Source organism: Labeo rohita, chromosome 2, assembly GCF_022985175.1.
Source record: "Labeo rohita strain BAU-BD-2019 chromosome 2, IGBB_LRoh.1.0, whole genome shotgun sequence".
In the NCBI taxonomy this organism is placed as follows: Eukaryota; Metazoa; Chordata; class Actinopteri; order Cypriniformes; family Cyprinidae; genus Labeo; species Labeo rohita.
In genome coordinates, this window is record NC_066870.1 from 624851 (window position 1) to 680093 (window position 55243).

Here is a 55243-nt window from a genome sequence, read left to right on the forward strand (position 1 = left end):
ACGCGCTCTTTCTTCAGTGAACCTGTTTCAACTACAACAAACTCGGACAATACTACAGCAGACATCATGACAACCACTGAGGTGAGTCTTTCAAACGATATTTTTATAGTGTAGCTGCGCATTTGTGTTATTTAGTTTTGAAGGTAACATTAGCATTTCTAAAGTTTTTCGTAGTTATTCGTATCAAAATCCATTCGAGTGTATATAAGGTTAAAGTCTTTGTTTATCCGGAAGTTCCCGGCAGTTTTTCACTCAACTTTTTCTTAAAATGCGGGACATTTTGAAACGCTGAACGGGGCTAACGTTACCTAAGTGATATCAAAAAGTTTTTTTAGGGTGAATTCAGTAGCTGTACACTTTATTGATTATGAATATGAACGCAGTATGATAACGTTAATCGCACGGTAGGCGCTTTCCCCATTTCATATTCTCCTGTACGTTACGTATTTTTTTTTTTTTTAAAGTACACAGAATTTGGTTCTCCATTGTCACTAATGTGTTGAACGTTTTGTAATGGTTTTCTATGGGAAAACGCTCAATCTAACTTGCAATTAAAAAGCGTTGCACTCACATTTTGGCAGCATTTTCTCGCCTACATCTATATTATACATGTGTTAGTACATATTTTAGTCTTACAAGTAAAAATAGTTGTTATAATCTTTGTGTTCTGATTAGGAATAAAAGGCACATCTTGAGGCCTGAGACTGAGTAAACTGTCATTACATATGGGATTGTTGATTATGAAAACTGCATCCATCCTGGACAGTTACACTGCTACTGTAGGCAGTAATATGATGCAGAAGTCAAAGTAAGTAATATAAATTTACTTTCTATAAATTGTGCTAAAGTCACATGGTGGACCAAAACATCACTGTTAACCTTTCCTGCTCAGCTTCCAGATCATTGTCTCAGTGGAGTATAGACTATAATGTCTGAATGAAATACAAAGTATTAAATTATTATTATTATTTTTTGTTTCAGGTCGTGTGGAAAGACTGGAGATCTACAGCAGATAAGCATGGCAATTCAGGTGTGGAACTTTTTTTCAGTTTCTATGTAGTAAGGAGTGAATAAATTAAGCATCAGTGTAATTAAAATCAGTGTAAAACGGCTATATGAAAAGATATCTGTGAATTTTATTGTTTGACAATCATTGTCATTTTATGCAGAAGCAAAAGTTTATAGCACCCTAGTGCTTTGTTTCATTATCTGGATCTGTATGGGTTACCTTTATGCTTTATACATTACATTTTTGAATAATCAGAATGTTTTATACCCACTTACATGCATTTTGTGCCTCAACAGATCTTGGACTCCAAAAGTGATTTGCAGAAGACATCTTGTAATGCATGGGGGTGAGTAAAACAAGATAATTTTCAACTTTGGGTAGGGCTGGCTATTGTTTTTTGATACTTTTTAGGCACTCACCAAATTGCCTCAAAACTATTGAGTATCAAAAAATGTCTCGTTGTTTGAAGTATTAAATGTCAGAATGCTTTATGTGCCCAAATCAAGTGCTGGTCACTGGCTGTGGTGAGGCATCAAGGGCTTTAAAATTCAGGAACCAGTATTGAAATCAAAGTATCGTTATTGATATTGAACATTTTTGCACATCATGTTTACATTAATTTTTGGATTAACTAGGACCATTAAAACATGTTATTTGGGCCTAGAGTTTAAAATATTTAGGTCTGTCATTAAGAAACATGGCTTTTCATATTACTGCTATTGTAGTGACACACATCTCTCCCTTTCATTCCAGCTGGATTTTCTGACGGTTACTGCTCGCATCTTTGCTTCAGAAATGCCTTTCTGAATGTTGAAGGACCATCAACTCTACCTTGCCAAGACAGAACTGCTCATGTTTTCAGCTGTCCCAACCTTGGTGTTACAGTGGACACATATGAACTTCACTGACCACATTGCAGTGGCCCGATCCTGCGGATTTGCCCTTATGGGGCATGCAACAGAACTCCTGGTCCAAGCTCTTATTTTCTCTTCATTCACATCACATCACAAAGAGGTACAAATTCACTTTCACAGACCTTTACTTTGACTGTTTGTCGCTGTTGTAATAAACTGCCTAACTCTGCCCATTTTCAAGAACGTCAAGCGTCATGAACGCTTGACCAATTAAAGGGGTAGTTCACCCAAAAATCGAAACGAGCCTATGATTTACTCACCCTCAATCCATTGTATGTGTACATGACTTTCTTCTTTCAGACAAACACAATCGGAGTTATATCAATAAAAATCCTGGCTCTTTTAGGCTTTAAATTGGCAGTGAATGGCTGCTATGAGTTTGAAGCTCAAAGTGCATCCATCCATCATAAACACACTCAACATGGCTACGGTGGATTAATAAAGGGCTTCTGAAGCAAAGCATATTTTACACCTTATAAAGTAAAATAACTAATGTTCAGGTCAAACAGCCATACAGAGTCAACTTAAACATAACTTGCATTTTGCTGGAAGCAAGTTTTTTTTTTTTTTTTTTACTTTAAAAAGTGTAAAATACGGTTTGCTTCATAAGGCCTTTATTAACCCCCTGGAACTATGTAGAGTACGTTTATGAAGGATGGATGCACTTTTGAGCTTCAAACTCATGGCAGCCATTTACTGCCATTATAAAGCCTGGAAGAGCCAGGGTGTTCATTGATATAACTCTGATTGTGTTTGTCTGAAAGAAGAAAGTCATATACACAGAAACCATCCCTTTAATACTAACACTTTCTGTTTATTAAAAAACTACTATGTCTACTGTTAGAGTAACTGGGATATTGTATGTTGCTTTGGATAAAATGTCATTGTAAATGTATACAGGTATACAGCAGTTGTCTCTTGTATGTAGGTATTTTTGCATGTTCTAAATTATGTACTAAACATGTTTCCTATAATTTTATTATTCATTTAACTTGACATACAATGCTTTTGTACAATGACTAATACTGTGACTGTAGAATATGTTGTTAACTTTACAGAATTTGGCTGAAAATGTTGCTGTTGTTTTTATGTATTTCTGAGTACTGTGCTGTTTTCTCTACTGTCCAAACATTTTAAACTCTAATATTTCTGGAAAATGAATGATTAAAATGTATATCTACAGACATTGTCTTTGTATTATGAATTTACAACATTTTTATGCAACATTTTTTGATTATTGTAGTTAATAATATCTGTATTTTAACAAAATAATTCCAGGTAGACATAAAATAACTTCTAAATACCTTTTAATTTTTCTGTAAAAAGAAGGATTAATCCTTTAAAAAATATGTGTTTACTCCATTATAATAAATGATTTCTTAGTTATTGTACATGGAAAAACGGTAGTTTAAAAGTAAATTACTGTAGATGGACAGATCGGTTCTATAAAATAACTAATTAAAACCTTACATTTATGGCAATTAACCTGAAAGTTGGTTGTTTTCTATGTAATTTAACATAATTTGTGTGTATTATCAACGATAATATACTGTAATTTAATGAGTTTTAACCATAAAGTTTATTCTGTATTTTTACAGTTTTTGCTTGTAATTTTGAGAAATGGTGATTTTCTGTAATTTAACGGAATATCTCTGGAATCCCTGCTGCCAGACTTTTTACCGTTTTTTTACAGGATTTTTTTTTACAGTGTGGATTACGTTTGTTTGTGAAGGGAATGCACCTCCCGATCTACAGAGCAGGGCAGACAGAGGGTTCAGGATTCATTGACAGTTCTGATGATGGTGGGATAAGAGGAGACATGTCTGCATATAAATCCTCCTCAAAACTGATTAGGTCCATTAGCACCTGGTCGGACGTGTTGGGCTCAAGCTCCGGGGCGATGCTCAGCTCTGTCGCTCCTCTCGGCGCGATGGCTCGTCGGTCGCACTGGATTTTGGCTCTCTGTCCACGGTGGGCTCGGGCAGACGCTCCGCCGCGGGGTGATGTTGGGCTGGGCTCTGGGCCAGGAGTGGGGCCGGTGTCGTCGTGCGAAGGTCATCTGCGATTTGCAGGACACCAGCACCAATTCCACAAAGGTGGCGAGGCTCTCTCGAGGACCCTCTCCAGACAGCTGCACTCGTGTGGCGATGTTAAATCCAGCTTGGTAGAATGTGCAGACGCAGCTGTCCGGATACTGTGTTTGGTTGGCATAAAACACAAAGTCCGTGGTGTGGTCCTCGAGAGAGCGGCCCCTCTGCTCCAGCAGGAGGACAAAGATGGCTGCGTCATCCATGAAGAAACAAAAACGGAAAACAAAAACGCAGGGAAGTACGCCGCTTACTTTTGTTTAAGGTCCGGTCTTCATGTGTCAGACGAACGAACTTGCACAAGGATGAAGGTGAAATCCACAAATCTTTAATAACAATCCACAATGGCGACACAGACAGGCAGCAAAACACGAGACTGGACCCAAAGCATAGAACTGAAACAACTTATAAAGTGTGGCTAATGATGCACAAACAGGTGAAATGAGTTAATTAATCCGGACACAATGAGGGCAAGAAGAACCAAATATGGACACAAGAGGAAGAAACCAACATAAACAGTCCACAGGGGTGTGACACAGACATACCCTTGTTTTAGTTAAACAGGTTAATGAGCTCTTTCAAGATCTATACTTGTAATTATGCATAAAATAAAACCAATAGGGTGTCAACTACAGCTAAATGATAAAACAAACTTAAGAAACGTGTTGCTAATTTGTGGGAACCTGTGAAAGCTGTGTGTGTATTTATGTGTATGTCTGTCTATGTGTGTTTGAGTGTTTACATGTATGTTTGTGTTTGTGTGTGTTCGCCCTTATGAAAAAAGTTATTTGTTCAAGTGTGCTATTAGTATACTTCTGTTAAACTAAAAATAGGAAAGTATACTTTCAGTCTACTTTTTATGTACTTCTCAGAAATATACTTAAAATGACATTTAAGTGTACTTGACTTATATTTAGAAAAAGTCTAAACCCTGGTTTCACAGACAAGGCTTAAGCCTAGTCCTAGACTAAAATGTAAGTCTTAGATGTTTCAACAAAAAGAAACTTGAACTGACTGATCTTAAAATATATCAGTGTCTTTGTTTTGTCACAGAATGCACACCAGTGAAGTTTTTTTCTAAGCACGTTTATAAAAATGACTTAAAAGTCCTAATTGAACCATGGGCTAATCCTGGCTTAGTCTAAGCCCCATCTTTGAAACTGGGCCTAAGTATATTTGAGCTAAATATATTTGAGCTGTACTTGTGCTCCTAGAATCCATGTTTCATTGTTATATGGTGAGGGGCGCTATTGTCTTTTTTTCAGCTTTTTTCAGTTTACTACTGTTATACTTAAAGTATACTTAAAAATATACTTTTCTATTCTAGAAAGTGGACCAATTTTGTCCCAGGGAATACTGAAATAGTACACTTAAAAACTATACTATTAGTACACGGATATTTGTATACTTACTACATAAAGTATACTTAATAATATACTTGAAATTAGCTTGAAGTGTTTTTAATAAAATAAACTTGAAGTGTACTTCTTTTTGGTAAGGGTGTGTTTGTGTTTGTGTTTGCATGTATGTTGTGTTTGTGTTTTTTTTTTTTTTTTTTTTGGACACACTGACTGAACTTTGCTGAACTGAAGTCTGGTGGCTCCAGAGGTCAAAACAGCAGGTGTCCTGATTAAATTCTCCTGGTGAGTGTCGTAAAAAGTGAGGGTAATGGATGACCTTTGATCAGTGAAGTTTGAAATGCCAGACTCTCCTGAAATCATCCTTAGATGTTTTTTCCAGCCCTCACCGATCGGATATTGTCACGTCACTGTTTCTGCGTCCCCTCTCTCTCGTTTCATTGTCCACTGCGAGACGAAATATTTGCATTCAATATGGTGTTGTGAAAGTGCAGATGTTTAACTACATACACGTGTGCATTTTAATTCATATAGCAGTCCGAAAATTTTAAGATTGACGAAAGTTACAGTGAATAAATGAATAAAATAATTAAGTTTGAATAACTAAACAAAATAAGCTAAAATAATCCATCATTTTCCTGTGACACACAGTTGATTGTTTAGAAGAAAACTGTAAATATTTGTCATGCCATTTTCAAGTGAGAAATTCAGCCCTTAAATGAAAAAAGGGAAGGATGTTTTAACAATAATGCCCTTTTATTATTACAAACAACTCTTTCTGGCCAGTGTTAGTAGCGGGACGTGGGTGTGTTTTAACTCGACGGCGCTGACTTCATTCAGGATTTGTCACCGATCAGAGAGGATGTATTTCATGGAACAGCATAAGATACACAGCTCTTTTTCTTTTTTCTTTTCTTAAGAACTTGTATCAGTAACAAACCTAACCTTTTTAAATGAGTAATTTTACAAGATTCTGACACCTGCTGATGCTATTGTTTAACGAATGTGTCTGATACATAACATTATTTATCTTAGACTATTTACCTTTTAAAAAAAAAAAAGTTTAACAATACATGAATGCCTGTCTTGACTGGTTTTAACATTTCTGGTAAATGCAGTCGCTACATTGTTTCTGCTGCTAGAGTCTTTTCTTCAAATGTGAAAACCTTCTCCTGATCAGCTCGTTTACAAACCAATGCATCGTTTCACATTTTATTGTTTTACAGCACATCGTTTTTGAACAGTTTCAATGTTCCACACAAAAACACATTCCCAAACAACAAGAGGGTCATAAATTCCGTCATCGGGGGCGGGGGATGAACAGGTGTTCGGTTGGGCTGTTGTAGATGAACAGGTGTTCGGGTGGTTGGGGATGGAAACTTCATGAGGGGTCATCAGTCACATTTTGACAGCCACTACACTCCAAACTCTCTCACATATTTGAGCAGTTCCAATACATTCCCAAATAATGGGCCGTGACTCCAGAATGTGTGTGGAGGATGAACAGCTGTCTGGACCCGAGGGGCTGGAATTCATATGGACTTATTTTATGAGGGATCATCAATCTGTCACACGTGCATTAATATGAACAATCTAGTCTTCTAATTTTTTACCATATATTGTATTTTTCTCAAATTGTTAGTCTAAATATATTTTAGGAATATTTTTACAAGGATGTATGTTGAAGGTAGAGTATGTTCAGTTGAGGTCAAAAGTTCACACCCCCTTAGCTTTAGCCTTCACTAATACAATCAGCTGTGATGTAAGCAAAACAAGATGAGCTCACATAACCAGTCAGTGCTGCCCAATACATTTGAACTAACTCATTATCGCCTGATTCACAGCCACATTTAATTACTGTCATACTTTTAACTGAATAAACTGGATTGCTTTCACAATTAACACATTTATGTTATTTCTAATACAGCATTTTGAAAATGTTAATATTTATTTTTATAACAGAACATCTGTTGAGCACTGAAGTGAAGTGAGTGTAAACAGACTGAGGGTGAATCAGATTGAGCAGGCGCTGCTGGTGTCTGTCTGAACGACGTGCTGATATCTGAGAGCCCTTTACGACACCCGTCCCCCGCTAAACCCTAACGACCCACCGTCAGACACGACGACTCCTTCATTCACCGCATCACAACACCAAACTCTCAGCACTTCAGCAAACTACGTCTGGTTTTACACGTATGTGCAGTGTTATAAACATGAGCCTATTTGTTAAACATATACACTTAAAATATTTAGGCCCAAACTTTGATTTGTGTATTTGAATTGCATAAAATATTTCTATCCATTTGGATTACAGAGTTTAAACTAACTAATACATTCAGTGTGAGGCACATTTGTCAGTCGTACGTCAATGAAACAGATCAGATTTCATAGAATATAGCAAGGTTTAATATTAACTATTTGCAACTATTTGATTTTATTTAAATAATCATAATTTGAGAAGGTTTTTTTTTTTAAATAGCATAAAATAAGCATAAATCTGTTAAAAGTCAATTTCATTTATTGAGTTAGAAAGAGGAGATATGATATATCTTAACATATGGCTATCTGTAAAATAAGAAATATTCTAATAGCTAAAATGTATGAGATTTAAACAAACAAACTGCATTTACTACAAATGATGACGTACATGCAGAGAAATAATACAGACTGATTTATTTGAATGACGTTCTGTTTTTGGTATAAAGCCTTTGCTCAATGACTTCTAACGAAATTTTGTGTTTACATTTATACATTTCACATGTTTTTCCCGCCATTATTTTGCATATTGTTTCACAGTTTTTCCTCATTTGCTTCGTCCTTTTAACTTTAATGAAATTAAACACGTGTCATTTCAGCTCTGAAACACTTGAGACGGAGCGTTTCCTTCACAGATGAGAAGAACAGCAGGAAATCTGTGTCTCACAAACTCAGAAATAAGATCAGATGAGGTGAGGCCAGTTCAGCACGGTAAATCTTCTTGTTTTGGAATCATTTTCTGGTCTCTGGTTTCTAACTGATCGTACTGTGATGGTCTCTCTCTCTCTCTCTCTCTCTCTCTGTTATTATGTAGAAATGTAATGTTTTTGTGTTGCAGTTTAAGTCTCCTGTTAAAGTCTCTTTATTGAGGGTTGTGCCACTCTGAATGTAAGTGACATTCACCACATTATCTCTTGTTTAGCTTTGCACAGCTCCTTTTCATTTGTTATTCCTTCATGTAAGAAGACGTTATATCTTACGAGTTTGGCGATGGAGACTGAGATCAGTGTTGCCAACTTAGCAATTTTGTTGTGTTTTTCTTCCAAAAGCACCTAGCAACTAATTTAGCTATTTTTAAAATGTATTTGGCAACTTTTAGTAACTTTTGATAAGTGACTCAAAGGATAAAAAAGGCACACATTGTCCATCTAAATTACACAAAAAGAGGAAACCAAAGATGCCTAGCAGTACACATCACATGAATTGATTTAGCTGCTATTTGCAGTTGTGCAATTTAATAATAATAATAATAATTAAATAATTGAATAATTGTTCATTTCTTGTATACGTTGTTAGTAGCCTTTTACCTTCAACTGTTGATCAGTTAGTACACCATAAGAAAAATATCTAGAAAAATGGAAAAGTTACTAATTTTCTAGGACACTGTCTGTTATCCATTATCTGTTGTTACTGTGTAACCCAAAAACACAAAATACAGTGAGTAATTTAAAATGCAGGTAAAAAAGTCCTGTGAAAAAAAAAAACAATACTGAAAATTCCTTCATATTCACATAGTAGATTGTGCCCTTTTTTTACAGACTCTGCTTGTGCAGCAAAATCACTGACTACTAATACACTCCTTTAAATTGCACAGAATGTGTAGTTTTACTAGTTTAAAGTGTTCAAAAATGTGTAAGTGTTCAGTAATTCAATGTTGTATTTGAAAATATGGTTCTTTATATTTTATTACTATTTTATTCATTTATATGTTACTAACAAATATAAATGAACATAGGCTGTATATTTTTTAATGAAAGTTAATGCAGTGCCACAACGTCATGAAGCAAATCCTCCTTCCTTGAGCAGCTTCCGCAGTGATTGAGATGTTCAGAAGACACTCCTCCCACAGTCATCAAACAATAATTACAGAAACCCCGCTGTCCTGGTCATTCAGATGAGAGGAAACACGAGACACAGCTGGAACTCTCTTTCCACTGCTTAAGAAACATGGAGTTTGTTAAAGAAGAAGAACGTGAAGACACGAGTGATTCACAAACACGCGACACGAAAGACGGAGAAAGCGGCGAACAGAAGGGTTTGTGTGTTTGATTCTTCATTAGAGAAGAACAGCAGATCATCTGGGACTGTGGTCAGAAAAACACAGGCAGTGTTTTATTGTTTATTCATTATTCGTTTTTTTTCATGGGTTTGCCGAAACACTTAAACGATAGAATACGCGATCTCTGTGATACCCAAAATCATGTTCGTAACTTTCTTTTGCGGTTAATGCACGGCAAAATATGATCGAAGGTCAGTAAGTGCATGAACTGTGAGGAATATTGAATGTGTTTTTGAGTGAGAGAGTAAACAGCGTCTGTTTGCTGTAGTTTATGTGTTTTCAGCTTTAGCTACTTTCACCCTCAAACTCCCCGTCACATCAGACATCACATCACATCACATCACATCACATCACATCACATCACATCACATCACATCACATCACATCATCACATCACATCACATCACATCAATCACATCACATCACATCATCAATCACATCAATCACATCACATCACATCACATCACATCAATCACATCACATCACATCAATCACATCAGATCAATCACATCACATCAATCACATCAGACATCACATCACATCAATCACATCAGACATCACATCACATCAATCACATCACATCACATCACATCACATCACATCACATCACATCACATCACATCACATCACATCACATCACATCATCACATCACATCACATCATCGTCACATCACATCACACATCACATCACATCAATCATCATCACATCATCACATCACATCATCAGATCACATCACATCACATCACATCACATCAATCACATCAGACATCACATCATCACATCACATCACATCACATCAGACATCACATCATCAATCATCATCAATCACATCACATCACATCAATCACATCAGACATCACATCACATCATCAGACATCACATCACATCACATCAGACATCACATCAATCACATCACATCACATCAGACATCACATCACATCAATCACATCAGACATCACATCAATCACATCACATCACATCACATCATATATCAGAACTTCAGTCTAGTTATATTGAGGATGTTTGATTTTAAAATGTATGCATTTCTTGTTTTATCGTAAAGAAAGGAAGACATTACATAAATAAATGATATAATATCATATAACATAAAGCAATTATACACTATGTAATGATATTAAAATATAAAAATGCAATATATAGTACAGCTAGTAATTTTACTGGTAAAATGACAAATGCTTGAGAAAAAAAAAGCAAACCATAATTTCTATAACTTGTGTTAAACCTCTCAAATTTTCAATAATTCAGTTAAATTTAAATAATATAATTGTCCTTTATGACATTTATTTGTATTTTGTATTAAAAACAATATATATATATATATATATATATATATTTAGACAGTGTTGTGACTTGGAGGATGTATATTTGTGGTTAAAGAAGATCATAAAGATGCTGTCCAACTTCAAGGATGTGTTGTTGATGTCACTAATGTCATGCAGAGATGCAGTCCTCTCTTGGCTGTTAGTTATTGTCACCTGTAGACTATTTGAAATAGGGTTGTAAATGATCAAAGACATCTTCTTTTCTGTCCCAAATCTCTCTTCAGTAACAAAAGGGTCATTTGTGATTCCTGAAGACACAGAGCTGATAGTGATCAAGGCCTGTAGGTCAACATGTGTTTAATCAGAGCTCTATTAGGTGTCACACCTCTGTAATCTGCATGTCATCTGTAATCTCAATGTCTCACATTTGGTCTTTAGTCCCATGGTCAAGGAAGGGATAAAAGAAGATTATAACTGTTGCTCTGCCCTCTTTCTCTCTCTCTCTTTTCTCTCCGTCTCTCAGGAAACATTTTACATAAACGCTGGGTACAGTGAACTCTTTATGCTTTACCGTCCTTCATCTATTCTGTAACTAATTAAAGTTAAGGTTGGACCTAAAATTAAAATTATTAAACCATCTCAATTATAAATGATGTGCTAACTAGTCAACATTAGCTACTTCAACATTAACATTGCAGTGCTGCCTATTGCAATATAATATATTCACTCAATATCAATGTTCTCCCACATATTTAGATCACTGCGCTTATTTCTGTCATTGGTGTAAGTGGCAGTGGGTGGTAATGGACAATAAATGTAGAGTTTTATACTGTCGTGCTGACAATGTGTCTTTAGTCATTTGGCAATTCTACAGCCTGAACCACTGGAGGGAAACCATGTGTATATATATATATATATATATATATATATATGTATGTGCATATGTATGTGAAAACAATATCACATTTGTGATCGTGTTGATTTTCAGATCAACCTTACTCTTGCTTGTCTGATAACAACAACAGCAAAAAACTATACATTTTTGCACTTATATCTCAAATTCTGGTGACATTTAGGTTAGTTGTGGTATCATTTCTGACTGGCACACAACCAAACAGACTGAACAAACATAAGTGTGTAAAGGCGTCCCGTCTGCACCGCTCCAGTCCAGACCAATGTGAGTCTGGCTTTGCACACAAACATCCTTGATGAAGCCGGACAGCATCTATATTATGTTCTGTAACAACAAACATGCAAACACACTTATTCTCTTGAATTTCATCAAACAGCAAATATTATCAGTTATTTTTACTGACAGATGAAGGCTGTAATAATGTTGTCCAGGAGAGGGAGCCAAAGAATAAAGACTCTTTTGAAGGGATCGTTCTGTCATCAAATATGGGATCATTACTCGTGTCCTCCCAAACCTGAAAGATTTTCTTCTGTGGAACATGAACACAAGACATTCTGAAGAATCTTCATAACCAAACAGTGCGTTCCCATTGACTTCCATTGTAAGGATAAATAATCCAGTGGAAGTCAATGGGAACCGAAACTGTTTGATGACTAACGTTCTTCAGAATATCTTCATTTACACCCGACAGAACAAAGGAAAGTCGTTCAGGATTGGAACGACACGCCAGCAAAGGATGAAAATTCTCATCTCAATTGAAGTCTAATCTCTTTCTGTCCATTTCTATCAGACTGGATAACTGAATTATTTTGTTTTTCTAACATGTTGTCTTGGTATTTCAGCATCACAGTGTTACTGTGGTATAAATATTTTTGTAACCTAAAACAACATTAAAATGAGACTGTGAACATTAAAAGCATGTAACAAATATTTTCAACCACTCTTTTGCTTTTCAGAGCTGATGGAAGAGGAAAGTGAGGAATCGAGTGAAGCTGAAAGGGAAAGTGAAGAACAGAGTGAACGGGAAGAGGAAAATGAAGAAATGAGTGAAGTTGAAGAGGAAAGTGAAGAAGAACTGAATAAAAACTCTTCTAAAAAGAAAACGTCACAAAAACGAAAGTCGTGCACCTGCGGTCAGTGCGGAAAGAGTTTCACGTGTAAAAGAAGCCTGATGGAACACATGAGAATTCACACCGGAGAGACGCCGTTCTCGTGCGGTCACTGCGGAAAGCTGTTTAAATACAAGGGGAGCCTTACGGATCACGTACGAATCCACACCGGAGAGAAACCGTTCAAGTGCACTCAGTGTGAGAAGAGATTCACACACAGAACAAGCCTTTCAGGACACATGAAAACACACACCGCAGAGAAACCTTTCACGTGCCAGCAGTGCGGGAGGGGTTTTAGACTTAAAGCATACTACAACACTCACATAAAAACTCACTCCGGCGTCAAGCCCTTCATCTGTCTTCAGTGTGGGAAGAGTTTTAGTTTGGCAGCGAACCTGAAATCACACGAGATCATTCACAGCGAACTGAAGCCGTTTCACTGCGCTCCGTGCGGGAGGAGCTTCAGCCACATATCTGATCTTAAAAGACATTTAAAGTCGTTCATACATAATAAATACAGGCCGCTAGAGAGATTCATGATCCAGAGCGGCTCCTCAGATCATGGTTTGCCCTCAGGAGTCAATGTGCCATTCACTAAAACACACTTCCTGCAGTGAACTTCCTGCTGTTTTTATTTCCTGTCTGTAGAGAGGAGATCAATGTGTTAAACATGTCGATTACTGTAAACAGATGGTTTAAAATTCAGGAGTAACAATGTTTTTATATGAATAAAATGACTTGTGTATGGTACCGTTCAAAAACAAGGTCTGTCTCTTATTTCTATGTACATTTTTAATAATTCAGTGTCATAAATCAAAAGTGTTTGAAAGAAGCAGCGCTGAGAACTGACAACACTTGCTTGAGTGTGAGTGTGAGTGTGCTATGATGAAGTTAAACCAGTCGACTTCTACAACGTTAATGAAAACATCAGTACGTTCTTTTTGGCAGCGGCACAGACCTTTTTTGATAATTGGCAGACACCATTGTCATTTAAGAATGGCATTCAAAAAAACTCAACAACCGGTGAAACTGTCCAATAATAGTCGTCAATCAGTCACAAATCTCTGCCTGCTCTTCACATGAAACGTGTGCTCAGCATCAGATCTGCTCTACACACGACTTGCATTAGTGTTTGTTTGTCATGTGATCTCCTGTCAGTCTCTGCTCTTTGCTCCGCCTCCTCATTACCTGGGCAGGTTGCATAAAATGTTAGAACTAGTCTTATAAGTTAATCAGCTAATTCTTTTCTTTAAGACTGCTCATAACTTTTAAAATTCAGTTACATAAAAATGTAGATTAGTCTAAGAATTTTTTTTTTCAGCTTTTTGTTCAAAATGTTATTTATTCTTTTTTCATTATTATTTCTGAAACTTACCCACATTCAGGTGTTTATAAAAAAAGAATGCATGAAGCTAAAATAAAATATTTTTGTTTATAAGCAGATACCCTAATCTTTCTTTTGATGTTTTGTATGTTCAGATATTCATTTAACAAAATAGACAAATTAATACCTAATAGGGACATAGTAGTATACTTAAAGTATGATGTAGTTCACTTAAAGAAAACTTACGATTATACTTGCAGTATAAAACTACACTCTAAAAACTGCTGGGTTAAATACAACCTAACGCATGGGTAAAATATGGACATACCCAGCGATTGGGTTGTTTTGACCCAGCAGTTGGTTTACTACCCAGAAGGTTGGGTAAAACATTTAACCCAACCGCTGGGTCAAAACAGCCCAATCGCTGGGTATGTCCATATTTTACCCATGCGTTAGGTTGTATTTAACCCAGCAGTTTTTAGAGTGTACTAAACAAGAAGTTTACTGAGACTATACTTCAAAGTGTACTAAAAATGCTACAAGTATTTAATTAGTAAACTGTCAGCATACCTTTAAGTTCACTTTTAGTATATTTGCAGTACAAACTAAAACATAGATATAAACTACTACTCAAAGTTTACTACTGTTATATTTAAAGTATACTTAAGTGTATAATTTTATATACTAGAAAGTGGGCCAATTTTGTCCCAATGAGTATTAAAATAGTACACTTACAAGTATACTATTAGCACACTGACATTTGTATACTTACTACATGAAGTATACTTAATAATATACTTGAACTTTACTTTATACTGAATGAAATAAACTTGAAGTATACTTCTTTTTGGTAAGGGATAGAGGCTAAGTTTATGCAACTGGACCCAGGGACTAAGACTAGTCTTAACCTTTTATGCAACCGGCCCCCGGTTATTAGTTTTTTTTACCCCACCTGCCCTCCCTCGTTACCCAACTCATTTGATTCCCTAATTATTCTTCAGGGTTTTTTTTGTGTGTGTGTGTGTGTGTGTGTGTGTGTGCCAGTTTGTGGAATTTTATTCCTGTTCAAGTACCCCCTCCCCCCCCCACTTTTTTCCCCTGTCCTTGGTTTTGATTATGTTCCTTTCGAGACGAAAGCATGTATAATGCAAATGATTAATAACATCTGTAACACCACGATTAGTATTGACATCACCAGTTCTAAATGAAGACACTGTCGTCAGCAGATCTGTGTCTGTTTCTAGCCTTTCCACCAGTGCTGTGTCCAACAGATCTGTTGTTCCTCCTACCAACCCACCAAACAATAAATACATAAAATAAATAAATCTAGCAAATGGAATTTTACATTTCCTCAGAGAGGATTCTGCTGAAGTGAAGTGGCAAGAAAAAAAGATCTTGATTTTGTTGATTTTAATGAGAGGTTTTAAACTTTACGTTTATTCATAGAAATGTATGTTAGTGTTTATGTATTTTTGTTTATTAATGTAATTTACTGTAACATGATATAAAATGGATATGTACATGGTTATATGTATTAGATACAACTTTTGCAGACAACTTTCACTTTTGGAACTAACTGATTCAGAGGTAAAGAATGAAGAAAAATTGTTCTCCACCGGCACCAAAACATGTTTCAGTGATGCAGCTCATCCTGCGATGGATTTACTAATGAGACCCCGCTGGTCTTGAACTGGTTCCCTGTAAGGTCTCATGATGCTGCTCTCTGATTGGTGGAATTTGCTGTACAGCATCATGGGTAACGTAGTTTTTCACCAGGGATTTCACTGTTAAACATGATTATTTAAAACAAGTTAAAATAACCCAAACTGATGTGCTCAGCAAGAAAGAGCATATACCATCAACAACCTCAAAACTCACAACTGATCTGTCCACAGGTTTATCAATACAAGTCAGTTTCCTTCTGGAGAAAATGAACGACATCACTTCTGGAACCAGCTGTTGCACTTTATTATGACCGTTTTTGTGTGTTGTTGATGAGTCTGATTGTCTGTCTCTGATGATAGTTGTGAGTGATTTGTGTTCATACTTTTATGTGAAAACATCTTTTTAATGAGCAAAAAATATCTTCCTGCACCCTTAAGAAAGCGGTTTGTCTGATTGGCTGACAGCAGTCTGTGCTCGCGGCTGTGATCGTGTTCTTCCGGGTGTCGCGCCAGCGGAGCAGCGGCCATTGAATTGAACGGGCGCGTTATTGGACACTAGTGCTGTGCTGATAACAGTAACCGAATGATTGATTTCCTATAGTTTAAATGATTCGATAGCAGCTGATATAAAGGGCAGTAACAGTGAGCACTAGACTGATTCTCATGTTTTCTCCAATAAAATATGTGTTTATGTCTGCAGTGTCTGTGCTGAATAGAGTGAATCAATAGACAGAAGCTGAGAAATAACACGCATATGGTTATTTTCAGCATAATAAAGTTCATAAACACAACAGGTAAGGATGTATTTGCTCATATGTTTTTAGTCGGGACAGAGAAGTACAAACAACACTGAGTTCACTAATAAAATCTCTCACAGATCTTCAGTTTCTGATCACTCAAACCTCATATACAGGTCTGATTAACTCCACAGAACGTGTTTTGGATTTTTAGAAAATAGAAGTAACATATATAAATGATTATCACCTACAAAAATATTAGAAGCAGAGTTTTACATATTAATTATCAATGAAAACTTGACAAAATTAAAATATATTACTTTTTTTTTTTTTTTTACAATGCACTAAAAATGTAAGTCCTCATAATACGGTGAGATATTACTGAAAGTCTTAATACAGTGCTAACAGAGATTTTTTCCCGTAACAGAGTAACAGCACCACAGTCAGAGAGTCGCTTCAGTCTCTGTTTGTCTGTTTCAGAAAGTTTTCAGCAGAGTGTTTCATTACTGCTGTGTTTTATTTTACCTCTTACACCAGCAGGTGTGATTCTGTGCTTCACTGGAAATCCTCTTACATCATACACATATTTCATATTCACCAGTGATGATATGATGAATTCAGCATTCACTGAATACTAATAATGACTTTCTGCTCTATATCGGTTTCAGCTGTATAAAATGACCGATTCGAGTTACGCTGCTGTGAAGATGGAGTTTGTTAAAGAGGAGACTGAAGACGTGAATGATGCAGAAACACACAGAATGAAAGATGAAGATGCTGACGAACAGGGAGGTTGGAGAAACCCTAATCGTTCTAGAATCTTCATTAATGACTGGTGTGTGGGGCAAAATCAAATGGGCTGTTAAATAATAATGTCTTTTTTCTTTTCAACTAGTGATAATCACATTAACATTAATTTTACTATTTTATTTCCTGGGTGGGGATGTAACGATACAAAAAAAAAAAAAAAAAAAAAAAAAAAAAAAAAAAAAAGATGGTTTAGTATGTTCCTCAGTTTTAAAGCCATTGTTTAGTATGTTTTCAGTACAACAGCAAAAAAGAACAAAAATAAATAAATAAAAAATCAAAATAAAATAAAAGTTTGCTTTTTTCTTTTTCATTAAACACTGAGCAAACTAAAAAATAAAACTAATGGGGAAGAGATCTGAAGTGCTTCAACTTTTGAAAAGTATTTGGCAACATATATTTTAGTCAAAATTATTGCCCTGAAATATGATGTGCTCCCTCTGTCTGATGTACATGTGCACACAACCGCTCCTTTACTGAAGAGACCTGCTTGATGGCAGAATGAGCAAAAATACTGTGCAACTTTGAGGAAAATACATCTCAAATGAATTGAACAGCACACACATCGAACAGGACACTTTCAACTGAATGTGTAGGGTTTATTTTGAAGCATAACTAAAACTAAATAAACTAAAATTGATAAATAAAAATGAAAAACTAAAAATGACAAAAACATACAACAAAATTATTAAGGCTTTAGCTAAAATTAAAGTTTAAGGGTCTCAGCTGTAGGAAGTTGTGCACGTGCAGTGGATAAATCAACACTACATAAATACTGAACATGTATAGTATGAATGTGTGAATCATTACAGCTCTACTGACAATATACCGTACACCTCTCAATATCAGTAGTGACTGTATATCATAATATCTAAGTACATCAATAATAATATGACTCCCTCTTTAGATATGCTGGAAGTGAAGGTGGAAAGTGAAGAATTGAATGCAGTGGAGGAGGATCATCAGAAGATCAACACAGGAGAACAATCACAGACTGAAGATGATTTCTCCCAGAAGAGAACGGGAGCCAAGAAGTCTGCGTTCGGCTGCGATCGGTGCGGGAAGCGTTTCACGCTCAAAGTCAACCTCAACAGCCACATCAAAATCCACAGCGGAGAGCGAAACTTCAGCTGTCTGCAGTGCGGCAGCGGTTTCTTCAAGAACGCGGACCTGAAGAGACACTTGCAGACTCACAGCGGAGAGAAGCCCTTCAGCTGCCCGCACTGCGCCAAGAGCTTCACGCGCAAGGAGAGCCTGGAGAACCACGTCAGGATCCACACGGGAGAGAAGCCCTTCACCTGCCTCCTGTGCGACAAGAGCTTCATCCGCAAGGGACACTTCAAGAATCACATGAGGATTCACTCCGGAGAGAGACCTTTCGCGTGTCACGAGTGCGGGAAGAGCTTCACGCAGGCCACCGTCCTCAGAAACCACCGGCGCTCGCACTCCGGAGAACGACCGTTCGGCTGCGATCGCTGCGGAAAGAGCTTCGTCTCGGCGAAGCACCTGAAGATCCACCAGAAGATCCACCAGAAGCTCTTCCTGTGCTCCTTCTGCGGAAAGATGTTTTCACAGCTGGGTTACCTGAAGGAGCACCAGAAGATCCACGGCGGAGAGAAAGCTCACGTGTGCTCGGTGTGCGGGAACGGCTTCTCCAGAGCCAAATACCTGAAAGAACATCAGAAAGTCCACACGGGAGAGAAACCCTACAAGTGCTCGCGCTGCGACAAGAGTTTCAGTCAGTCGGGGAACCTGAAAATACACCAGAGGGTTCATAGCGGAGAGAAGCCGCACCGCTGCCCGCCGTGTGGACGGAGCTTCATCACGTCCAGCGCTCTGCTGTCGCACGGGAGAAACTGTCACCAGAAGTTATCGTAGTGAGCAGGAGTCAGGAGAGAAACTGAGACGTCATCATGCAAAATCACTGGAACATCTACATGCTGGAGAGCAGCAGCGATCTGACATTCAGTGTTAACTCTGTGCAGTAGTGCTTGTCAGACAATAAGTCTGTGATTTCTCCATGCACATCCTCAACAAATTCATTATATCAGTCTCAGTTTGTGAGAGTGAATTGAAAAGACGAGCAGTGAGAACATGAGGAGATCAGAAGAGTGCTGGAAATCTAACAAATACAGCTCTGATGAAAATATGAAATGAGAATCTTTGCGATACACAAACTGTGTACTTTGCATTAATCGGTTTGGTCACATGTTCACCCTGAATAGGGTACATTAATATTATTTATTAGTACATTATGAAATGTCTACAAATGACAGCAGAATCTTGTATAGAGCTGCTCATTTACTGAGCACAGAAGAGTTCAGCAGATGTTCAGTGTTGTTTCAACATTGTGTCTCAGTTCTGTGGTAATAAAGCTTTTTGTTTCACAACACTCCTCCAGATCTTTACTTTATGCTTGCAGAGTGGTAGGGAACACATTATAGGCCTAAACTCACAGCTCAATAGTGACTGGCTGGATGCAACGACTAAACAGCTGGACATGAATGCAAATATGTGACCATGGACCACAAAACCAATAATAAGGATCAATTTTGTTTTTTTAAATTTAAACATCACGATACATTAATATGAATAAATAAGCTTTCCATTGATGTGTGGTTTGTTAGGATAGGACAATATTTGGCAGAGGTACAACTATTTGAAAATCTGGAATCTGAGGGTGCAAACAATCGAAATATTGAGAAAATCACCTTTGTCCAAATGATGTTCTTAGCAATGAATAATAATCAAAATTTAAGTTTTGATATATTTACAGTAGGAATTTTGCAAAACATTTTCATGAAACATGATCTTTACTTAATATTCTAATCATCTTTGGCATAAAAAAATAATATAATATGATAATTTTGACCCATACGATGAATTGTTGGCTATTACTACAAATACTGGTTTTGTGGTCCAGGGTCACATATATACATTTATTAAAAGTCATAAAAAATTACTAATAAGACATTTTATCATCAGGGTTCCCCATTCCTAGTCCAGGAGAGTCACTTTCCCACAGAGTTTAGTTTGATCTCCAATTAAACACACCCCAATCAACTAATCAAGGTCTTTGCATTTACTTTAATAACAGCCAAGAGTGTTGAAACTAAACTCAGAAGGAGCAGAAATGAGGAATCTGCCCAGCCTCCCAATGTGCAAACTATCCACCCTATCTGGCCTAAATAGTATTGAAATTTACTACTGTCACATAGAATTTATGATGGATAGTATGCACATTGGGACACAGGCCTCCTTTACAGACTCACACCTGTTTTACACGTCACTCAAACACAGAACCAGGAAACAGAAATCACATGAGTTCAGGTAAAGAGAAACTGTTGTGTGTTTGTGTCTCTGTATTCATGCAGTAAAATGGCAGAAGCCAAAATTTCAGTCGATGAATTCACGTGTCCAGTGTGTCTGGATCTCCTGAAGGATCCAGTGGTCATTCCCTGTGGACACAGTTACTGTAAGAGCTGTATTACAGGCTGCTGGGATCAGGAGGATCAGATGAGAGTCTACAGCTGCCCTCAGTGCAGACAGACCTTCAGTCCAAGACCTGCTTTAGCTAGAAACACCATCTTGGCTGAAATGGTGGAGAAACTGAAGAAGACCAAACTTCCTGCTGACTGTTACGCTGGAGCTGGAGATGTGCAATGTGACGTCTGTACTGGAAGAAAATACAAAGCCGTCAAGTCCTGTCTGATGTGTCTGAATTTAAATCTAGACACTGATGAAATATTGCTGACACTCGTTTCATATGTGTTTATATCGGCACCCATATTAACAGCTTACAGCATTCACACTGCACACCACAGCAGAAATGAACAGCAGCTGCAAGAAGAGTTTGACTGTTTGCTGAAAATACACTGTAAACCTTTCATGATGTGATTAATGAACATAAAATAATGGAGTTAAATATACACACGTTCTTAGAAGAAATATTCATCTGCCAGGCATAAGGCAAGTTTTGTAAATCAGTAAATCTGGAACCAGATGATTTCAATCATTTACAGTCATGTACAGTAATCACTGACTGGAGTTTGAACCCACAACCATTGCTTATCAGTTCAGATAAATCACCTTTAAACTGCATCATTCTACATTTACTGCATTCATCTGTTCACATGATGATTTAGTGCCAGTAGTTTTCTGTGACTTTCACTATCATCTGTTTGTCCTGCAGAAGCAGCTGAAGGAGACGCAGAAGACGTTCCAGCAGAGAATCCAGCAGAGAGAGAAAGATCTTCAGCAGCTGAGAGAGGCTGTGGAGTCTCATAAGGTGAGTCTGGAGAAGAAGAGAAGTTTGTCTCAGTCTCAGTTCAGACTCTCTTGTCTCTTTCAGTCCCACTGAAGCCTGAATCACTGTGTGTCCTAACAGCGCTCTGCACAGACAGCAGTGGAGGACAGTGAGAGGATCTTTACTGAGCTCATCCGCTCCATTGAGAGAAGCCGCTCTGAGCTGATACGGCTGATCAGAGATCAGGAAAAGCGAGCGGTGAGTGGAGCTGAAGGACGACTGGAGCGACTGGAGCAGGAGATCAATGATCTGAGGAGGAGAGACGCTGAGCTGGAGCAGCTTTCACACACACAGGATCACATCCAGTTCCTGCAGGTAACACAGATCTAGAAGAACACCATCATAGTGGACTTGAGACACATCCTGCTGTGACAGGAGACTCACAGAGAAACATTTCACCCTACAGTGAGACTCCATTGATGTGCTGGAGCTGTTAGATGGACATTTATGTTCTTAGCAGATGTTTTATAATCAAACTATTTCCTAGAAAGTTCACATATAGTGTAAGTGTCAAATACTAGAATCTGTAGCTCTAATGTGATATAATGAATATGAGAAGAATGAAGCTGATGCTGTGAAAGTGCTGGATTGAGTTACTAAAGATCAGTCAAGTCAAATCTGATGTTGGTGCAGGTTATTGGGTGAAGTGTGGAGCTGATGAGTTTTGATTTCCGTTTTTTTTTAGAGTTTCCAGTCTCTCTCAGCACCTCCTGAATCTACAGATATAAATGACGATCCTTTCATTTCTCTTATCTCTTTTGATGGACTGAAAGAATCTGTCCATCAGCTGAGAGACAAACTGGAGGATTTCTGCAAAGAGGAGCTCAAGAAGATGTCAGACAGAGGTAAAGTCCTGGAGATTCATCTGCTCTCAGAAACGAGTCCATCATCATCTCATATCATGGAGAACATCATATTAGAAATGTGTTAGGAATGGATGCAGGATCATGAGAATCACACTGTTCATGTCTGAGTTTGAGTTTATTTGACAATAAAAGTAGCAATACACTGTTACAACTTTCTTATCAAGGATAACACCATAAAGTTGCATTAACTTAGTTCCATTGTCATCCTTGCTTTAAAAGAGAGAAGAAGAAAAAGTCTGATTTCCACAGTCACATTCACCAACATTGTTCCCAGGACCAGGAACGACTTCCTACGATGTAAGTCAGTAAGAAAACAAGCAGAAAAACTCACTGAGTGTGTTCATGTTCTTCCTGTAGAAGGTGAAAGAAGAGTTTTATAATTGATGATGTAAATGATGATTTGCACAGGATATCTGCTCATCTGTACTGACACACTGATGATACACTGAACATGAAGAGTTCAGCTACATGAAAACATCAAACAGATTCATAATTCCTGATTCTGATGTGTTTTATCGCCAACAGATTCCCATCAGTTCACTCTGGATCTGAACACAGTGAATAAACGCCTCCGTCTGTCTGAGAGAAACAGAGTGATTAGTTTCACTTACTCAGTCCAGTCGTATCCTGATCATCCAGACAGATTTGATTGTATTTATCAGGTGTTGTGTAGAGAGAGTGTGTGTGGACGCTGTTACTGGGAGCTGCAGTGGAGTGGGATTGTGTTTATATCAGTGTCATATAAGAGCATCAGCAGGAAGAGACATGGTTATGAGTGTGTGTTTGGATCTAATGATCAGTCCTGGAGTTTGCGCTGCTCTCCCTCCACATACTCATTCAGACACAATAACACAGAGACTGTTCTCCCTGTGACGTCCATCAGCAGTAGAATAGGTGTGTTTGTGGATCACAGTGCAGGAACTCTGTGCTTCTACAGCGTCTCTGACACAATGAGCCTCATCCACACAGTCCAGACCACATTCACTCAGCCGCTCTATCCTGGGTTTTATGTTTCTATTGGATCATCAGTGAAACTGTGTTGATAAATCAGAATAGACTGATGAGAGATTCTACCCATAATGCTTTGAGCTGATGATGAATCAGTAACAGTGAGATGTTACAGAGTCTCTTCTTTTCTCTTCATGACATTAATACTGCAGCTGAACTTCTGTCACTGAAATAACATGAATCAGAATAAATGTGTAATAAATCTTCATATAGACAGTGAGATCAGTGTGTGTGTGACTGTGTGTTTCTCTGTTTGTGTTGATGGAAATCAGTCGTTTAGTTTTTAATGTAGTATCACATCAATGAAGCATTACTATCAAAATTTCCACTAAATTCAAATGATCACACACTGTAAATAAATTATTCTCATTATTCAATGGCCTTTTCAGTGTTTTGTGTTCTTCTGTCTGCTGGTGTCATAAGCTGCTGTTTTTATTGTCATATCATTTTTTATTTTTATTTTTAGGCTACAGCTTGTTAATAGAGTTTTGCTGTTGTTTGCTTACATGCAATTTCAAAACTATGGCTCCTGTTGTCTAAACTCTGCAGACAAAACCACAGAACAATGCAAAACATTACACATCTCTTACTAAAGTACACACTTCCTTCTGAACTGTTCTAATTCTTATAAAAAATGTTTATGCACAATAACTGAACACACCACAATACACAGATATAACGTAAAACATTACTGTCTTGTGTTTTTTGTGTGTTCACTGTGCAGGAGTTTGTCACAGGAATCACGTGCATATATGAGCAAAAATACACTGTTAGTGTGAACAACTGATGAATTTTACACATGCAGCTGAACTGAGTCAATACTAAACTGACATGAGCTGTTAGAGCTGCTTTACAGTATACGAGTGTGTGGTTTCACTGAGCATGTCTCAAGTACAATTTTTAGTGTGTAAGCAATTCAATAAAAAGTCAACCATATAATCATCATATTGCAGCAAATAAAGAGGTGTAATATATACAATATTGGAAACATCTGTTTTGTTTTGTGTTTTTTTCTTGTAGGAATTGGAAAATTGTGGAAAATTTCTTCATGTCTTCCTGTTTTGTGAAATCTTCTAAAGACAGTTTAAAATCAGGAATGTGCAATGGTTTAAATTTTTCATAAACACAATATTTCAACTGAAATGGAGCTTTCAGTTCAGTGTTCCTGGAGATGCTGAGACAGAGACACTGATATAAGATCAGCTCTGAACCGTGAACAGCAGAGGGCGCCGGACCAGAATCTGCCAAAGGAGTTTTAGAATTTATAACATCAACAAAACTTCTGTAAAACTGCCTTACAACAATTTGTATAGTGAAAACCGCTATACAAATAAACTTTAGTCAAACATTTCCACATAACCAGAAACAGAAATGACTACAGACTGATATGCAGAGCTTTGACATTATGATTCACAACGACACACTACTGAACACAGCGTCAAGAAATACGGTTACATTTACGACTAAAAAAACAGTGTGATAATATTTACCTGTATATTCTACAACTTACAAATGTATTTCAAATGATATAATGTTAATACACCAAACTACTTGAAATACCAAAATCTGCTTTGTACCTTCAAATGTACTACATCTGATACAGCAGAACAGAGTTCATTATAAGTGACCCATCAATAAAACATAAACATCAAACACACAAACACAAAACAGCATCACATTAACACACGATACTACAATACAACAGTTCACATGAACTGAACAACAGAAAATATAACACACGCACATTACTGAAAACAAATGGCAATTATAAAACATAATCATATGTGATGTGTCATGCAGGGATTTCTGGGAATGTCTGATAGTGTTACATCATAACTTACATGCAACCTCAAGATTTGAGATTCAAGACCCATTAGTTGGACAGCTTTTACTGTAAATGCATATAATCTGATGTTTAACCAGGCTCAGATTAATGTGAAATGGGATTTTAATGATAAGGTAGAAAATGTAAAAATCACATTTGGCAAGTGCATCACCTTTCTAGCATGAATATCAAGCTAAAACAGCAATAGTTAAAGGCAGTCTGTTACACAAAGCTCATTCTGACTGGTTGTTTGATTAAGTGTGTTTCCCATATGTTTCCTTAGGACCAGAGCGAATGACTTGAATATTCAGAGCAAACAGATGATGTCAATGTCATTGATTCTGACCACAGACAAGTGTGATGCCGTTACTCACTAACACTGAGATTAAAGAGCTTTCATGTAAATATTTCTATATATTTTTTCCACAGTACATCCAATGACTGAAAAACAATCTGGGATTTCACAATCTCCCATCAGTTCCTCAAACCTCTTCTGATGATCATCTATAGAAGACTATAAAACACAACCACTGGCTTTTCCATCTTCTTTGAAACTGCCATTACTAAATCACTATCTGTTTCTAGAAAAATAAGTTCAGATGAATTAGTTCCCTCATACCGTCTGTAGCTGTGAAGATCGTGTAAGAGCTGTAAGCTGTAAAGAAAGGTTCAAAAAACATTTTGGGTTCAGGAACATGAACCTGTGGCTGAAATACATCATGCTTCAGTTCTGAAACATGTCAATACCGCTGACAAATGCACCACAGTAACTGAGCTCTTTCTCCTCATGCTCACTGCTAACGAATTGTTACTTCAGTGTTACAGACACAAACGTGTTCTACTGACCACAAGCAAACTCACTAAACCACAGCAGCTTCACTCATTCTGGACGATGAAACGGTCTCAGCTGTCTCCCATGACAAGACAAACATCTGTAATGTGAACCTGATCAAGATGCTTTTTTTCCCAAAAAAAGGGCATGGCAAAAAACTGAAATCACTGAAACACACACTAATGTAACAGTGAGTGAGGGAAAAAGCAGCAGCGAATCACCATATGAGTACAGAAGAAAACGCTTGCTCTCTCACACCCTCCCACACACCAAACCACACGTCCCAGCATGCAACACAGAGACAGAGAGACGGACCGATGCTGCAGGATGCCGGGGATACTGTTAGGAGACGTCTTTCCCAACTTCGAAGCCGATTCCACTTTTGGCAGAATGAAACTGCATGATTTTCTGGGAGATTGGTAAGTGTGTTGTGATGTGAGAGTGTGTTGTGTGTTTTTTGTGTTGCTCATCACAGATGCAGCACTTTTATTCTCAATGTCCACTTCCTGAACATACATCTAACAGTTCTCCTCTTCTTTCTCTCCTGCTCTGTGTTCTTATTAGTTTTCAGAACTTGTTATTAGTGTAAAGAAATGAACTGAATTGAATGTCTTGGATATGAGACATAAGTTGTGTGGTTTGGCTGTAAGTGAGTCTCTCATAATGGACAACATGCAAAGTTTGTACGTGTCTAAAGCTGTTGTCTTTGTCTAAATCGTGGTTGTGTTTGTAGGTCAGGCACCACTTTTACCTCTTCGTGAACATGCTGACAGAGTCACACACAAAGACCAGAGTCAGCGAAACACACTTTCACTCTCTGTGTGTGGTTCAGGTCAAACCTATGTTGTGGACTAAATGTCCTGAAGAATAGTAAAACCTGACAGTTTTGACCTTGTGTGGTCATTTTTTGGTCCCTGAATGATCTGTGGTTTTGAGGTGTTTGCACATGTTCACATTGATTCATCTCTGATTCCACCTGGCCTTCAGAGAATCCTTTACCCGTCAATGATCGTGGGTTAATTATTGAATTATTGAGCACCTCTGGCCATCATTACACTCAAAGTCACTGAAAATTTCTTCAGCCTCGTCTCATTTCTGTGGTCTGTTAGTCGTCATAGTTGGTAAACCTCTATAGAGGTGAATGGAAACTACAACAAATATACGTTTCACATTCACATTCCCTCCAATAGCATAAATAAATAAATAGATAAATAAACTTGATAGCATTTCTATAAGTGGAAAAGAGGGAGGAATATGGAGAGATTGATCATGTAGCTCAGAACAGATGTCAAATCTGCCGTCGCTCCCTCAGCTGTTGTATTTGAAACACTCATATATTAACTCATTTACTGTAATTTAATGGCAAGATAATATGACACAAAATATAGACTTAAAAATAAAGTTTTATTACGTTTTCTTTTTAAATAACTGATGGATATACATAATCACAGTCTGAGAAAAGGGCCCACAAAGCTGCTTTAAGATGAGCCTTCAAGGTTGGCAAAGAAAAGTGTAATGCCGTGGTACATGGGGAAGGAAACCAGAGTCAATATGGTGAGTCTTTACTGAATCACTGAATAAAGTGTTGGTGGAAAAACAACTTATTTAATGAATCGCCTGTTGGCTACTCTTCAACGTGTTTGCTATCAAACATTCATTTAGAATTTATCTATTTTTAGAGTTTACACCCCCTTAAAATGCTGTTTTGTACAGACAATTTACAGACAATTTTGCGACAGGTAGGATTCAGCTCACAACACTTGATTTCTCTGGTATCTGCAAACACTGTCGCAAAACTGAAGTTCAGTGGCATACATGTGATTGGTTGTTAAAGCACACTTGATCCAATCCAGTTGTAGTTGTGGAGGTTGGAATCTCTCAATAACCAGTCCATCTGATCCAGTGCTGATCCGGTGATCCGCTGATATACTGGGTCCAGCTGATACTTGACTCATAATTTAAGAGTCAAATTTTCCAGTATCTGTCACAGACAGCAAAGGGCCTGACTGAAAACATGGGCATGTAATAATCTACAGTCCTTTATAAGTAAACAGAGGCTTGTTGTGGTACTCAAGACTGGTCTCGAAACCATTTGCTGGACTGCTCTTGGTCTTGCTTTGGTCTCGACACACTCTGGTTTTGGTTTTAGGTGGTCTTGACTGCACCACTAGTTGTTGGAATCTGAAACATTTAAAGCACAGGAATGTCTGATATAAATGAAGTGTGTTCCTCCATCAGCTGGGGCGTCCTGTTCTCTCACCCTCGAGACTTCACTCCCGTCTGCACCACTGAACTCGGCAGAGCCGCTCAACTCAGTCCCGACTTCAGCAGGCGTAACGTGAAGCTGATCGCGCTCTCCGTCGACGGTCTGGAGGAGCATCACGACTGGAGCAAGGTTTGCCTCTGTCAGTCTGAAGTGTGTGCTTCTGTTGATCAGCTGGTAATGAGTCCCGACGGCTGATTTCAGGACATCATGGCTTACAATAACGCAGAGCCTGGGAGCGAGTTTCCTTTCCCCATCGTAGCGGACGATCGACGGGAGCTGGTGGAGAAACTGGGCATGCTGGACCCGGAGGAGAAGGACCGGAGCGGGATGCCGCTCAGCGCCAGATGTGTAAGTGCGGGAAAGAGTTTTGGGCTTTTCTTTTTCAACAAGAGGTTGGTGAACGTGAACATGTGAAGAACGTGTGTATTGTTCATTCAGGTGTTTGTGATCGGTCCGGATAAGAAGCTGAAGCTCTCCATTCTCTATCCTGCAACAACAGGACGAAACTTTGACGAGATTCTCCGTGTCATTGACTCGTTACAGTTAACGGCGCACAACCGCGTGGCTACGCCTGTGGACTGGCGGGTGAGAAACGTCTGTTTGCAGATTCATTAGTGCTGTCTTGATTCTTGTGTCTGATCTGTCATATGTGTGTGTGTGTGTGTGATGTGTATTGATCTGGTCTGAAGACTGGAGACAGTGTGATGGTGCCGCCCAGCATCTCTGAGCAGGAGGCCGTGACGCTCTTCCCTGCTGGAGTTTATACCAAACACCTGCCGTCCGGGAAGAAATACCTGCGCTACACACCACAACCCAACACACATCAGCAGTGAACTACAGACGGAAAACTGGAGACCAGCTGTGTGTAATGATCGGTGATGTTTGGAAATCCGGAGGCAAACTCCTCTCAGTTTTGTTTTTAATGCTTTATTTTAACCCAGTGTAAATTGCTCTAGTTCCAGTTCCACTATAAGGGAGAGTTCACCCAAAAATGAACATTTGCTATTAATTTATTCACCCTCAGATCATCCAAATCACGTAGGTGACTTTCTTTTTCCTCGGTTGCCCACAAAACTGAACATTATTTATTATTACCTGAAAACCTAGAGCCTCTGGCAAACAGTCCAGAGTGATGTACGGTTCAAGAGTGAATGATTCTTTTGAACCGGTTCTTTTTAGTGAACTAGTTCAGTGAATCAGTTCATTAAATTGTATTGAATCATCGGAAACATTTTGCGTCTGGTCTACAAGTTGCTCAATCAAAACTCACTTTCAGACGCCAGACAGACACTCCGACTGCAAATGAGTCAAAATAGCAGCATTTCTGATCCTGTGATGAATGGACTGATTCAGTGCTCCAGTTCCTCCAGCAGGAACAGTTCGACTCGACTGAAGACCGATGAGCTGCTGATGTGTGTGAACTGAGAGCTTGAATCAAGGGGAGAAATTAAAGTTTTATAGTTTCTAATTGTTTATTGTGAGCTGATGAAGACTAGTTTATTACATTTCACATCATTATTGGGTGCATTAATAATATATTTGCATATACATTATGTTATTATTAAAAAAAAAAAAGTTTGTCTGAGGCTCTGGATTACAGGTAATAGTGTTATTAATAATGCTCAGTTTCTTGCACAGACCAATCATTTCACTTCATGAGATCTCAATATACCATCAGGAGCCAGGGGTATAACTTTGTGTTCCTCTGTGTTTTTTTTGTACTCTCAAAGTACCAGTAGCCACTGACTTACATTGTATGAATCACCATGGTTTCAGCTAAAAATCTACATATACATCTTGGATGATCTAAGAGTGAGTAAACTGACAGCAAATATTCATTTCTGGGTGAACAACCCATTTGACAATGACACATTTTCCAGGTTTAACAAATATTACTTACAAAAAAATTCTAATTTGTATTTTTATATTTTTTGAAAGTAATTAATGATTAAACAAAACATATATCAAGTTAGTATTTTTAATTTTTTTTAACATTTACCACAAAATAACTATTAGAACAAAGTATCACATTTTAATGTCATGAGTATTTTATTTGGAAAATGATGTTCTATTTTTAAAACACACACACGAATAAATCAAGTTAAAATGATCTTTAAAAAAGAAACTGCTCTGAAACGCTGTTTCACACGTGTTTTCTCTCATGAGCACTTGTGGTCAACCACTTTTAGCTGATGTGATTTTTTTCTTTTTATCTGGGTGATATTTAGGTGTAAAAGGCTGAACACTGCAGCATTTCTTTTGTGCGTTTTATGTCGGTTGCTTCAGTAAAAGCACAGATGAATGAAAATCTAGTATTTTTATGGTCATTTTCACCTCAAGGATCGCAGTGTTTAATCTGGCCATGAGAAAGTGTCTGTATGTCAAACTGCTTCAGTCTCCATCAGCGCGACACACTCCTTCTGATGATCATAAAGACGCAGAAACACGGCGTACTTCCTCCTGTAGAAGCTTTACACAGATGAACATTCACTCTTATTAGTGCAGGTACTGATGCACAAGAATGTATTGGTATTGACAGAATAAAATCTCAGCTACTCTTCAATGCTGTATAATGAGAAACAGGAGCACACGACTGAACCTCACCTCTCTAGATCAGGGTTTGGTCTGACAACACACCCGATTCTGGTCATCCTCCTCATTGCTTCCTAGAAACAAACCAGAGTATTCCTTTGTCAAGTTAAGTCACATTTATTTCAATAGCACTTTATATAATACAGATACAATACAGCATCACAGAAATGCACAGGATAATAACAGTGTCAATAGTGTCATTATTCAGATGAATTCAGCTCAGTTCAGTTCTCATCTGACTGTCAGTGCAGCTGAACTGAGGATGATGAACTTAGGGGAGGTTCAAGAGTCTAGACCTTTTTTTTCATGTTAATACATTCATTAATACATTCAAGCAAAATTATGTCAAAATGCCTGTCTTGACGAGTGTAAACACAATCGGTTTAACAAGATATTAGATGTGTGTCAATTTAATGGACTGGTACTGTACATGCCTTATGTCTTATGCCTTCTGTTCCCCGTGTTAATCATATTATTCTAACAGCAAAAGAAAAATCAGTCACTGCTCTGAACTAAATAACTTGTGCAACTTTATTGAATTGAATTGAATTTCTTTATTGTATGCACACAACTTTCGTTGTACCCACAGTTACAGCCAGAGTGTTTATTTTGCATTCGTCCACTAGGTGGTGTTGTGCCGTGGTTTCGTCTTTTTTAGCGCGAGAGTTGGGGACAGGTGTGGAGTGTTACCTGTGATTGGCGTTTCGGCTAAAAAGAGGAGATTCAGGGAGCAGTGGTGGCTGTGGACTTTGGTGCCGTTCGTCTCCCCTCTTCAGTCCCGGATTGTTTTCTTTCGTTGTTTGTTTTTTCCCTTATTCATACTTAATTTTGGTATTAATTTGATCTGTTTTTGATTAAATGTTCAGTTGTTGAATTTAGTTTCATGTGTGGCCTCCCCTTATTTGTACTGTTTCTTCACCCAGAGCCAGGTGGTTATAACACCACCAACAAAATTTCACATGCAATCTCCACACTAAATGCAGTCAAAATAAAAATAAATAAACTAGCAATCTAGTATATAAATAGACATAACAGACATAATAATTAATAAAATGCTCATTAGATATTAAATCACGATTTACACTGAAATCTCAGTCATTTATTAGCTTGATTCAAAGCGTTAATGGCTCTAGGAATAAAACTGTTCCTCAGACGTGAAGTGCGGGCATAAAATGACTTAAAGCGCCTACCAGATGGCAGAAGTTTAAACGTGGTGGCATGGATGTGTAGAGTCTTTACAGATACTGATAGCCTTCACTGAACAGCGTGACCTGTAGATGTCTTCTAATGCTGGTAATTCAACTCCAGTTATCCTCTGTGTTCGCAACCAGAGGTTAATAGGTTTCTATGTATATTTACCTCACACACAATAATGCAATTTCACAAGCACTGTAAAGTACTCTTTATTTAATCTGTCTTTTTTTACATTGCATTCATTTGTGTTATTTGTTTAATTGTAGTTATTTTATTATTGACTGTTATGTTTGATCTTTCTATTAGTTATGCCAGCATTATTTGTTTTGTGATCGCTGTGATGAAACTGTGATGAAAATGCTGGTATCGTAGGGTTACATGAGTCAAAAACAATGAAAGCAATAACTTTAATAATTTCTTTAGGGGCTAGTGAATGTAAATATTTGATCTACTGGCCTGAGCACCAGTCCTTAGTGTTGAGTCAATGTTTCTGTTTTTTAGTTAGTTACCAGTAACACATGATAATAATAATGATTATATTGTATTCAATATTGTCAAATAGTAGCTTACGTGTGTATTGATTTGAAGTGTACTGCAAAAAGACTGCCATCATTATATAATTTAAAACATTTTTGAATTTATTTGGTACCAGTTAGTGGTAGACCACTGTTGACTTACTATACAGCGAGATGTGTGCTGCTGATTTACAAAGAGGAATCACTCAGGTAACAATCTCTTACCCCACGCTGACAGCTAAACCCCAGTGAGGATGAAACTCCAGAATGATGTGTGCAGTGAGTGTGTATACAGTGAGTGTAGTGAGGGTGCATATAGGGAGTACAGTGAGTGCTGTCTGTACCTGTATGGAGCTGCAGTCTGATGAAGCACAGGCTCCGATCACAGCGGCTCCCAGCAGCACAGCCTCTCGCTCCGCCGGCAGAACCACTGGCAGACCTGCACACACACACACACACACGTTTGTTTTTGTGAATTGTGGGGACTTTCCATAGACTTGTATAGATTTTATACTGACCAAACGATATTGTCTGTCCCCTAACCCAACCCTAACCCTAAACCTAGCCCTCACAGAAAACATGTTTGCATCGTTACACTTTCAGATAAACACCATTTACTATTTTTAATCATTTTTAACATTGCGGGGACCGCAGGTTTCAGGTTTTACTATCCTTGTGGGGACATTTGGTCCCCACAATGTAGCAAAAACAAGTACACACCTAACAATGAGCACAGAAGAGACGGAGCATCTTTATGTGAGTCTGAAACACTGCATGATCTCATCTGTGCTTCACTCAGCTGCTGTTTGGTGACCCAGAACACCCTAACAACAGCCTGTTACCACAGCAAACACCGCTGACAGTTTTGTATTATATTTAACATTGACGTTAGCATAAAAAAATACTACTACATGTCCTACATTTTTAGTGGATGTGTAAAGTCAGTTCTCTCACAGATCACACCGGTGTAGAGAATCACATTAACTACACCCATCATCAACTAACTAACCCATGGGCGTCGGAAGCAAAATAAATGCGGGTGGGTCCTCCCCCCAAAAAATGAACGTGACACCATTACAAAAGACGGCTGCTTAAACACGTTTCCAGTGGCGTAAGTGGTGAAGCGAGTAATTAGTGTTCTTTTGATGCAAACGACACGCGTTCGCATCCGCCTGTTGCCGAAATTGTTCTTCTGCCTTTTCACATCTCATTTTACATCAGAAAGGCATTTGTTTTCAATAAAAATGAAGGAAATAATCGAAAAGTTTGAATAAAGTATCAGGTAGGGTTAGGTGTGTCTGAGCAGCAGATACGCTCAGATGCTGTGTTACAGGAGTGCAGCGGGCGCGAATAACTAGTGAAAACACAGAATGGAGTTTAATTAACATACAGTGGTGTAATGCAGGGTATAGCCCACTTCTTTATCAGTCGGCTTTGCGTAGCCTATACCCTGAAGGAGTGGAATTCTGGATTGAACTTAGCCTGCATAATAATATGAATTATTGTTTCTTGTGTTATTATTAACCTCCTACATTGTTTGATGACTGAATAAAGTTAGCACGTAAAACATATATTATATATAGTATTATATATAGTAGTGATAGACTATGTTAAGAACGGAATGTGTAACAGTGTCATTTTGCATACTGAGCTCTATATTTTCTCAAGGTCATAGTGCCATTACACAACGGTTCATCAGGACATGTCATCTATGCGACCAACACGTGATTAGAACATTTATGCATATTATAAGCTGAATATGGATTTGGTCTGTGTTTTCACTCGTTAAGAAGCAGCTCTCATTGTGTGTGTAGTTAACTATATTTGTGCCTTACAACCCACTTCTAAACCCCCTCTGATGCGCACCATACTGCAGTATCCTGTATTAGTCAAAATCATGACAGTCCACCAGTAGCTAATCAAACCGCATGTGAATAAATGCGAATATTCCCTAAACACACCCAGTAAAGACAGCGATGCGGTCAGGCCCGTGGCGCCGCCTACTTTGAAATATGTTTGATGATTGCGCCTGATGCGCCCGCGCCATCCGCTCCTCCACCCCAGATGCTGCCTGTTCATACTCGTGAGCATAGAGCTTCATCTATTAGCGCATTCGTCATGTGGAATGGATTTGACTGATGGCGCTCTAAAAAGTGCGCAGACATATTTGCCAAATTAGAGACGGTAAAAGTGGGTGGGTCCTGTCCCACCCACATTCAATGGTTCCGACGCCCATGAACTAAACACAAACACACGCAGTGCTGTCTGTCTCCATGTTAGTGATGTGATCAGACTCTGTGTCTGTGGATGTGTGTGATGAAGTGAGAATGTGTGAGCAGCTGATTCTGTGTCTGTGTCGTCTGCGCAGGTCAGTGATTGAGCGCAGTCACCTGTAGTGTTGGCGTGCGTCTGCACAAACAGAGCGTTCTTGCTCAGACCTCCACACAGGAAGAGGGTTGTGATGTCATGTCCTGCCGCTCTCATGGCGTCTATGATGTGTCTGGTGCCGAGCTTCACACAAGAGACACATTCACATTAACACTGGAAGACGCGATCATTTTCTTAAAGGATGTCAGAAACATGAGTGTGTGTGTGTGTGTGTGTCTTACAGCGACGGCCTGAAGAGTTGCGAGATACAGCAGAGCCAGATCATCCAGTGTCTGTGACAGAGTGAGACCCACAACCTGCGCAAACACACCAGTAACACATCAAACTACTATATACCACTTCAGAAATCACTTTTAAAACAATCTTTGATATTTTATTACCACCTCAAAAACTGACAAATTACACGTCACAAAGTAAACAGAGTTCTTTCTAGGGACATTACTGTCCTCTTAAATAAAGGGGAAAAAATAATATATAGAACAAAAATGTAATAAAAATAATACATAGTAACTTAATATACAGTAACTTAAACATTACCCATTACTGTTCTAAGTCATGCAACTAAATGTTTATTTGGAGGATTTCACATAATAATGTCACATAAATCTTAAAGTTCCTAAATAATCTTCCCACTCTGTATCTCGTGATCAGCTGATCAGCGCCGGATGAAGCGTGTTCTGTTGCTCACCGCGCCGCGTGACGTCTGGTCGGCCAGAGGAGAGCGGTTGCCGTGGAAATCAGGCCAGATGTGCAGGTGGGTCGTCAGCTGCTCCAGCTGTGCTGCGTCTGCGCTCATGCTCTCCAGATGAGCGTTCAGGTACGAGTAAACGTGTTTCCCGCTGTACGGAACAAACCAGTGGAATGAGACGGAGAATGAGATCAGAGAGGTTTGATGAGGATGAATGAAACACACACACACCTGCGCTCCGCCTGCTCCTCCAGCTGCCTGTACGCCGCGTGTCCCTTCACCACATGCTCCACCTGAAAACACACCACGTGTCAGATCAATGCTCATATACGGTTGAGGTCAAAAGTTTACATCCCCGTTTCAGAATCTGCAAAATGTTAATTTTTTTTTTACCAAAATAAGAGGGATCATACAAAATGCATGTGTTTGTTTATTTAGTTCTGACCTGAATAAGATATTTCACATAAAAGATGTTCACATACAGTATAGTCCACAAGAGAAAATAATAGCTGAATTTATAAAAATGACCCTGTTCAAAAGTTTACATACACTTGATTCTTAATACTGTGTTGTTTCTGAATGATCCACAGCTGTGTGTTTTTGTTTAGTGATAGTTGTTCATGAGTCCCTTGTTTGTCCTGAACAGTTAAACTGCTGCTGTTCTTCAGAAAAATACTTCAGGTCCCACAAATTCTTTGGTTTTTCAGCATTTTTGTGTATTTGAACCCTTTCCAACAATGACTGTATGATTTTGAGATGCATCTTTTCACACTGAGGACAACTGAGAGACTCATATGCCACTATTACAGAAGGTTCAAACACTCACTGATGCTCCAGAAGGAAAAAACATGCATTAAGAGCCGGGGGTGAAAACTTTTGGAATTTGAAGATTAGGGTAAATTTAACTGATTTTGTCTTCTGGGAAACATGTACATATCTTCTGTAGCCTCTGAAGGGCAGCACTAAATTAAAAATATGATATTTAGGCAAAATAAGAAAAAACATCTCCATTCTGTTCAAAAATGTTCACCCCCGGCTCTTAATGCATGTTTTTTCCTTCTGGATCATCAGTGAGTGTTTGAATCTTCTGTAATAGTGGCATATGAGTCCCTCAGTTGTCCTCAGTGTGAAAAGATGCATCTCAAAATCATACAGTCATTGTTGGAAAGGGATCAAACACACAAAAATGCTGGAAAACCTGAGTTCATTTTAATAAATTCAACTATTACTATCTATTGTGGACTATATGTAAACATCTTTTATGTCAGATATCTTATTCAGATCAGTACTAAATAAACAATAACATGCATTTTCTATGATCCCTCTTATTTTGGTAAAATAATTAACATTTTGCAGATTCTGAAAGGGGGATGTAAACTTTTGACCTCAACTGTACCCGAGTTTGATGTTTTGTTTAATAATGACGCGAATGTTTTTGAGTCTCTCACCAGGCGTCCCGTGGCGCTCTGTCCTCCCTCGTTGAGCCACAGTCCCGGCAGCATGGCGGACAGATACGGGCCCCAGACCCCGGGGACGAACAGCGGCTGAGTGCTGACCTGAGAGACGAACACAAACACACGCTGAGATTTAACAATCACACGATCATCTGACACACAAACACAGAATCACACCAGAATGAAGCTCACAGCCATGTGACACGAGGACGTGCCGCATATGACGGCCATACGGGACGAGACCGGACGATCCTCACAGGGCAGCTGATGCCCCGTCACGTCTGCTCCCATCACCCCTACAGCAGATCAACCAGAGAAACCACGGAAATCACAGACGAACACAGTAAAGAAATCTCACCAATACATATGTGATCCTGGACCACAAAACCAGTCATAAGGGCCAGTTTTTGGAAATTGAGATTTATACATCATCTGAAATAAGCTGAAAAAAAAAGTTTTCCATTGATGTATGGTTTGAAAATCTGGAATCTGAGGGCGCAAAAAAAAAAATATTGAGAAAAATCACCTTTAAAGTTGTTCAAATGAAGTTCTTAGCAATGCATATTACTAATCAAAAATGAAGTTTGATATATTTGATATATTTATGGTAGAAAATTTACAAAATATCTTCATGGAACATGATCTTTACTAAATATCCTAATGATTTTTGGCATAAACAAAAAAATATCAATAATTTTGACCCATACAATGTATTGGCTATTGCTACAAATATACCTGTGATACTTAACAGTGGTTTTGTGCTCCAGGGTCACATTTCATCACACATCACCAGATGATTAATTACAATAAGAATGGCAAATAATGTTGTTGTTTTTTTTCAAGTTTTCTGAAATGTTGTTTAGATATCACTCCATAAATAAGAAAATACTGTCAACAGAAAAAAAAGCACATTTTCACCATGTGTTTAGGTGTTAAATGTTGTATAAATTTGTATAAATGATATATGAACAAATCTTCAGAAAATAGAGATGAATAAAACCATAAATTCTGGTGTTTGTGAGAGAAAAAAAAACATTAAATACTGAAATCTACAGATGCAAATAAACAAAGTGCAATAAAATAAACACTTCAATGTGTATTTTAAATGTTTTCTCTTCACTAGTGTGAAAGTGGATGTGATTTGGAGCAAAACAGAGCAAAATCTCCAAACTGACCAGTGCATGAAAATACACTAGTTTTGTTCTGCCTTAAATCTTCCAGTTTTGTTGTTCATATATCATCATATATGGGTTTAGTTTGGTAAATGTGTGGTTCTGTACCCAATCCTCCTGCGTGAGCGTCTATGAGCGAAGCGCCCACAGCGGTGCCCGGAATCAGACCCAGATCTGCAGCCGCCTCTGCGGTCAGACCTCGTCCTACTGGAGTCCCTGGACAACACGTCTGCTGCCCTTCAACACAACACATCATCAGTCAGCAGAACGAACCCAACATCAGCTCAGCAGGATTCTGTCTCACCTATTCTGGAGTAACTGTTCTCCATCAGGTCCTCCAGACCGATGGCGCTCCAGAACGTGTCGTCCCACCCGTCAGACGGGGAATACGTCCACTTACACACTACAGTACATAAAGACCTGCATCAGGAGACACAGCTGCTGTTTAACTGCTCGACAGCCACAATCACTTCACTAAACACACTTACACATGACTTTGACTGGACTCCGTTTGGTCATTAAAGGAAAAGTGAAAATGTGCTCAACCCTCATCAATTAGGATGAGTTTGATTGTTCAAAGATTTGTGTAAATGTGTCATTCCATCACTGTCTCACCAAAGGATCCTCTGCAGTGAATGGGTGCCGTCAGTGCCGGTGTGGATTACTGTGGATTATTGTGATGTTTTTATCAGCTGTTTGGACTCTGGTGAGCATGTGATGGAATGACACATTTCTCCAATTCTAATGAAGAAACAAACTCCTCTTAATCTTGGATGACCTGATGATGAGCACGTTTTGGGTTTGGGTTTCAGTTTGCTAAAGACAGTATCATTACAATAGTTGTGTGATTCTTCTGCCTCATGAACCACGAGCAGGAGAGCATTAAGATGCTGCTGTTAAAGATGTTTCAATACTGTATATCAGTTAAACTGCAGTAAAAAAAGCATTAGAGACACTCATTTTCAATGTTTAATTCATATCTTTATTCAACATTTCACTGCATCACTAAACATGTTCAGTGAAGCCTCTGCAAATATTTTACATGTATTAAAATGACTTGGTAAACAATTATGTAGGTAATTTAGTAATACTGGTGCATAAAAAAAATAAATATTTACCGTTCATTCACCCTTTAATTTATTTAATGAAAATGATGTGGAAACACGCCTTAATTATTTTACCAAAATAACTTTACTGTGTTTAATGTCTAGCATGAAACATTTTTCGGAGGTTAAAATGATGACTCTTCTGATTTATAAAGAAAATAAACAATTTCAGAGCAACTACATTCATATTAATACATAATGATATTTCTAATATTTCTACATAACTTAATGCAACTAAAAAAATGTGTTCCCTATCTGTCGTACACTCCGAGTTGTGTCGAGTTAGTGTACGACACTAGGGGTCGCTCTTGAGAGCCCAAACACCTCTGACAGTTTTGAGAAAGGCCAATGAAAATTGGGTGTGCAGATTTGCATAGCTGGCCATGCCCCGGACATCCGGGTATAAATAGGGCAGCGTCTGCTCACTCGTTCTGTTCTTCGGAGCCGAATGCAGCGTCTCTGCGTGAGATGCAGCAACATTCACCTCTCTCGTCATTGGATCTGCAGCACAGACAGCGGTCTCTCCCTCTCTAGCACAGCCTGTGTTGTGAGAGTCCCCTGGGTGCGTCGACGGCGATTTTGAACGAGCATTAGGTGAAAACCCCGCAAACCTCTCGCTCCTCGTGTCCCTTGATCCAAACGTTCAACACGACCGTTGTATTCAGTGTTGAGATTCTCACGCCGATGCAGCGCTTGTTGTTGATTCATGTTTTGCCGGCGAAAACATGACCCAGGCGCACGAGCAGTATGCTTACGTTCCCGACTGCTACCCGCTACGGTCCTTCTACTTCCGGGTATGAGGCCGCTGCGATGTGCGTTGGTGACGAGCATTACAAAGCAAGGATGGTTTTGCCGGGTGAAAACCCCGCAAACCCCGCAAACCCTCGCTTCGTGCGTCCCTCGATTGAGTTTCCGGACAAGTTTGTTAGTCTGTCTCAGTACAGCTGACTTTCTTATTCGGAACACCTAATTGGGCGGAAATGGTTAGCGGCAACATCGCTAAGGAAGGGCGTGACCTATTTGAAAGCAGAAACTTCAGCTGAGCAAACCTCTACGGGGACTGATTCTCAGTTTGAGGTGGACGCTAAAAATGGCGGCCGTGCCTGAAACGGGCAGCCAAGAAGGGGCTGATTAATAGACATCTGGGTAACGACCTGTACGCTCGTTTCCAGTGTCTGTTTCCCGGAAGTGCACGAGAAGTCGGTGAAATCACGGAAAGCCCATTCAAAAAAAAAAAAAATGGTCAGAACACGATAAACCAACTTCTCCTCCTTCACCACTCTTGATGGGGGTCCAGCGAGGGGGTCTCAGAGGTTCCCCCAGGCGGAGGGAGCGATTGCATTGTACTCCCTGCTAATCGCCGCCGCTTGTGGGATTCCTCCCAGAACTCCCGTTCAGGGCCTGTAAGTTCTTCCGGGCAAGGCTTACACGGCTTCTGGACAGGCTGCGTCCGCCTTACATTCTCTGGGCGTTCAGGCCGTGGCGTTGCGAGCTCAGTACGAGGGTGGTTCCAACCTAGAGCTGTGAGTCGTGGCGCACGCTCTAGGAAGGGCGATGTCGATGGTCCAGGAACAACCCACCTGTGGCTGCACCTGTCAGAAATGCGGGAAGTTTGAAGTCGTTCTCTGCCTTATTCAGCCACGACATCCCCATTCCAGGTACGTCGGGTATAGTTCCCTGAGACCTAAAGCTTCTCAGAACTACCTGACTTGGCTATGCAACTCAGGTTGCAAGGCATCCGCTAAGGTCTACGGCATTCACTTACAAATCGACTCAGGGCAAGAATGCTACGGTCCCTTACGTGGAGATCGCAGCCCCCCTGGGAAGGGTGCGATAGATCCTATCCCCTCAGCCAAAATGAAGGAAGGGGTTTGCCGACCCCTACTTCATTGTACCAAGATGGGTGGTTGACTCATACCAATCTTAAAACAGAGGTTTTTGAATCGGGCCCTTTCTCAAGCTCCCGTTCAAGCATTAGCCCTTGAACACACATCCCTTGTGTGTCAGGGCTTAAGATTGGTTGATGGCATTGGACCTGAGCGACACGTACTGTCATGTCTTGATCCTCCAAGACTCTGTCTTTGAGATCAGGCTCATCAGTACAAGGTTCCCCCTGCGGCCTACCCCTGCCGCCCTGCGCCTTTACGAAGGTAGCGGGGGCTGCCCTTGCCCCCCTCAGGGAAGTGGGCATCCGCATTCTCAATTATCTTGACGACTGGCTATTCCTAGCTCACTCGTCTGGAGTTGTTGGCAGTGCTTCTAGCTCTGAGGAGGTTCCGGCCTATGATTCGGGGCAAGCATGTGTTGGTCAGGTCCGACAACACTGCGACTGTGGCCTACATCAACCACCAGGGCGGTGTACGCTCCTTTCGCATGTCACAACTAGTCCGCCATCTCATGCTCTGGAGTCAACACAGACTCAAGTCTCTACGTGCCACTCACATTCCGGGCGAAACCAATCGTATAGCCGATTCCCTGTCATGACAGGTTTTGCTCGGAGGCGAGTGGAGTCTCCACACCCAGTCGGTCCAACTGATTGGGATCGATTCGGCCAGGCAGAGAGATCTCTTTGCCTCACCGGAATCCACCCACTGCCAGTTGTGGTACGGTCTGACCGAGGTCCCCCTCGGGTTAGATGCACTGGCACACAGTTGATCGAAGGGCTAGCTCAAGTATGCGTTTCCTCCAGTGAGCCTCATCACACAAACTTTGTGCAAAGTCAGGGAGGACAGAGAACAGATTCTCTTGGTGGCCCCCTTCTGGCCCAACAGAACCTGGTTCTCAGACCTGGTGCTCCTGGCATCAGCCCCTCCCTGGCACATTCCTCTGAGGGAGGACCTCCTTTCTCAGGGGAAGGGCACATTCTGGCACCCGCGCCCCAATCTTTGGAACCTCCACCTATGGTCCCTGGACGCGACCAGGAGGACTTCAGAGACCTTTCACCTTCAGTGGTAAACACACTTCTACAGGCAAGAGCCCCCTCTTCCTGACGGTTGTATGACTTAAAGTGGCGCATCTTTGAGAACTGGTGTTCTTCCCACGGGAGGGACCCACGGAGTTGTGGTATCGAATCAGTGTTATCCTTTCTCCAAGAGGGCCTGGACAGGCACCTATCTGCATCAACACTCAGGGTTCATGTCGCAGCCATATCAGCCAACCATGACCTGGTGGGTGGCAGATCGGTGGGGAAACACGATTTGATAATCAGGTTTCTGAGAGGAGCTCGAAGACTGAACCCTCCTCGGCCGCATCTAATCCCCTCTTGGGATCTTGCTGTGGTTCTCCAAGGTCTACAACAAGATCCATTTGAGCCCCTTCAGTCAGTCGAACTCGATGCTCTCTCCTTAAAGACGGCTCTTTTGACTGCGTTCACTTCCATCAAAGAGTGGGAGACCTCCTAGCCCTCTCCGTGAACAGTTCGTGCCTGGAATTCGGACCAGCGGATTCTCACGTTGTCTTGAGTCCCCGGCCTGGATACGTGCCCAAGGTCCCCACCGCTCCCTTCAGAGATCAGGTAGTGACCTTGCAAGCTATTTCTTCTCAGGAAGATGACCCCAACCTGACCTATGTTATGCCCAGTCCGTGCCCTGCGCATCTACATGGAACGAACTCAGCCCTTCAGACGTTCGGAACAGCTCTTTCCAATCAGCTGCTCTTGAGGAAGGCCCGACTGCGGGACACTGCTGTAACAGGTCAGTCTTGGACGTTGGATGGTCACGACGAGGTGAGCTGCACTTACGTTAACACGTTGCTATGCTCAGAGCAGCTATGCAAATCTGCACACCCAATTTTCATTGGCCTTTCTCAAAACTGTCAGAGGTGTTTGGGCTCTCAAGAGCGACCCCTAGTGTCGTACACTAACTCGACACAACGTCTCCGTTCCCTCCATCAGGGAACGAGGGTTACCATACGTAACCGAGACGTTTCATCATTTGTAAGTCATTTTGGGTAAAAGCATCTGCAGGTTGCATAAATACTGAGACGTTTTGCTCATCACCTGTTTTGTACTCGTTATTCGTCCCTGATGCTGGTTTATTACAGATGATTTCCTACAGTGATCAGAATATCATCATGAAAGACTGCAGCGCTCACCTGCACAAAGAACCCGTCGCTTTCCAGGACAGAAAGTCAGGAAGGTCAAAGAAATGTGCCGCTTCTTTCCAGCAGGTTTCTCGCAGATTCTACCGACAGAATGAAAAGCAAAGGATTGAAACACGAGATGAAGAGAGTGTTTGTGTGGCTCACACTCCTCCTCACCTCTTTCAGCCACAGTAGTTTGGGCGGCTGCATTTCGGGCGACATCACGCCGCCCACTCCCTGAAGCACTCTGTGTTTGGTGGCTGTGATCCGAGAGGCTTGTTCAGCGGCCCGATGGTCCATCCACATCACCACGTTCCTCTCCCCGACACCTGCGATCACACGCTCGATCAGACCGGTGCGTTACGCTCACCTGCCGGACTCGTGAAACACACACACACCTGTGCCATTGACAGCCACGGGCTGGAAGTTCTGATCCAGAGCCACCAACGAGCAGGTGGCGTCAAAGCCGATCCCTCGAACAGACGCCACATCAACGTCCTGAGTCACTCGCTATAACAGGACGAACAGGGTCAAACAAGATGATGCCTCATTCTGGTCTGTGCAAAGATGTTTTCACACTGTGATCATCTCCGCTCACCTTCACAGTCCTGCAGCATTTGCTCCAGATATCCTCTGACGACTGCTCGTAATGATCAGCACACGGCTCCCATATGTCAATGGGCTCCTCTGCCGTGTGTTTCACGTGACCGTCCCGCGTGACCAGAGCCGCACGCACGCTAGCAGTGCCCACATCCACACCAACATAATAACTGCTCATGTCACCCTGAGACCTGCAATAAACACACACACACACACACGGTTGTATTCCTGTCATTATGGACTCATTTCATAGGCGTTATGGTTTTCTACTGTACAAACTGTATTTTCTAACCCTACACCTAAACACACCCCTCACACAAAACGACAGGCATTTCTCGATTCTCAAAACACTTCACTCTGTGTCATTTATAAGCTTGTTTCCTCATGGAGACCAAAAGACGTCCTCACAAGGTCAAAATGTACTGGTATTACTATAGTTATGAGGATATTTGGTCCTTATAATGTAGTGAACACCAGTACACACTCACTCTCTCTATCACACACAGTGTTGGGGAAAGTTATTTTTAAAAGTAATGCATTACAACTAGAGGTCGACCGATATTGGATTTTACCGATACCGATAACTAGGTTGGACCACACTGGCCGATACCGATTAATCTACCGTTAGTTTTTAAAATGGATACTGAACAGAAAATAAACAGTGCTCTACTATTAATAAAAAAATAAAAATAAAAATATTATTATTAATTATATATTGATCATTATCGTTAGTTCATTGTTCATTAATGTTAACAAAAGCAACTAAATTTTTAAAAAATATATCAGTAAATGTTGAAATTAACACACTCAAAGAAAAATACTTCTATTCTACGGCTTTTATCAATCTTAATGTTACAAACAGACTCGTATTGTAAAGTGTTGCCATTACATCAACAATCAAACTGAAGATGTTCATCTTTAAATATCTACACAAACACCACAGTATTGAAATTACATACATAGAAATATTGTGTACTTTCACAATTTAACTGCTTCTATTCTAGAACATTTGTGGTTATTAATCAAAATATAGAAATATGTTAGTCACACAACGGGCAAAAGTGAAGCACCGCATCGCATTCAATTCAAGCGGCGTCTACAAGAATATATTATATACATATATATACACATTTATTTGACAGATATCCATACAGATTAACATACACACAGTAGCAGTGGAATGAATGTGTATGTGGTCTTTCAGGCCTTTGTTTTGTGTGTTTTAAACTGTGTTGTATTTGGTGTTAATATGGGCTGAGCCCACACATAGAGTGGTACATTCTAGAAGGAGGGTTTTAGGATGTAAAACAGCCGCGAGGAAATAGTTTGGTCTTTCGCCTCCACAGGGTGTGTAGTGTGGCCGCGCTCTTGTCTTGGTTCACATTTGCAGTGAATGGATTTTTAATTTTTGCACAGTTTGTTTATCTCTTAATGTGACTTTTAGTAGCATGTTTTTCTTCATGCTGGGGATTTTTATCCCGGCCCACACAATAAATGCACCTGCAACTGGACTTTAGTTGTTCTGATTATTTTTACCCCGGCAGCAAAGGCTGTTCCGGACAATTACTTTTACGTTACTTTTTAAATCTGGGCAGGACTTGCTTGTTTGTTTTTAATATAAAAAGTTATATTTTTGGCAAATGTAAAAGCCCTTCCCCACCAAATAAAAAAAAGGAAAACAAATGTTAGATTATCTTGAGTAATTTTTGTTTATTAGTATGGTTGAATTGGATCGTCAAAGGTTGGCAGCAAAGACACTGGTTAATAAAATGGGATTAAATGCATAAAGGATATTTGTTTTATTTAACATATTTCATTATTGCAGGTTTGTATCATATTGTTGAATTTCTCTGTTTTTATCCATATTAAAGAATTCTGAATCTGTTTTTTGTGAGTGAGATGAATTAATGCATGTTCACATTTATTCTAGAACTAACATTTTACTCCTGATTTCTCTCAACATGTGGACAGAAGAACTTTTAATCAATAAATGGGGGGAAAAGTAACTGCTGTTACTCGTTTGAAAAAAGCAACTCAATTAAGTGTCAGTTAAAAAGTAATGCGTTACTCTACTAGTTACTTGGAAAGAGTAATAATATTACGTAACTCGCGTTACTTGTAATGCGTTACCCTCAACACTGATCACACACACACACACAGTGTTGGGGTAACACATCACAAGTAACACAAGTTATGTAATCGGATTACTTTTTCAAGGAACTAGTAAAGTTACACATTACTTTTTAAGTTACTTTCTTCCCTCTATTTTTGACTGAAAGCTCTCCTGCCCCCATGAACAAAAAGAGGGAACTCAGAATATGACACAAACCTGTAATAATTAAATATGTTAAATAATACAAATATCCTTTATGTATTTAATCCCATTTTATTAACCAGTGTCTTTGCTGCCAACCTTCGATGGTCCAATTCAACCATACTAATAAGCAAAAATGACTTTAGATAAACTACAATTTGTTCTTTTCTTTTGGTTTTATTGCTGAAGAGTGTTGAACTTCTGCAGTCTACTGTACAGACGTGAATTTACTTTTCCTTCAGTCTGATGCTTTTGGTGTGAAAGGGCTTTTACATTTGCTAAAAATAGAACTTGTTATATTAAAAACAAAGAAGCAAACCCTGCACAGATTTAAAAAGTAACGCAAAAGTAACATAATGCATTACATTCCATAAAAAGTAACAAAGTAACGTAATTAGTAACTGTATTAGGGATTAACGCAAAATTGTAACATTAATTTCTATAAAAAAGTAAATAAGTATGGTAATTAGTTACTTTTTTTGGGTCATTCTATAATTGGGGTCACAAATGAGAGGCAGAATTTGTAAAAATGCTTGTTTGTTTGTTTTTTAAATAACTGAATAAAATGTATTGCTATGCATTTAAAATTAGTTTAATATGCTATATCCATTAAAGCTTAGGGTTAGGGATAGTTTTGATCTAAAACACACACGCACGCTCGCTGTACAGATACAGAACTGCAAACATCACTGCAATTTAATAACAGCATCTCATTAAAATCCCTGGTTTTGTTAAAAATAATAAGTAACTGGGTTAATTCATTATCCACTATGGAAAACAAATCTCATTCTCGTTACTGTAATATAAATGAAAATAACATTACTGTAACGAATACGATGTTCAGTACAGTGTTGTTATTCGAATCATGCAAATGTGTAATTTATATACAATATAAATAGAAATAAGTGACAGTAAATGTGCAGCTGATTGTCAGAATCACTGCATTATTGTCACAGTAAATCTGTACCTGACTGAAGCGGGTTGCGTTTGTCTGAAGTGTCAGTCTGAGGAATAAGAGCAGATCTCATCGGTTTCAGCAGGACTTTAGTCAAAGTTTCACTGAGTAAACACACAGAAACACATGTACAGGATCATCGGTTACGGCGCCCGAGCGCGACCAAAAAGAGCGAGCGCGAATCAAAACGCGTTCAGGAATCACATCAGTGTGTTGTAATTCACATTTAAAATACCTTTTCATTTTTTTTTTAATAGTTTCAAATATCAGCATTTAACGTTGTAGGATTAAACTATGAAAACATTTTTCATTCATGTGCTGTAATAAACAGTGTTTGTGTTTCCTCTATATTGAAAAGATTTTGTTGATAATGATTTTAGTGGTAACAGCTTAAATGTCTGATTATTCTAAGTGACTTTATTAAATATAAGAATTTGACGCAAAAGATAATGCACACTTTCAGAAAAAAGAATGGCTTTATAAAGGTAAAAAACGCCCTCAAAAGGTAAACATCACTTAAATATTGATTTAGATATTTAATTCGTTGCTTAGTGATTGTTTGGTACACCTAATTCACTGATCATCCTAAAACAAGTTATCTTAGAATTAGGTTCTCTCAGGAGAACAAGGACAAGACAAAAAATATGAATCATATTTATATAAGGGTTATTTATTTATATATTTTGAAGTGTCTGGTTTGGGAGAACCCAAGAGCTTTGACACAATTCAATCACTGCTCAAACCTCATGTGTTTGTGTTAATGTTTAATCTCAGGTGGATCATGTTTCTGACTCTTTAAACACAGTACTAAATGAATACTCTGATCTGTTAAGTCACTGTAGTGCACAATATTCCCAGAGAACAATGTGTGTAGTTAACAGATACTGAACCCTATGAAACCGTCCATCCAATGTACATCATGTCTCTCATCTGTCCAGCAGTGTTTCTACTGGCCCATATATGAGATCCTAATTATTATAAGCTCATCCCCTGTAATTCTAGTGTAACATGAGTCAGATATTCATTCAATTTCCTTTGACTTTGCCTCAATGAGATGTGCTGCATCAATTAACGAGTAATTAAAGAGAACAGACCTTGGATATAAAAACACTGAAATGTACACAGGCACGTTTCAGATTTTATTTATAATACTTACAAAAACTAGACATGAAAACAATACACAAATATTTACAAAATCATATTTACTGCCTTTTTAAACAAAGTAATGCCCAGCAATATTTCAACTCCAGCTCACTGAGCGTGTGTTAGTACGGCTGACGTGGAGCACGTCTGTAACGATGATCATCACGTAACGTCTCTGGCTGAAGATCTACTTGAACGAGCAGTGATGCCGAGTGTCTATTCTTCATCATCGTCGTCATCTGTCATCTGTCAGCTGACCAGCAGACCCTCTTTGCTGGCCAGATGCTGGCGGTGGATGTGGTCCTGCTCCAGCTCCTCGTGACTGGGGTGCCACAGGCGGCTCAGGATCCTCTCCATGTTCAGGGCGTACATGCTGTGAGACGGCATCACCCGCCGCTGAACCTGCACAAACACCAGCACAGCGTCACGCACAAACCCCGGTTAACTCAACTAGACACAGCTCAACAAAAAAAGACAATCTCTGTGGAAGTCAAAACCAGGCATCTGTGAGAAGAAACAGACGCAGGGTTATGATAGTTAACTAATACCATTCAAAAAACTAAACTCAAACCAACAAAAACAATGTGTTACTTTAATATAAATATTAAATATAATATTAAAAAAATACACCAATAAAAAAAAAAAAAAAAAAAAAAAAAAAAAAAAAAAAAACACACTACTAAAACTTTAAAAGTAACCAGGAAAAAAAAGAAGATAAAAATCTATTCTTTTTAAAATATTTTTCCACATTCCACATTCAACCACCCGGCTGAAAACATACATCATTCTGTTGTTGTTATTGTTGTTTTCTTTCTAATCACAGAGGGTGAGTTTGTGAACCGCACTGATCTGATGTCAGTGCTACTGCAGACGCACCTGTAGCGCCTCCAGCAGGTCGAACACACTGATGGGCGGCAGCGGCGGCGGGAGACTGTCAGCCGAACACGCCAGCAGGAGCGCCGCTTGCTGCTCCGCGTCATCCGGCAACACCTGAGGAGGAGGACCGGCAGGAAGTGATGCGCTCGGAGGAGGACTGAATCAAACCACACAAACATCACAAATCACTGAGCTGAAGCATCGGCACTTAATCATTCACTAGGCCTGAACATGGAAATAACTCATCAGTCATCTGATGTTTTCATTCATTAGCACAGCACTTTAACAAACAAACACATCTGTGACCCTGGAGCGCAAAACCAGTCTTAAAGGAGAAGTTCATTTCCAGAACAACAATTTACAGATAATGTACTCACCCCCTTGTCATCCAAGATGTTCATGTCTTTCTTTCTTCAGTCGTAAAGCAATTGTGTTTTTGATTAAAACATTTCAGGATTTTTCTCCATATAATGGACTGATATGGTGCCCCGAGTTTGAACTTCCAAAATACAGTTTAAATGCAGCTTCAAACGATCACAAATGCGGTTGTAAACGATCCCAGCCGAGGAAGAAGGGTCTTATCTAGTGAAACGATCAGTTATTTTCATTTAAAAAAATGCTATTTATATACTTTTTAATGTCAAACGCGTCTTGTCTTACTCTGTCTGAACTGTTTTTGTTCCGGATAATGTCAGTTAGTGTATGTGGAAAAACTCCCATCTGAAGGAGAAAATACGATTGGAGTTTTTCAACATACACTGTCTTGAGTCAGAATACACAGAGTTCAGGGAGAGAAACACAAGACGAGCATTTGAGATTAAAAAGTATTTAAATTGCATTATTTTTATGAAAATTATACAACCACATTTGTGATCGTTTGAAGCTGCATTTAATCTACATTTTGGAAGTTCAAACTCAGGGCACCATATCAGTCCATTATATGGAGAAAAATCCTGAATCCTTTTCCTGAAAAAAACAATTTCTGAAGAAAGAAAGACATGAACATTGTGGATGACAAGGGGGTTGAGTACATTATCTGTAAATTGTTGTTCTGGAAGTGAACTTCTCCTTTAAGAAGCACAGGTATATTTGTAGCAATAGCCAAAAATACATTGTATGGGTCAAAATTATTGTTTTTTCTTTTATGCCAAAAATCATTAGGATATTAAGTAAAGATCGTGTTCCATGAAGATATTTAGTAAATTTCCTATTGTAAATATATCAAAAATTAATTTTTGATTAGTAATATTCATTGCTAAGAACTTCATTTGGACATTTGGACTTTAAAGGTGATTTTTTAAAGATGATATTTCGTTTTTTTGCACCCTCAGATTCCAGATTTTCCAAATAGCTGCATTTCGGCCAAATATTGTCCTGTCTTATCCTATGGAAACGCTTTATTAGTAGGGACGTGCCATTCAGTGATGCTGTGGTACGCCGGCAGACTGTTCTTCAGGTACGGCCGCGGTGTGACGTCACTGCCGAACGCGTACTGGAAGTGTCCGTCACGCAGACGGTAGGCTTTCCTCCGTGAGACCAGAGCGGTGATGATGTCCTTCAAATGAACCTGCAAAACAGAAACAACAGCCGGTGATCAATATCTGACTCACACTAGAGCAGCTGGACATTCATCCTAATTCACTTTCAATTATGAAATCTGTCGATTAAGACAACAGAGATAAAGAGATTATTGTGACAACAATCAGAGCTTCTCTGATAAAAAGACATTTTCTGCCTTCAGTTTTACTTGACCGTCACTGGCAACCATTAGTGTATATTACTGAAAGAGTGCTGATGATCTGAGAGTTTGAGTTTATTCATCTCTCACAGTAACGAACTGTAATAAATGCAAACATGATCTTGACTGTATTGTTTTTGACTGAAGCTGAATAAATGCGCTTATGCTCCTCTGTGCCTTTCTGATGTTGTTTTAATAGAAAGACATGATTATAATTTATTGGAAATAATATTTGGAATGTCAAGTGTTTTTGCTTCTAAGTTTCCTCAGTTTTCATAATGTATATGATAAATCAGGAAGCAAGATGAGGGCCAATATAAGCAACATTCTCTTAAATTTAATTATTCTTATGTAATTATTCAATATTAACACTACAATCAGAGCCGCTGCAGACCACAGCTGCTGTTCTGACAATCACATCATCTGTCTATCACACACAAACCTCTAAAGCGCAGAACATGGTGCTGACGGCGTCCTCGCTCACGTTGTCCAGGCCCATCTCGAAGGCGGTGACCATCATGCGCGCCTCCATCTGTCCTCTGGTGGGCAGCAGCAGCGTCTGAGCGCTCAGTCTCAGCTCGTCGTCCTCCAGCGCCGCTTCACGAGGACTGAACGCCTGCGCCGCCTGCAGAGGATTCTGCGGCTGGAAACGATGCTGCGACACACACACCGAACACATGAAACACGTCTCAACCACATGAACAGATCAACACACGTATGTGGACCACAAAACCAGTCATAAGAGTCATTTTTTTTTAATTGAGATTTATATCATTGTCTGAAATCTGAACACATAAGCTTCCCATTGCTGTGTGGTTTGCTGTGATAGGACAACATTTGGCCGAGATACAACTACTTGAAAATCTGAGTGCAAAAAAAAACAAAATATTGAGAATATTGCCTTTAAAGTTGTCCAGATGAAGTTCTTAGTAATGCATATTACTGATCAAAAATTAAGTTGATACATTTATGGTAGGAAATTGACAAAATATCTTCATGCAACATGACTTTTAATTAATACACTAATCATTTTTGGCATAAAAGAAAAATCGATCATTTTGACCCATACAATGTATTTTTGACTGTTGCTACAAATATACCTGTGATACTTAAGACTGGTTTTGTGCTCCAGGGTCACATATAATTTAATAATAATAATAATAATAATAATGATAATAATAGTTGCACTGTTTTAAACTAATAAAAAAAAATTTAAGAAAGTAAGTGAATGTATATTTGCAGGGTTTCTGCAGGTTTGATGACAGTAGATTTAAAACTAATGACCATTTTAAGACCACGAAAATTTAAGGAAAGATTTGAATCGAACACAATATGTCAATACAATCTCTAAATGTGAATGTGTTGTATTAGCAACACTTGAGACTACTTAAAACAGATCTCCATTACTTTCTAATTAATTTTACAAAAAAGGTTTATGGTTTGAATCGCTCTGATACAAACCACTAGAAATATTGTCACTGTTCTTCAGATCACACTACAGTAACGTCTTGTTTTCCAGTGCAAATGTCTAAAGATTCATAAATGAAGACAGACTCACTGGAAAAGCAAAATGACAGAAGTCTGTTTTTTTTTTTTTTTAAGAGAAAATGTTAAAAATGAAGTGAGTTTATGATTACAATAAGAACAAAAATCTGCCAATGGGCTCAGAAAACTTATTTATTAATTTAAAGGGAAAACAAGTTCATTCCCCACTGGCAGACGTTTGTTCTTTAAGCACACAGCATGAGTTTAATCCCTGACCTGCACAAACCCTGATCTGGTCAACAGAATCATGATGTGGGTGAACAGACAGAACTAACATCAAATTTCTGCCGAACGGAGGGAAACTTCTTTTTGCCTCGGTTGGGTTTGCCCGGTTTGGATGCGGATCCGCCGGTCCACTGCAGCGAGCTGGTGCCCTCTGTCAACACACACACACATCAACAACACCAAACATCATAAACCCAAAGATCTGCAGTCACAGTAAAGAAGAGTGAAGTACCTGATGTGGACACGATGATCTGGCAGCGAGTGAGAATGGCCAACAGGAAGTCATTGTGAACGTGGACTGTAGAGGAAAACACATGAAGGGTCAATGAAAGCCTGACACCCACACAGTCAGCGTGACGGACACTACACAGGGCGCGAGGTTACCGTTCTCCTGGGCCAGCAGACGCCGGGCCTCCAGGTCAAACTCCTCCTTGCTGATTTTCTGCTTAAACCAGAGTTTCAGATTCGCCCAGTAACTGTGAACCAGAAGATCAGAAACACATGGAGCTGATTTTAATGTATGTGATTGTTTCTATCACAGATGAGGAGGAAATCACTGATACAGATGAAAGACAATGTTTTTTTTTTCCACCTGGTTTTGACTAGTTTACCAACCAGCAACTAACGACCAGTGAGTAGTGAAATGGCCTTTTACTAACCAAACATTGACCAGTCAAGATTTACAAACGTTATACTAAAATGTTTTAAACTCATGTCTATAAAACAAAACGTCTGTACGATTAGAGCTCAATTAATGTCAGAAAAACAAACATGAGCTTCCTGTCAAACACAGTAAACAACAATAACAACAGTAAACACAGTATGTGAACACACAGACAGTGTTGTGTATGGATCTGTCGATCTGCAGCACCAGTTTCTACTCTCATATAAACTCGTTCATGTCAGTATTAATCATAAAGTCGATGTGTGATACAGTGGCAGTGACCCAGATGATTTTCTGCTCATCATCACTCACTGTTTGACATTGTCTCCGATCGCATCGGTTAAATTCTTCTTGGCGATCTCCAGTTCACTCGCGTGAGCCGCCATAGTGACGCCGGAAGCTGCGATGACGCGTTCTTCTTCCTCTTCCTTTAGTTTGGCGGGTTTCAGATCATCATGATGCTGCACAGCGCCACCTATGATCGATGCTTATATTCCCTGAACATTTAACAGCATCATTGGATTATTAAACTCTACTTCTACTAGACCTTTAACAGCGCATTTCCTTACAGTTAAATAAAGCTCTTGAAGTCGTTGATTCCCTAAAACCCTGCACAGTTTATTAGTGTTTTACATTCTCTTCCCAGAGAGCACATGTACATCTCCAATCACATTTGATGGATAATTATGGTGATTTTTTATATTGTAGTGATTTGTGTGATAAATTTAATCTTCATTGCTCAGTTAGAGAATAAAACAAGTAATGAAGGTCATCGCAGTATCTTTACAATGATTCAACAGTTTGTATTGTATCTAATACTGTAAATGAGATCACTTTGTATTGAAGGCATACATTTAAAGAGCAAACAATTTGCAAAAAGTTTATCAGAAAGCTATTAATTAAACAATACTTCCCCAGTCAACTGAAACAAAAATATGTTCTTCAAGAATTTAGTGAAGAAGAGGCAAAGAAAATAAGGAAGAGGTATTTAGTATATCCGAAGGCCAAAGAAGTGACATTTAAAATTTTAATGATATTTATCCTTGTAATAACTGTTTGCATGAAAGATTTAATTGGGAGAACAATTCATGTGGGTTCTGTGAGAAAGACATTGAAACGGTAGAACATTTGTTTTTCCATTGTGAACTTGTGCATCATTTCTGGCCTGAATTTCAGAACTGTCTTCATTCCAAACATACACCAATATTCCCTTTGTTGGAGTACTGGTGAAAGATAAGAACCTAGACTTTCTGATAAATAACCTAATGATTTTGTGCAAACACTTTATTCATCGATGACAGTATTTAAAGGTTAAACCCCACTTCAGCGGATGAAGAATGACCTGAAGATAATTGTGAAGTCTCTTGATT

At 39.1% G+C, this 55243-nt stretch overlaps 5 protein-coding genes and 1 long non-coding RNA gene across 10 annotated transcripts; 4 read left to right on the forward strand and 2 right to left on the reverse strand.

Annotated features, from left to right (window-relative positions):
- The first annotated feature begins 954 nt into the window (after window positions 1–954).
- On the forward strand, window positions 955–2239 carry LOC127173836 (uncharacterized). Its single transcript, XR_007828809.1, has 3 exons — window positions 955–1030; window positions 1306–1355; window positions 1763–2239. It is a non-coding gene; the product is annotated as an uncharacterized LOC127173836 (long non-coding RNA).
- Window positions 2240–9459: 7220 nt separating this feature from the next.
- Window positions 9460–13689, forward strand: LOC127173692 (oocyte zinc finger protein XlCOF15-like). Of its 4 annotated transcripts, none has more exons than XM_051123611.1 (2): window positions 9460–9659; window positions 12837–13689. In XM_051123611.1, exons 1-2 carry the CDS (start codon window positions 9572–9574, stop codon window positions 13604–13606), a joined length of 858 nt encoding a protein of 285 aa, XP_050979568.1. In that variant the 5' UTR covers window positions 9460–9571; the 3' UTR covers window positions 13607–13689. The 4 variants fall into 4 exon arrangements, with proteins under 4 accessions (XP_050979568.1, XP_050979593.1, XP_050979575.1 ...); XM_051123636.1 differs by having other exon boundaries at window positions 9600–9713; XM_051123618.1 differs by lacking the exon at window positions 9460–9659 and adding an exon at window positions 9763–9874.
- A 3702-nt stretch (window positions 13690–17391) lies between these two features.
- On the forward strand, window positions 17392–19673 carry LOC127173455 (zinc finger protein 239). The gene is made up of 2 exons (XM_051123366.1): window positions 17392–17506; window positions 18429–19673. The coding sequence occupies exons 1-2, from the start codon at window positions 17392–17394 to the stop codon at window positions 19397–19399; spliced, it is 1086 nt and encodes a 361-aa protein (XP_050979323.1). The 3' UTR covers window positions 19400–19673.
- Window positions 19674–26674: 7001 nt separating this feature from the next.
- On the forward strand, window positions 26675–32417 carry LOC127173775 (peroxiredoxin-6). Of its 2 annotated transcripts, XM_051123741.1 has the most exons (6): window positions 26675–26777; window positions 28597–28753; window positions 28826–28972; window positions 29063–29209; window positions 29314–29485; window positions 31843–32417. In XM_051123741.1, the coding sequence occupies exons 1-5, from the start codon at window positions 26686–26688 to the stop codon at window positions 29455–29457; spliced, it is 687 nt and encodes a 228-aa protein (XP_050979698.1). In that variant the 5' UTR covers window positions 26675–26685; the 3' UTR covers window positions 29458–29485; window positions 31843–32417. The 2 variants fall into 2 exon arrangements, with proteins under 2 accessions (XP_050979698.1, XP_050979690.1); XM_051123733.1 differs by lacking the exon at window positions 31843–32417 and having other exon boundaries at window positions 29314–29820.
- fggy (FGGY carbohydrate kinase domain containing) lies at window positions 30655–47832 on the reverse strand. Its single transcript, XM_051123010.1, has 16 exons — window positions 47695–47832; window positions 44412–44604; window positions 44212–44323; window positions 43991–44142; window positions 43826–43914; window positions 38932–39047; window positions 38736–38864; window positions 37648–37751; window positions 37450–37557; window positions 36233–36294; window positions 36002–36152; window positions 35535–35609; window positions 35316–35436; window positions 33270–33364; window positions 31229–31290; window positions 30655–31093 (listed from the first exon to the last, which is right to left on the reverse strand). The coding sequence occupies exons 2-16, from the start codon at window positions 44589–44591 to the stop codon at window positions 31006–31008; spliced, it is 1644 nt and encodes a 547-aa protein (XP_050978967.1). The 5' UTR covers window positions 44592–44604; window positions 47695–47832; the 3' UTR covers window positions 30655–31005.
- A 968-nt stretch (window positions 47833–48800) lies between these two features.
- tada1 (transcriptional adaptor 1) lies at window positions 48801–54316 on the reverse strand. Its single transcript, XM_051123437.1, has 8 exons — window positions 54186–54316; window positions 53594–53685; window positions 53442–53507; window positions 53260–53360; window positions 51882–52094; window positions 51117–51268; window positions 49702–49858; window positions 48801–49227 (listed from the first exon to the last, which is right to left on the reverse strand). Exons 1-8 carry the CDS (start codon window positions 54257–54259, stop codon window positions 49075–49077), a joined length of 1008 nt encoding a protein of 335 aa, XP_050979394.1. The 5' UTR covers window positions 54260–54316; the 3' UTR covers window positions 48801–49074.
- Window positions 54317–55243: the final 927 nt, after the last annotated feature.

Excerpts from the sequence above, each read along its gene's own strand:
- LOC127173692 (XM_051123611.1), top strand. The coding sequence starts at position 9,572 with ATGGAGTTTGTTAAAGAAGAAGAACGTGAAGACACGAGTGATTCACAA. Across the intron at positions 9,660-12,836 it reads AGAAAGCGGCGAACAGAAGG|AGCTGATGGAAGAGGAAAGT; the intron begins GTTTGTGTGTTT and ends TTTGCTTTTCAG.
- tada1 (XM_051123437.1), bottom strand. The coding sequence starts at position 54,259 with ATGGCGGCTCACGCGAGTGAACTGGAGATCGCCAAGAAGAATTTAACC. Across the intron at positions 53,686-54,185 it reads ATCGGAGACAATGTCAAACA|TTACTGGGCGAATCTGAAAC; the intron begins GTGAGTGATGAT and ends TCTGGTTCACAG. Across the intron at positions 49,859-51,116 it reads TACCACAGCATCACTGAATG|TCCTCCTCCGAGCGCATCAC; the intron begins GCACGTCCCTAC and ends GGTTTGATTCAG.
- fggy (XM_051123010.1), bottom strand. The coding sequence starts at position 44,591 with ATGAGCAGTTATTATGTTGGTGTGGATGTGGGCACTGCTAGCGTGCGT. Across the intron at positions 44,143-44,211 it reads CGTGGCTGTCAATGGCACAG|GTGTCGGGGAGAGGAACGTG; the intron begins GTGTGTGTGTGT and ends GTGTGATCGCAG. Across the intron at positions 35,610-36,001 it reads ACCAGACGTCACGCGGCGCG|GTTGTGGGTCTCACTCTGTC; the intron begins GTGAGCAACAGA and ends GTGTTTGCGCAG.
- LOC127173455 (XM_051123366.1), top strand. The coding sequence starts at position 17,392 with ATGACCGATTCGAGTTACGCTGCTGTGAAGATGGAGTTTGTTAAAGAG. Across the intron at positions 17,507-18,428 it reads AGATGCTGACGAACAGGGAG|ATATGCTGGAAGTGAAGGTG; the intron begins GTTGGAGAAACC and ends CTCCCTCTTTAG.
- LOC127173775 (XM_051123741.1), top strand. The coding sequence starts at position 26,686 with ATGCCGGGGATACTGTTAGGAGACGTCTTTCCCAACTTCGAAGCCGAT. Across the intron at positions 26,778-28,596 it reads CATGATTTTCTGGGAGATTG|CTGGGGCGTCCTGTTCTCTC; the intron begins GTAAGTGTGTTG and ends TTCCTCCATCAG. Across the intron at positions 28,973-29,062 it reads TGCCGCTCAGCGCCAGATGT|GTGTTTGTGATCGGTCCGGA; the intron begins GTAAGTGCGGGA and ends TTGTTCATTCAG.